The sequence below is a fragment of the Telopea speciosissima genome, chromosome 6 (genome assembly GCF_018873765.1).
Source record: "Telopea speciosissima isolate NSW1024214 ecotype Mountain lineage chromosome 6, Tspe_v1, whole genome shotgun sequence".
Taxonomy (NCBI): Eukaryota; Viridiplantae; Streptophyta; class Magnoliopsida; order Proteales; family Proteaceae; genus Telopea; species Telopea speciosissima.
Window position 1 is genome coordinate 43,224,058 of NC_057921.1, and position 72,089 is coordinate 43,296,146.

Consider the following 72,089-nt stretch of genomic DNA (forward strand, 5'->3'; position numbering starts at 1 on the left):
CTACTCTCATCACCGCTGCCCTCCTCTTCATTGTCCTCCTCTTCGCTACTATCGCTTGAGCTCACGTCAGTACACACAGGATCCTCATCGCTACCTTCTCTTCCCCTCAATCTCATCCTACGGATGGCAGTTTTACAAAACCTCGTTGGTATTTCATCCAATACATCTTCCGCATCGAACTCCACCCTAAAGTGCGAAAAAATGGCCGTGAGTAACTTCCCATAGGGAAGGTACTTCTCATTTCACCTAGTAGCTTTGAAAGCCATGGTCCGGACGATCACGTTAGTAAGATTAAGGCGACGCCCAATAATCAAGCATAAGGCCACAAAGGAAGTCATCAACCCCGCTTCATCGAGATAACATACTGTAGGCAATAAGTTCGCATGTACTAATCGAGTAAACACCCTAACAGTGGGATGGTAAACGGAGGAGTCGAAACTTCCATTTCTATTGTCTTGTCTTAAGGAGCTACTAATGGTGGTGTCTTCTTCCAGAGTAAGGTGCAACGTGTTTTTCCTCCCAGGTGGGTAGTAAGTCATCTCACCTTCATTGGAGACCCCGATAATAGTAGCCAATTGTGCGGAGGTGAAGGAAATATTCTTACCCTTAACCCTGGTACGAATGCCCAATGTTCCATCGTTCTGTTCTTCCGAGCTGAGATTTACATAGAAATATCGCACAAGATCCGGATAGGCACCGTGAGGATATGCAAGTATAGAAGTCTATCCTTGGGCGGCAAACCTCTCCTGAACCTTGAATGAGGACAGATGACTTGTGTAGATATCCCTCTCACTCAACACAGTCTTGTTTACACAGTTAGCCATCCGATGCGCGTGCTCCCAAGATCGAAATAGAGCTTCATCGTATGGCTGTGGGGGTGGAATTCTACCCCTACCTTTCCCTCCTTTTTGTGCTCTATCTCTTCCTCTGCCACAACCTCTACCGGCTGCCCTTGGAGGCATGTTGGATACCTACACATCAAAGATAATAGAAAATAAGAACCCCAAAAAAAAATATCATGGTTTGGGGTGTTACTTTGGGATTGAAGGTATGAATCATGCTATGAGTTGTTAAAACCTCCATGGATTGTGTAAGAATAAGAACTCATACAAGATTCTCATAGTGGGCATAGAAGGAAAAAGGGGAGAAGGAGAAGAGAACCATTATAAACTTTCCCAAAGATGTATGGGAATTTTAAAATTTTTGAAGGAAAGGAGAAAGCATACCTCGATGGGGATTGAGAGGAGAAACCAATGGATGAGTCTTGGATGCTTGAAGGAGAAGAATCGAAACCCTCCTTTAGATGCTTGGAGACTCCCTCCACGGTTTTGTGGTGTTGAGAATATAGAGAATGAAGGCCGCTGGCCCTTAAAATAAAAAAATAAAAATCCAAGTGGGAGCCAATCTATGCCAAAGAGTAGGTCACAACGTAAGGAAATGCCAAAGAGCTCTAGTGAAAGGGAAGGAGACTACTTCTAAAAACCTTAAGGTAAATCAAGTTTTAATTTTGTCTCTTAAAGTAACAGAAATAGAGCTCCACTAATGCATTATTATTGTATGATTGTGTAGAGAAATGACATAAGTGGGAGCCAATCTAATGCCAACACATCTCAAAGAATAACCACCAGACCAAAGACTTCTTCTAGCACCACTAAAACTAAAGAAAATATACAATCCAAAACTTTAGCACAAAAAAAAATCCAAAGAAGAGAAAAAGAAAAAAAAGAAGAAGAAAGTGATAGAGTAAAGCAACAAGAAGGGACAAGGCAAGGGACAAGGCAGTGAAGACATGAGTGGAATGAGATGAGAGAAGTCAATGAAGACATGATTTTCTAAGTTGATGTGGATGTAGTTTGAACATGATACTTTGGTTGATGTGTTGTTTTAAGCTACTTTTTTCATGTTAATGGACTGAATCTGTTAATTTCTCTCATATCAAATTGGGATTTCTTCTCTGTATGATTCTTACTATTAGTGGGTAGCCACAAGAAAATCAGGATAAATTTTTTTTTTTAAAACAACGAACTATTCTATCATTTTCAAGTAAATAATTACATTTTTAGATCTTGGAAACAAAGAAACAAAGATCGGCCCAAACCTTAATTAAGACCCAAACCTTCAGAGAAACACAGACAAAAATCAAACTGAAAAACACCAATATAAACAGTCAAATCTTCTTCATGACCTCAGCATTAAGATATCCATGACCTGACTCACGAACCTCAACCTCAAACTCGTTATCTTCTTCATTCACGTCCCTTGTAGTTAAACATGTCACATACCATAAACTTTTCATTTAAACTTTTCACCACCACACCACCATTTTTCTTGAATATTCGTTCTAAGATGAAATCAAGAGAAAGAGAAAGTCCTCTTCTACTTTTGTTGCATTGTCATGCAACTTTGAAACTTCCTTCAGCTCCTTCTTTAAAACTCTCCTTGGGGTGGGCAAGGCATTTTGGGTATATTACACCCCTAACAATCCCCCCTAATGTACGCCCAATAACAGAGCACTCATGGTACCGGGGAAACTCGAACTCGTGACCACCTGCTCTGATACCAGTTGTAGGATCAAGCGCTTGCCAATCCCCCAAAAGACGTATTGTGAGAGAAGGTACAATTTTATTTTCTTATTGTACATCAGTCAGCGCGCATCGCTCCGTCCGAGCCGGGATCTGGGCATGGTATTTTGGGTACATTAAACCCCTAACATATTTTTCCCTCATTTATGGTAGGCAAGGATCTAAACTGTAATCTGACGTATTCAATTTTATACTCTTGAGGTGGCAGGCTTAATGCTTTCCTTTCCTTTCCTGATAAATTATATGAAGTGGAACTGTTAAAGTCATGGATTGGTAGATCAATCTGCGTAAATTTATGGTTTGAACTATTGCTTTTCTCTCTTTGATTTTGTAATTGTATTAGTATGATAAACTTGAGTTTCTCCATTTTAGGTGCATATCTACCCTTGACCCAGGTGCCCATTTGGCCCCATAATATGATACCCTCAGTTCCAAAAAAAAACTTCTTAATCTATTATGGGGCAGAATCAGTGGTCGAACAAATCACCATTTGATCAAATTTTAGATCAAATATATCGAACTTATAATGCAAGCATCACTTATTTCTACCCACATCACTTATCAAACAGGGATTTCGATTTTAGGTTTCAGGTCTAAAAGAGTAATCTTACTCGAAATAGGACTATGTCAAACAAGATTAGGTAGGTGAAAACAAAAAGGGGAGATTTGAGTTTTTGATCTAATTGACAGACTTTAACATTTGAAAACAAACATGGGTCTCAATAAACATCATTAATTTGTTCATTACTGAATGGTTTATTAGATCAAATATTCACATTTTTTTGCCTATAAACATTACTACAAATACATTAACAAAGAAAACCAAAACACAACTACAAACAAGTTTCATTGACCTAACTATTTCATCCAATTTAGTCTTCCAACTGTAAACCTCCTGCTGTAACCCTTAGTTAACTTCTCGCAAGCCCCGTATCTCTTCTGACAATACTCGCATCTACTCTTCCAACTCTTGTACATCATGGGTTATTGGTGCATTAATGGGATCACACCAAATGAAATAGTTATAGCCATTATAATTTGGGCATTGAGTAAAATAGTCTATTTTGATTATTGTCCGTCTCTGAGAGCCTAATCGCCGCTTTCCAATTACATTTACACCTCAATGATCGGTACTTGAGGACAACAGATTTGCTGGAATTAATACTTCTGGTAGACATTTATTCTGTCAAATATATACAATAAAGTAAGCCCTAAACTATTTTACTGAAATCAAAGAGAGATGAGATGACAAGTGATTCATAAAAGAGGATAAGCTAGCACCTAGGAGTGCCAAATTTATCCGCACCAATAGGCCCCAACCTGAATCGACCGGTTGAAGCTAGAGACCAGCCCAATTGAGTACTAAACATGTAGGGCTCAAGCACTGATTGATTAATAATTAGGCACCCTCAGTGCAAGGTAGTGTCACGACGGTCGTTCGACCATAACCGATCGATAATCCACCATTTATTGTCCGCTTACCTCATTTAACTAATTTAGTCAATTTATGGCCCATTTAAGAATCGATTATAGCCTAATTATTTAGCTAGCCGCTTTAAAGCTCAATTATAGCCCGATCATGGTCCTGTATTCAACCAACTTAATAGAAATGTGTCCTTATTCTATGAGGGCCAATTACCTAAGCTGACATAATTAGTGCGGGACCTTAGATTGGTGGGACTGATCAGTCCCGACCGGTTGACACTCATACTAGTACATCTTTCTCTCTCTCCTCATATATAATGACATCTGTACCCCCATTTATGAAACCGTTTCATTTTCCCTTTTAGTGTGCTCTCCTATGCCCCTTTTCCCTTTATTTTTTTTCCATCGGGTATATGGGACTCACGAAATACGTTGATGGATGCAATCGGAGATGGGTGCAATTAAAAATTTCGATTTGGAGGCAACATAGTCTTCAAGCCCTACCTACTCAAAACAGAAACAACAGTTAATAGTTTATACTCTTATTTCCAACCCAATAACTCTGCTTTGCTAGCGGACCTCGCGAACCAGGTATGGACCTCTCTCTTTCTTTCTCGATCGATTGTTTCAACTTCCCCACTCTGTGTTATTCGATAGGTAAAGAGCTTAGTTTGTCATTTTTTTTTGTAAATTCTTCAGTGAATGTAGTCTTCTGGTCTAGGTTTATAGTTTGTACTTTTATCTATGATTTTTTACTATTGTCTGATTAAATGAACACCATTTTTTACTCTCTTTTTTTTTTTTGTAAATTATACTACATATTGTTATTTAGCACTAGCTTTTTGTTCTATTAGAACTTGGATTATGATTAATTTTATTTTACTTTTTTATTGTCCGTTCTTATTTTGTTTCTGTTTAAAAAATGTATAGTATTAAAAGCTGATGTATTGTCCTGAACACCTCGATCCCTTGCCCAATGCTACCAAAAAAAAAGAGGGGGAGGGGGGAGAAGGGACTTGATGAATACATAGTAAATCTATACTATGAGTGAATGGGAGGGTAAGCTAGCACTTAGGGATGCCAAATTTGTCCACATAAATAGGCCCCAACCTTAATTGATCGGTTGAAGCCTGAACATGTAGGGCTCGAGCATTGATCGATTAATAATCGAGCACTCCCGGTGCAAGGTAGTGTCGTGACAGTCGTCCGACCATGGCCGATCGATAATTGCCCGTTTATTGTCCGATTAGCCTATCTAACTAATTTAGTCAATTTATGGCCCATTTAAGGACGATTATAGTCCAATTATTCAATTAATTGGTTTAAAGCCCCATTATAGCTTGATCATGGTCAGGTAATCGATCAATTGAATAAAAAAGTATCCTTGCCCTACGAGGGCCGATTACCTGAGTTGATAGAATTAGTGCCGGACCTTAAATTGGTGGGGACTGATCAGTCCCAACTGCTTGACACTCATACTATCACCATCTTTCTCTCTCTCTCCTCCTCCTCATATGAAATGATATCTTTAGCCCCATTTACGAAACCGTCTCATTGCCCCTTTTGGTATGATCCCCTATGCCCCTTTTCTTTTTTTTCTCCCTCTGGGTATATGGGACTCCTGGCATACTTCGGTGGATGGAATCAGAAATACATGCAATTAAATATCGATTTGGAAGCAACATTGTTTTTTAACCCTACCTGCCAAAAAATAAATAAATAAACAGAACAACAGTTAATAGTTCACACTCTTCTCTCCAACCCAACGACTAACAAACCTCACGAACTAGGTATGGACCTCTCTCTTTCTTTTTCGATCAATCATTTCAACTTCCTCACTCTGTGTTATTTGATATGTAAAGAGCTTAGTTCGTCACTTCTAAAAAACAAAATTCTTAAGAGAATGTAGTTTTCAGGTCTCAGGTTATAGGCTGTAGTTTTGTCTTGAAATTGCTAATATTGTCTGATTAAATGGACACTAATTTCCCCTATTTTTTGCCATTTATGTTGCATATTGTTACTTAGCACTAGCACTTTGTTCTTATAGAACTTGGGTTGTGATTAATTTTCTTTTATTTTTTATTATCCGTTCTAATTTTGATTCTGTTTGGAGAATGCATAGTATTGGCAGCTGATGTTTTTATCCATAATACCTCCCTTGCCAAGTGCTACAAAAAGAAGAGAAAGAAAAGAGGGGGAGGGGGAGGGGGAGGGGGAGGGGGAGGGGAAGGGGGGAGAAGGACTTGATGAACATATAGTAAATTTATACTATGAGTGAATGAGGCGTTAAGTTAGCATCAAGGGGTGCCAAATTTGTCCGCACCAATAGGCCCCAATCTAAATCGACCAATTGAAGCCTTAGACTGACATGACTGATTACTAAACATGTAGGGCTCGAGCATTGATTGATTAATAATTAGGCACTCCTGGTGCAAGGTAGCGTCGCGACGGTCATCCGATCAGGACTGATCAATACTCGACCGTTTATGGTCCGATTAACCCATTTAAGCCAATTTAGTCCATTTATGGCCCATTTAAGGGTTGATTATAGTTCAATTATTTAATTAGCCAATTTAAAGCCCAATTATAGCCCGATCATGGTCCTGTAATCAACCAAACGAATAGAAATGTGTCCTTGCCCTACGAGGGCCAATTACCTATGCTGGCAGAATTAGTGCAGGACTGATCAGTCTCGACCGGTTGACACTCATACTAGCACCATCTTTCTCTCTCTCATCCTCATATATAATGACATCTTTACCCTAATTTACGAAACCGTTTCATTGCCCCTTTTCCCTTTATTTTTTTCCACTGAGTATATGGAACTCATGACATATGTCGATGGATGCAATTGGAGATGGGTGCAATTAAATTTCTATTTGGAGGCAACACAGTCTTCAAGCCTTACCTGCTCGAAATAGAAACAAAAACAACAGTTAATAGTTTACACTATTCTTTTCAACCCAACAACTTTGCTTTGCTAGCAAACCTCGCGAACTAAGTATGAATCTCTCTCTTTCTTTCTCAATCGATCGTTTCAACTTCCTGACTCTGTGTCATTTGATAGGTAAAGAGCTTAGTTCGTGAATTATTATTATTATTTTTTTTTAAATTCTTCAGTGAATGTAGTTTTCTGATCTTGGTTTGTAGGCTTTACTTTTGTCTTGAATTTTCTACTATTGTCTGATTATGTTATATATTGTTATTTAACACTACCTTTTTGTTTTGTTAGACCTTGGATTGTGATTAGGATTGTTATTAATTTCTTTTCATTTTTATTGTTCGTGCTGATTTCGATTCTGTTTGGAGAATGCATACTATTGGAATTATGTTTTTTTCTTGAACACCTCTCTTCACCAGGTAATCTCTCTCTCTCTCTCTCATTTTGCACACATGCTAACTTTTGGCCCTCTTACCCAAAAAAAACCAAAAAAAACCTTTGGCCCCATTTGGTAACACTCCTCTGGAATGTTCTTATTATTTTACGGGAATCAATATAGAACAAGTATGCTTTTGGGACAGCCGGTCCATTCTTTTGTTCCTACGGACTGAACCTGATGAAAATAAAGTTGAAAAGAACATAAATTGGGGTGTTTCTTTGTTCTTCAAAGCTACCAAAAAAAAAAATTCACTTTGAAAGACAAACAAGGGTTGAAAATACCCAATTCCCAAATCCCAATAGAACACACACCCGGCTCTCTCACGGAAACCCTTCTGCTCTTGGCGCCCGTTCAACTGCTGCAATCCGAAGACCAAGAAAATCGATTCCATTGCAAGGTAAATCAAAATTCTGCAACTCTCTACTACTCGAGTGAACGTACGCTCGCAAAGCTGAAGCTCGTCTCTCTCTATGCAACTCAATCGACTTGCTGAATAGGCGTCCGAGTGTCCAGGTATGGCTTCGAAACCGTTGCTCCTCACTCTCTCTTCACCCCTCTTCTCACTCTGTCGCTTTCACTCTCCCTGTCTATCTCTCTCTTTCTCGATTTCTCGCTGTAGCCTAGGTTTCCTTTCACTCGAAGTTGAGGTGAATGTCCAAACAGGGGAACCTTTACTTCTCCCTATCCCTATTCCAAAAACCGAAAATTTCTCATTTCCCCATCGTTTTCAACCCCAAACCCTAAAATCCCCAAAATTTCAAACCGGGGTTTTTTCATCTTGATATGCATATCGTTAGTTTGGAACTTCGGCATTCCTTTAAGGATCACTTACAATTCTGTTGAAGCTTTTTTATTTTTTTAAATGAAAATTTATTTTATCCACTCAAAGATGAAGATGGAATAAAGCAACTATTGGATTTCATTTTTGCAGGGAAAATAGAAGAGAAAGTTGGATCAGTGGTGAACAAATCTATTGTTCATACCTTACAATCCCAGGTGAGTCAATTTTGGTGTATATATTTGTGCATTTTGAGCCTTAAGTCCTTATCAATTTATATTATCTACATCATAAGAAATACTGCAAGTTAAAGAATTAGAAAGTTTTGCCTTGTTGTCTGTATTGTCGTTCACCCAACATTGAAATTGTTCAAGTGGTTAGGATTATCTAGCGAAGGCAATTTTTCACTTGGAGACGCCTTCGTGGGACTGAACAATTCAAAAATGTCTACCATGTACACAACTGTTATCAAAAGTTCACCCTGTGTTATTAGTTGAACATTGAAATTGTTCAAGTGGTTAGGATTATCTAGCGAAGGCAATTTTTCACTTGGAGACGCCTTCGTGGGACTTACAATGTTACACAACTGTTATCGAAACTTCACCCTGTGTTATTATTTGAATATAATGTTGTGTGGTATCCTACCATTTTATAATGCTGAGGGATAAGAGAGGATATGGCACCTAACCACTGGTTTAGAACCTCGAGCCTAGAGAGACGATGTAATTGTTGGAACTCACAAGCAAATATGAGTTTTAGATATCTTGCATTCAAGTGGTTCACTGTGTTACCCTTGATTTACTGTCAGTGATTTAACATACCTACAGGCTTACAGGCAACGGTAAAACTTTTGAAGGGCTTGTGCTTAGCCTTAGAGGAGGTGTGCTAAGAGTTTAAGGATTAGTATAAGAAGAACATTATTCCTTTTACTCTTGCTTGACAGCAATTTTTTTTTAAGGTAAAATGCTTGACAACAATCAATTGCATAAAATGGATAATTCTGTCAATGGGAGTAAATACACTACTTGTACTAGCTGTACAAGCAATAGGACACAGCCACATAAAATTACATGGGTCAACTGAACTTGATAAAGACATTAACTGAATTGTTAGTGAGAATATCCAGTTTGGCTTTGATCATAATCAATGAATCATTAGCTGTTCACTCATATAGTTCACAGAAAAGATAGGCATTGCTCATTGCTTCAGGTGAAAACCAATAACAGATACAGCCCAAGCTTAGTTCCCCTTTTTCTACTATTATTTGTTTGACCAGTTAGAAAAACCAGCACTAGACTGTGATCCTTTCCTATTCTTGGTTGGTAAGCAATTGTTGTATTTTTGAAACTGCATCCAATTAGCATTTTAAAATTGAAGAGCTATGTTTAAACCTCATTGTTATGTGGCATCTCTCACATTAAACATGTAAATTTTGTATGTAAAATATACTAGATATGCTGACTTGCTGAGTCATGTAATTCTTATGCTGCATGATAGATGTGAAAGTTTTATGCAGAATATGAAAGAGATGAGTAATGTATAAACGAGGTGGTAGTTGTACATTTTTCTAAGATCTTTTCATTTCTATTTAATTATGTATGATGTAGGTGAAGTGATGACTACCGAAGAGGAATCCATTGAACAAGCTGCTGCAGCTCGGCGTGAGAGGCTGAAAGCTCTTAGAGCTGCTCAGGAGCTCTTAAACACCCCTGACGATGATTCAGTTCAAAATGAGGATAAGAAGGAGGATTCTGACGGTGTTGATGAAGACGGGTGAGCCTTTTATACTAATTTTCATTAGCATGTTCTCTTTTACTCTTTGTTCACCTATTCATAGCATATTTTGATTGAGAATAACACTAGGTTGATGATGAACTAGTTTATGAATATGAGCACCTAAGCCAAAGAAAACAGACCCCACAGCAATGAGAAAAGAAACATGAAACAAAGATAAACCAACATTACAAAGAGGTAAGCTGTCTGAGAAGCATAATCTAGTTTGGAGCATTGCTTGGCAAACTTATCAGCATACTTGTAATGATTTTTGGTGTATTTATGTTAGTGAAATAGCAATAGAAAAAGATCCACAGAAGTTCTAATAGGAGATTAGCTTAACAGGATCACAAATAGGGTTTAATAGAACAGCCAAAAGGAGAAATATTAAATAACGTGGAACAATTCTGCAGTGCATGTCAGAAAATATAGCAAGAGTCTGCCCTATGCAGGCTAGTACAGTAAGTTCACAGATCAAGGGGAAAAACCAGAATTTAATAACAGAACTTCAGATAGATCATAAGTAGTTAGATCATGAATTGTAACTGATATGTAAGATCTGAGATCAAACAGAGTAGTAATAAGAGAGATCTGAATCAAAACAGCAATCTGAAATTAGGTAGAAACAAAGGTATCACAGGTGATAGGAAACTACATATGTCTGACCGGTTATATAAATAGATGGGATAGAAAAATAAAGAGGATAAGCAGCATAGAAATAGAGTAGGTTTCTATTATCTCGCAAGGATTTTTAGCTTTATGTATTGGCTTGTAATCTTCCAATGGAATAGAATGGAACGTAGAAAATTTGTGTTTTGTTTGAGTTGTGGTGTGGTTCGACTGTAGCCGTGTGGGTTCTTTCTTCTTCTCTGTGCAACTCTCAACTGATCCCTTCCTTCCCTCAAGGTCAGTTTTCCCTCCTCTTCTTGTTCTTCTTCCTTTCTTTCTTCCTGTTGCAACTAGTAATTTACCATGACTGGTGGCAGAGTTCTGACTCACGCCTCAACTCTTTTCAAGCCTGCTATTTCGCTGATGGTCCTTTATTCAAGTCTGTTGATGTAACGAGTTGCGCCAATTCCCCCGCTGCTAAGAAAGATGGCGGCCTTTCTGAAGTTGAAGTTCCTGAGGCAAACACTTCAATCTGCTGTTTGAGGTCTTCTCCTTGCTCCCGAGGTTTTTATTCCTGGTCATAAGGAAAAACAGCGATGGCAGACCCCCTTTCCTCAGCCTATTTAAAGATTGTCTTAGACCAGCAGCAAGAAAAGGTGCCCTAACAAAATAAGGCGTGCTAACGTGCAACGGTTGTTATAGATCAGCTAGCGCTCAATCCGTTGCTTGTTTGCATGGGGTACTTCTCCAACTTATCGGGTTTTCACTCGATTAAGGTCACAGTGTCTACCGCTATCCTTTTGTCTGGGGTATCAGAGCCTTATCCTTCCTAAAGAGGATACAGTATAGTTCTCCCCTTGTTCGACAAGGGATGGACATCCCTATCTAATATGCCTACGAATTCAAACCCTTCATTCTACTCGATTGTTTATTCCCTTTTTTTCTGGGAATACCCTTTTCTGGCAATGGAATGGGTTCAGTAAGAGGGAACTTTATCTCTCTTGTAACTTGTCCTTTCCGTCTCAAACTCAGGAATTTAAACTTCCTCCCTAGGGCGACTTAGCCTGCAGAACTTGAGGCCAGCAGAGTCTCCCTGTTCTGAGAAACTAAACCCTCTTCTGGACTGAATCCACCAGTTCCACACAGAGAGGTTTCAGCAATCTTGATCTTGCCTCTGGTATGTTGTTTGAGATTGCTATCAGTTGATCTTAAGAGGATTCTATGGTTGGATCATACCCCTAAAGTTTCAGTCTGGTTGGTGTTTATTGAAGGGAGTTCTCTCCATTGCAACATGTACTGTTTTCTGGCTCCTTCTGTTTCTGTCCATGGGTGTCGGGAGGTTAAAGGAGACATTTTTCTCTTCATTACTATTAAAGACCAAATATGTTAAATGACCCTTTAGCCCCTGCTTCCACAACTTAATTCTATTTTCCCTCTCTTATTCAAGTTATAGTTTTACCCTTCCCTCTTCATACTTACCAAGAAGAGGATCTAAACTTCTGTTTATTTATTTAGTTGCCATTACATTCTTATAATTGGAATCTTGTCATTTGGGTGGGCCCGTAGAGACCCCAAAGCAGGCTCTTGTGACCCGGGATCGCATCAGTCCCATTTTAGGCTAGTAAGAGTTTTGTTAATTTTGTTTGTTTATTTGAAGTAGGGTGAAGTGAGAATTTTGTTCCATAGTTCGTGGTAGAAGTGTTATCCAAGACAAATGAGATCATCATTGAATCTGATGGTGATGTTTTCATCGAATTTTCAGTTTCTTTTTTACTTTGATGGTGATGAATGTTATGTATTTCATTCTTCCAAACATGTTATCATAGGTGGTTAATCATGGATGGAAGAACATAAGGTTGTCCTTGATTGTGAAGGGAACTCATGTATATCCGTCTTAGTGTAGCTAAAGTTACACACCATATGCTCCATCTGTGTTCTACTTATCTTAAAATCTCTTGATTCCAAAGTTGATTTTCATAACTCCAACTTAGCGTTAATCCTTGCTTTTGTTTCGTCTACCAAAACAATATCATCAACAAAAAGCATATACCAAGTGATGTAGATAAGTCACCTGAAGGGTTTATTTTATTGGAAATAAGCTTTGGGTTGGGTTATGTATGTGTTGGGCCTTTGATCCCAAGGGTTTACTTTGTAATTGGCCAATTTAATAAGCCTAAAATATGGGTAGACAGTAGGAAAACGGGATTTACTTCATTAGTATAGTTAGAGTCCTATTTTGGGTCTGTTTTCTTTATTATTTCACTTTCCTAGTCAATTTAGGATACTTTTATTAGTTTAGGATTGGGTTAGGCCTTTCCTTTTTAGTGTCTAAGTCTATTTTTGAGTCTTCTATATAAGTTTGTAAGGGAGGCCAGCATTGTACACGAATTTGATTAATGAAATATTGGCTTGAGCCTTTATGAAAATCCTGAGATAGGATGGGTGAGATGCCCACACTGAGATAACCCACGCTTCCTTTCCCCCTTCTTCTTCCCTACCCGATCCCCATTCTTCTTCTATTTTCTGTTTTGTTTTAAAACCTGCAACCAAGCCATCGAGTGTGCATTCTGGAGTTTGCATCAAGATTTTGCGATCCAAGAGTCATTCAACACCATTGGTTCGATTGTTGTGGCTTCTCTTTATTCAGGAGATTATTTATTCTTGATTGCTGCTTCAAAACAAGTTATAAGTTTGTGGGGTTTTATTTGTTACTTCAACCAAGGAAATTGTTCCCTCATTTGAATTTCCATTGTTCTCTTGGTTCCCTCATGATTTTAGTTCCCATTGTTCTCTTGGTTTCCTCATATAATTTCTTATTTATTGGAGGTTTATCTATTTGATCCTGCCTGGATTAGACCTATTCTGGTTCTACTCTTACATTACCAAGGCACCACATCATGAATGTTTCTGGTTAATTCATCCATGATAAGTGCAAACAGATACGGGTGTAAAGTTAATCCTTGATGTAACCCAATTGTAATTGGGAAATCACTACCTTGACCTCCCATGTTTATCACACTAGTCACCAAGCCATCATACATATCTTTAATTATACCCACTTACTTAATTGACACCCTTCTCTTCTCTAGAACATGCTAGATTAACTCTCTAGGGACTCTGCCATAGGCTTTTTCTAGGTCAATAAAGATCATATGGAGGTCCTTCTTGCAAACTCTAAATCTTTCCATGAGCCTCTTGAGTAAATAGATAGCTTTTGTTGTAGATCTACCTGACACAAAACCAAATTGGTTCTTTGAGATAATAGTTTCTCTTCTCAAATGGGCTTCAATAACCCTCTATCATAATTTCATAGTATGACTCATTAGTTTTATGCCTCTGTAGTTATGTAACTCTGAATATCACCTTTATTTTTGTAAATCGGAGCTACAATGCTTCTTTGCTATACATCTGGTATTTTCTTTGTGCTCATAATCTTGTTAAACAGCTTGGTTAACCAAGATAAACCAAGTAATCCTAAGCATAGTTCAAGAACTCGGCGAGATCTCGCTAAAAGCTCGGTTTTTTCATTTTCTGAGTTGAGATGGGAGGCAAAATTAAAAAGTGCACCAACTTGGTCTAGATCTCAGTTCAACCGAGATTTGGAACAAGCCTTAGTTTAAAGATACACATCTAGACCGAGACACTTTGTGGACATGAGTATGAAGACCATGTTTGAAAGTTTCAAAAGCATGAGTATAGATACTACTGAGCGTCAGTCGTGGCATGCATCTCAGCCTTAGTATGACTCTGATTATGGCCAAGAGAGCACTAGTTCCGAATATAGTGGCTATGGGCAGCCGTAGTCAGTACACTATGGCTATGACTTCGACACTCGGAGCACTGGGTCAGGGTTTGTTGACGACCTATTCACGGTCCCAACCCAGCCATACATTCCTGATGGCAGTAGTAGTGGATTGATCCCATTATTCCCATCGCAATCGTCTCTTCCATACCCTAGGATAGGGTACCTTCGGATAGCTGATGACAACACTTTTAATGCCTAGATAAGTGTTGTCATCAACTATCCGAAGGTACCCTATCCTATGGTATGGATAGGGTACCTTCCCATCATATATATATATATATATATATGATACCAGTAGGTTTCTCAGGATACCAAATAAAATATGCAGTAATGAAATAAATATGCAAGTGAAAACTTGAAAGAGGTCAGCGGAAATAAAACTTGTGTGTGCTTAGCAGGTGCTGCATGCCCTTAATTTGGGCCGGTCGTGGCACTCGGAGGGGTAACCTCGGCGGTCTACCGTTTTGCAGGTAGCCTGCTGTGTGAGGGTTGAGCCGCCAATATTTGAAGATAAAAGATAAAATCTTGAATTTTATATTACTTGGAGAATTTGAATTACACTCTTGATATACAGGACTCTTGAAGAAAGCTTGAAGATAACTATTCACTTACGGGTTTACTTGAAGGAAACTTGAAGCTCGAGATAAAGGCTTAAACTTGCGATTCTGAGACTTGACGAACACTTGATGAAACTTAGTTACGACTTGAAGAACACTTGATGAAATAAACTTGGAGTTACACTTGAAGAAATAAAATTAAAAATACTTGAAGTAACTTGGTGTAAGAACTTTGAAGAGCTGAGCTACAGCAGTGCTGCGTGCTTTCTTTTTTCTCTTCAGAGATTCTCCTCTTTCTCTATGGAGAAGAAGAGGGGTCTTATAGAGCTTTGGAGGCTTTGATCGCTTTACTTTTCCACCGAAAGCAAACCTTATCTTGAAGGCATCTTTGGTAGAGCGTAGAAGCATGTGGGCGTGGGCCCGAGTCTTGACTTTGGAGGCGAGGCGCCGAAGCGAGTTTTGGTCCGTAGTGCTACGAGTAAAAGTCAATTTTACTATTCACCACTTTGTTGGTAGAACTTGGAATCTTTGAAAAAAGCTTCAAAAACCGCACCGAGGCATTCCACGTGTCGAAACACTGTTTTCCTCATTGGTTTGGTTTAGATGGTTCACTGTATTTGAATGGGCCCAGTGGTGGCTTGACTATCTAGGACCGAGAGATAGGGGACACGACTTTTGATACGACCAGCGTGTCATTTCTTGAGCCATTTTTATGATGTCGTCATGGTGACGATTCTCGATATCGGGTTTGGAGACTAACCCATGGGCTTAAAGGCCCACTCTTTTTGATGTTTGGCTTACGGACCTTCGGTGGACCTTGTTGAAGAAGCTGTTGGTGATGAGGTCCGCCATCATTTGGATCTTGGGCATATTGACCTTCATGGAGGTGGGTGATGGACCCAACACAAGCGGTTTCTTCTTTTTCTTCTTGATGTCGAGGGCAGCCCGGTGGGCCTCGATCTCGGCTTGTTTGGCTTTTAGCTTGAGGCGTCTCATTCTCGGATTTGTCCAGATCCTTGATGAGGGCCGCTGAGTTTTGGCTTTTGTGAGGGATTGAGTAAGGGCCTCGGGGTACACCTTCTCGGATCACACTTGTCCCACCACTTGACTCGAAGTTTCTTTGTAGAAAAGGGGTAGAGCAATCGGGGCCTTCGGATTGTCAATTGCATACTCCCAATAAACGATCCAAGCCGACGGCAATGGATGAAGAACCTCGGGAGATCGGTTGTTCAGGAATTTGTTCGGTGTCTTGGCAATAAATGCTTAAAGCATCGAACACTGATCGGCAAAATGTCACTAATTGGCCCAAAGGCGGCCCACCAACGAGGGAACCAATTTGGAATTGGGTGGAGAACTTGAAGTCGAAACAAAAGAACCGGGAATGTTGGTTCTTGCTATTTTGAAACAGGAAAGCATGGTGCCAAGCATCCATGTAGTCAAAATAGTGGTATTCCTGGGTATAGTTTTGAGAGAACCTCTTTGTAGAGAGGGGATGTGTACCCCAATCTTTTGAATGATAATTTGTAAAATGGTTTTGAAGTATGGGTAACGGACTAGGATCAATTTTGTCGAAATTTTGTTTGATACGTATAGAATCCTGTATCAACTAGGATGAACTCATAGAATTCTTGACTTTTTGAACTATTTGGGAATAGAAATCCCAACCTTGGAAAAAAGCCCTTCTTGCTACTTCCACAGGCGTGTTGCGGCCTTTAGTGAGCTGGTCATCAAGGGCAAAAATGTCTTGATGGGCTTGTTTGAGGATATCTTGACTCTTGGGTAAGTTTTGGGAAGAAACTGGTTTGACACCTTGTTGTGGAGGAGCTTGGTCGAGAGAGCCTTGAGATGACCTTGTGTTAGGAACTATTTGAGTGGGAGACTAGCCACGACTTGGGTGAAGGGAACACTTTCAACTCTTGTTTTGGAAGGGGACATTTTGATTAGTTGATTTGAAGAAGTAGGTTTGGCATAGGAACCCTTTGATTTTATGCTTGGTTTGGGGGCTCCTTTGGAGCCAGATAATAAAAGCTTTTAGGACCTGCAAGAATTCACGGGTCAAGAAATCAGAATAGAATTCATTTCTCCTTTTATGTAAGTTATGTCAAAATCAAAACTCGATAAAAGGGCTTGCCATCTTGCAAAAATCTGTTTTGAAGCAATATTTTGAACATCATTTTTCAAAACTTGTTTCTTGCCGACTGCAATCAACTCTTACTAAAAATTTCTTGTTTAGAAGATCGCTTTGAAATTTTTGGATGCAAAGAACTACCGAAAGGATTTCTTTTTAATGGTACTATAATTTTTTGGTGGGTTCCAAACTCCTGAAGCATGGACTAATTGTTCTTTATCATCTTGGACTTGTTTAAGGATACCTCCGTACCCAAGTTGAGGCATCGATCTCAACTATCTTGAAAAGTGCAGGATCTGCAAGTTTTAGACAAGGGATTTCCTTGACTAATTTTTAATATCTTGAATGCTTTTGTATGGTTTGAAGTCCATGGGCTTGGTTTTTCTTGAGCCTAGAGTAAAGATCTTTACATAATTGGCTAATTTGAGGATGAAATCTCGACGTAATTTAGGCTTCCTAGGAACCTCTGTAATTGTTTTTGTCTAGGATTTGATCGGGAATTTATCTGCAAAAGCTATAGATCTTTCTATAGGGATGACTTGGTTTTGGTAAATGTAATGCCCTAAGAATCTAACCTTGGTTTGGAATAACTCCATCTTTTTAAGGAAAGAACTAAACCCTTGTTTTTCATGGTGTGGAAGAAACTCCTAAGATGTTTGAAGTGTTGTTGATGGATTTGGAAAAGACTAGAACATCATCAATATAGACTATTATGAGGGCCGTATGGGTTTAGGATGTCGTTCATAATGTTTTGGAATTCACTAGGGACATTTTTTAAACCAAAGGGCATTACGTTCCATTCATAATGCCCAAATGGTGTGGTGAAAGCCGTTTTGTAACGGTCTTCTTTGTGGATTTGGATTTGCCAATATCGGATTTGAGGTCAAACTTTGAGAAGATTGTGGCTTGGTAAAGTCTTTGAAGTAATTCTTTTTATTTGGTATAGGATATCTAATCCATTGTAATGCTTCATTTAGAGGTTTGTAGTTTATGACAAGTCCGGGTGTTCCTCTTTCTATTTCAGCGTTTTTATTAACGTAGAAAGCGCCAGACTCAAGGTGACTTGCTTTTCGATTAGATTTTTATTAAGGAGGTCTTGGATTTCTTTTTTACAAACTTCTTGTAGTTCTTGGGTCATTTGAATAGGTCGGCTTTTGTAGGGATATCCTTATCTCGAAAAGCTTGGTTCATAGGGAAGATGAACAATGTGCTATGTCGTGCTAAAGGCATCAGGAAACTCGAACGAGTTCCTTCTCAATTTGGGCCTTGGTATTAGAAATTTGTTTTTGAACCGTTCTTTCTTGGAGTTTTTGTTCAATAGTCCTATGGTTGACTTCTTGTTTTAGATATTGTAGATGTTTTTGTTTACTTTGAATTTGACTTATAGTTATGCGCTTCTGAAATGGCTCTTGTTTTGAGCAGGTCTATTTCTTTGTTCTGGCTTGTTCAAAGAACTGGAAATGGACTTGTTTACCTAGGATAGTTGTTGTAATTCCTTGATCCGAAACAGTGAAAGGTTTTATGAGTTCTAGGAAAGGTTGTCTAGAATAACTTCGAGTGTTAAGGTCTTTTACTAATATGAAAACTTGTTTTAAGCAAACTCCTTGGTTGCAGATGTGAACGTCGATAATTTATAATTTACGTTTAGTCTTGAGCCATTTGCTCCTGTTAATTTTTGAGTTGTCTTTTCAAAATATTGGGTTGGGACTAACCCTTCTTGTATGCGATTCATTTGTGCTCCTGAGTCAACCAGGGCTATAGTCCGATCTTATGGGCTGATGATATGACAATAGTAATATTGACATACCATGTTGGCATTTGACTTTGTTAATAATATCAACAAAATCTTCATTCTTGTTTGGTAAAGTTTGTATCTTGTTGTCTTCTTCTTCTTCTAATTCGACTTTTTCTTTGAAACTTCTTTAAACTTGCTATATACGCTTTTATATTTTTATTTCGAGTCTTTAGATCATTTGTAGTAGCTTCTAAAGCGCAATTTTAACTTGATCCGGATTTTGAGAAGAAGTAGGAGTTTTGTCAAACTTCTTAATAAATATTCTTTATGTTATAAGGGGTTGCCTTAGTTTGGGGTTTTGTTGATGAGACCTGTTGTAAGAGTTCTTGGGCATGTTGGAGGTATAAAGTCTTGGTATGTTTATCTTTGATTTGATCAACAAAGTTGAGAAATTCTTCTGGTTTGTTAAAGGTTTTAAGTCTGAACTTGATTGTATCATGTTTATAGATTTTGATGATTACGAATCATCACAATTTTTGCGAGAAAACTCCTTGGCTACAATTACTGAGGAGAAGCCTGTTCATCATATCATTGTTTGACTCAATTTGGTTTAACTCATTTTCTTGGGTTTCGTTTCACTCTCGAACTGTTTTGACCCAAATCGGCTAAGAGTTGGATTTTGGTATCATCGGGCATTATGAGTGAGTTGATCTTTTTGCTAGTCTCTGATGATTTGGCTATGTGGCCTGGTTTACCACAGTTAATAACAACCGATCTTGGTGTTTTGAGTTGGTCTTGATTTTTGGAAAGTTCTTTTGTAAGGTCTCTGTTTCTTTGGGCTAGATTTATTTTCTAAATTTTTATCCGGTTCTTTTCTTGTTTCTTGTACTTACTTGAATATCTATTTTTCTGTTATGCCTATGGCTTTTATGTTTCTTTTGAGCGGTGATTTTTGAATCGAAACCAAACATTCACAGAATCCCCTAATTCTTGTTTGTAGGATTTTGATTCTTTTCTAATTTGTTTTCTAAGTTTGATATCTGTACATAAGGCTAATCCTTCCTTGTGTACTAGGCTTATGAGATCACCGTAGGTGAGGGTTTGATAGGGTATTTCCCATTGTTTTCTTCTCTTAATTTTTGTTTGAGTTTTTCCGAAAATAAAGGGTAACTTGATGAAGGAATTTTCTTTCCAACAGGGAGATTTGCATCTTCCCTAGTCGGGACCTGTCATGAATGTGTCTTTATACCATTTGAAATCGTGTAATTTTTTACATTTGAGGTTTGATAATTGTTCAGAAGACCTATCCTTGAGTCTTGTGGGATCTCTAAAAATACTTGGTTATACTAAAAATTAGAGTGTTTACTGACATCTTCATGGTTGGTCTCTATCATAATTGGTAGACCTTGTTCATTAGTTTGAATGGCATTTAGTATGGATTCTTTTTCGTTGGTGAGAACATTATCCCACCAACCTTTAAGTTGACTGTAAACCCGAAATGATTATTTCCTGTATGGCTTGATCGGTATGTTCTTGATCCGATGAGCATTGCTCACCATGGTCATTTCTTGGAGTTTGTTAGCCAGATTATAATCCGACATACCATCTATGTTCCATTCATATATGGTACCACTTTGGTAATTTGCTTGGGAAAATTCCTTCTTTGTTCAATTTGAAGGTGCAGGTAAGTAGGTCAGGATAATAATTATTGTTCATATATGGGCTAGTAATAGCATTTACTTGTTCTGCTCCTCCTCATCATTGGATGATTGAGAGGAATCCATTTGTTGGATGTTCGCCACATTGGAGAGCGAGCTTCCTTGTGTTTCCTTTTGAGGTGTATCGGGGACAATCAAATTTTGCAATCTTGTGGAAATTTGGCTTACTAGATCTCTATTTTCTTGAGTATTTAAGTTTTTTAAACTCTTGTTCGAAATCGTGAAAGGTTTGAACAGAGTTGTTGTTGTTGTTGAGGAAGTACTAGCTTGATTTAGAGACGTTGGTTCAATAGGAGTGTCTTTTTGAACTAAGTTCTCTATTCTAATTAGTTGACTTCCTATGGTTTGTAAATACTGGTTTGTGTAATTTGTTTGTTCAATAATTTTCTTGGACCCATCAGAAACACCTTCAATGGATCTAAAAGGTGTTGCCAAGATTTCTGTGTTGTTAATTTTTAATTTAACATTTGAACCAGGAGGGTGTATTGTTTCTATGGTCTTGTCATCAGCCAATTTCCAGGTGTGGTACACCTTCTTGCTGGCATTGATGTTTGAAAAGGGATAAGGAATGTTGTTATTACTTGTATAGATGTCTAAATATGTAAAGAACATAACATCTACCTTGATGGTTCTCATTTTGTCATACCAGAGGTTCTTGATTTCTTGTTGTTTTTCTTTCGAGAAGTAGCTAAAAAACCATTCTCTTTTTTCAGCGTTCCTGGGTGAATTGAAATCTATTTTGAGTTTGGGTTTGTCTATCTCATAGTCTTCTACTGTTATGACAGCAACTCTTGCTTCGTGTTGCATGTCAGTTTGAGTTGGTGAAGCTGGTTCATTTGAAGGAGAAGACTTGTTAGACTGCTGTTCATAAATTCCTTGGGTGACATTACTGTTAATTTGAGTTTGTAATCCTAGAATATGTAAGGACCTTATTTGTTCTTGTAACCTTTGATTTTCTAAGTGGAGACTTGTTAGAGAACTAGAGGTTGAAGCTCTACTTGGGACTTGGCTGAGTTTTTCAAACTCTTCAGGATTTGGTTTTATTTGTTTATCTTTCCTCTGGAATGTTATAGTAACCATTCCGTCCTGATCTTGGTTTATAGATTCAACGTCACTGTTGGGTTCAACAAGTGACTCTGGGCAAGGTGCTGGAGACACCATTTTGTCGGAAACTTAATGTCTTTCCAGCTCTTGTTTTAGGGTGAACTTGTTCTTGAATGGACAAAGTCCGTTTCTATGAACGTGGTTTGTCCTTTGATAGTTCTTCTTAGAGCCTTGGGTCTTAAAGTTCTCATGGCCTTGTCTTGGATTCTATGGATTATAGCAATTGGTATAGAACCTTGTTTCATCTTGTAACCACTTGTAAGGATGTTAACTTTTAAGGTATCCGGAAGATTTGCATCATTTAAGGATAAGTTTATGTCCGGGTAACAATTGAAATAAACCGGGCCTTTGTGAAGACTTGTTTCTATCATTCCTAGAAGGGAATCATCAAATTGCAGGAACCTTTGATCCCTGAGAGCAAGCAGGAGGGCTACGTTGAGCCCTTCCCTGTGCAGGGGTTTGATGGCTACTTGTATAAGTCCTATATGGATATAATTAAAATCCTTTTTTAACTTGTTAAGATTTGAAGGGTCTAAGAGTTGGATCTCTTCCATATCTGGAGAGTAATTGATAGTTTGTTCTACGGTCTTGATAGTTTCAGTGAAACTATACCATTCTTGTTTGTAAACTTCTTTGGTTGGGACCTTAGGTAAGGTCCAGTTTTGAAGGGACTGATCAAGGTCACTTGTTAGAACTTCATTACTAATTATTTGACTTGGCGAACTGAAGTCGCCGACTAGTCTCGAAGACATGGTTCTACTAAGTCTACTCATAGTTATCGGAACATATCCCCCTAACTAAGGTATACTTCCATCCACCAAAGGGTGAAGGAGATCTTAGTTGCTAATTAACCGCAAACTGGGTCTTACCTCTTGCCCAACGGCCCTAAAAGCCAACTAATACTCGCAACGCAACTCCCAGAGGACTGCCGGAAAGTAAAATAGAAAAGGAGAGAAGATCTTAGAACTAAGGGTAGCCTAAATATATATATATGATAGCTGATTACAAGCATCCCATTATTCCCATATATATATATGACGAGTGGTGTGACTGGTGTCTTGATGAGTAGTGCAGTCTTTCGGGTTACTATTACGTGAAATATCTCCATTTACTAGGCTGTAGAAATACTCTTCCAATCTCTTCGTATTGTCCTCATCTCGTACTACCAATTTACCATCATCACTTTTAATACATCTAACATGGTCAAAGTCTTTACTCTTCGTTTCCCTCATTTTAGCTCTCTTATATATAGCTCTTTCTCCTTCCTTGGTGTTCAAATGGTTATAGAGTTCTTCATACTTCTTTGTTCTTGCTTTCTCCACAATATTCTTAGCTTCATTTCTGTCCATCTTATACTTTTTTATGTCCTCTACTTCCTTTGTCCTTTGCCAAGTTTTAAAACTAGCTTTCTTAGTCTTAATGGCGGCTTGAATCTCATCATCCCACCACTTCCTAGTGGGATGATGTTTTCCTTTCGATTTACCCCAAGACATCTTTAGCAACCTTCTTAATACAAGTCATCATCTCGTTCCACATCGTGTTAGTGTTTCCCTCAAAGTCCCACTATCCTTATTTGACCATATTTTCAGTGAATGAGTTCAAGGTAGCCCCCTATAAGTACCACAAGTTTATCCTAGGGCAAATAGGCCGCCCCCTTCCTTACGATCCTGCGAAGTGAGGCATATATCTAAGACCACTAGTCTGTGTTGAGTAGATAGGTTGATGCAGATTCATCACCCAAATGGGCTTATTTTATTAGGAATAAGTCTAGGGTTGGGATATATATATGTTGGGCCTTTGATCCCAAGGGTTTTCTATGTAATAGGCCACTTTAATGAGCCTAAACTAGGGGTATATAGGTTGCATACGGGATTAGCCCAATACTTAGTTATTTTTATGTTTTTTAATTGAACCGGTTCAAATTGGTTGCATCCAATTGGTTCAATTTAAGTGATCATGTGACTTGGTTAAGTGGTCATGTGATGTAAGTTGGGTTGGATTAGGACTCTATAAGTCCAGCCATGTTTTGAGTCTATTTCCTTTAGTATTCTAGTTTCCTAGTCAGTTTAAGTTACCTAATAGGTTAGGGATAGGGTTAGGCCGTTCCTTTTTAGTGTCTAAGTCTATTTTTGAGTCTTCTATATAAGTTTGTACGGGAGGTCAGCATTGTACACGAATTTAATTAATGAAAAAGCTTTTGTTTGCTGCCATAGTTGCTGCTCTGCTCTGTTGAGTGAACCTTGTGAGTAATATCAAGGCTACCTTGTGGGTAATATCAAGGTGAAGGGATTGGTGGACCCCGATCGACTCCTTGCATCTTGTAGATCGGGAGGTCCTTCTTCTTATTCAATTAAGCTTCTTCAAGTTGCTGCTGCTGCCTTTGAAGGAGATCAAACCAGTAAGCAATTTTAATTTCTTGCATATATCCTTCCCTCTTCATCCTCTAACCTAATCCACATCCCCCTCCATCCATCAAGCCCTAACCAGCCAGCCAAATCACCCCAAACTCCAACCGAAACATCTTCCCCACCTCTATGACACTCGGCCAGAAGCCCTTGACCTGATTCCCCCTAGAAACCCTAAATCCCTTCATTCCCTTCATTCCCAAAACCCAAAACCCAAAACCCTAACCCTAGTATTTCTGAATTTTTATTTTTTGTTCAAACCTAATTAAAACCTATACCAATAGACTCCTAAAAACCTGCATACCATTACCCAATAAAGCCCTAACTCAAACCCCAATTCCTAACCCTAATTTTGCCCTAATCAACCAAATCTGTCCCATTCGGCCAACCCTATTACATAACCCTATTCCCCTGGTTTCTAGTGGGACTTATCCTACCTAGGACTACATTATAGGCTCTCCCATGGTATGACCTTACAGTCCTTACATAGTGATCTATCAAACCTTCTAATTAGGAAGAAATCTATTTGGCTACTATGATGCCCACTTTTATAGGTAATTATATGCTCCTCTCTCTTTTCAAAATACATGTTTAAAATGGATATATCATACGCGACAGAAAAATAAACTGAGATCCCCTCTTCATTCCTCTCGCCAAACCCATAACCTCAATGTACACATTCATAACCTCTACGGTCTCTCCCAACATGTCCATTCCCCTTGGTCAAAACATTGCACTAAACCATCCATATGTTCCCAAAATTTGTAACTTACTACTTTCATCCAATCCTACTTTGGGTGCATATGCACTAATTATATTGACAACCTCCTTCTCCAGCACAAGCTTGATGGACATAATCCTATTTCCCAATCTTTGAACATCCACCACACAGACTAGTGGTTATAAAGCCTAAAAGGGGTTAAGGAGGGAGCACAAAAATTAATATTTTATTAATATATCTCATGTCTAGAGTCCAAGTTTATCTTAGCTATACAAGAATCCTACAACAACAACATAGCCTTATCCCAACTAAATGGAGTCGGCTACATGGATCCCTGCTCTCCAATTAGCTCTATTCGAAGTCATATATGAAACGAGGCCTAAGTTATTCATGTCTTTCCTCACCACTTCTCCTATGGTTAATTTAGGCCTGCCCTTGGCTTTTTAGATCCTTCCATCTGAATCAAATCACTCCTCTGGACTGGAGCATCCTAAGGCCTCCGTTGAACATGACCATGCCACCTCAAACAACTTTCTAGTAGCTTATCATGTATCGGAGTTACCCTCAACTCAGCTTTAATATGGTCATTCCTCACTTTATCCTTCCTAGTTTCATGGTTCGAGAACTCGCGAGATCTCGGTTTCGTGAGATCCCGAGACGAGATGCCATACGCATTCTAAAATTACACTTTCTCGGCGAGATCTCGGTATTGTCTTGGTACACATTTTTTCCAGTTTTTTTTTTAGTTTTAAAAGTTCAATATCTCGCCGATCTCAGCGAGATCTCGGTATCGGGTTAGAACATGGTTTTTACCCATTTTAACTGCCCATTTGACCCATGTGCCCATTTTTATTAAAAGAGGGCAATGGACAGAACTCGAAAATGTCAATAGTTCTGTCCATAGCTCTCTAAACAAAGGGGAAAACACTCGAACAACTCTCTCCCTCAAATTTCTTCCTCTTTCTTTCAAATCTTGGGTGGATTGCATTGTTTGAAGTGAGATTCAAGTGCTAAAGTGAATATTCAACTCCAACAGTCCAAGAATCATCACCTATTTGTAGGATTCCAAAGTAAAACTCATATTTGGACTTGTTTTTTGGCAAATCTGGGCATGCCATTGTGTTTAAATGGCCTGAAATAGGCTGGATACCAAGTTTCAGACCCAAAATATGTGTAAAACCCACCGAGTTAGGGGTCCGAGTAAAAAAAAAAATAAAAATGCAGCAACTCGCCGAGATCTTGCCGAGATCTCGACTCGACTCTGTTTCTGGCTTGGCCGAGATGCCACCGAGACCCGAGTCTTAGAACCTTGCCTAGTTTTCAAAATCCTCATCTCCGCTACGCTTAGTTTATCTATATGACGCTTCTCAACTGCCCAACATTCCGTACCATACATCATAGCTGGTCGTATAACAGTCCTATAAAATTTTCCTTCAAGCTTTAAAGAAATATGCTGATCACATAACACTCTGGACACACCTTTCCACTTCATCCTTCCTATTTTAATTTTTTGAGCAACATCATCCTCTATATCGCTTTTTTATTTATGATTTAGCCTAGATACCTAAATAATCACCTTGTGGACTCATCAATTTTCACCACCTCATTATCCGTCCTAGTATAACTAAAGTTACACATCATATACTCCGTCTTCATTCTACTTATCTTACAACCTTTTGATTCCAAGGTTGATCTCCATAAACCCAACTTGACGTTAATCCTTGCTTTTGTCTCATCAATAAAAAACATACATCAAGAAACCTCATCTTGATGTATCTAGTTAAATCGTCCATGATAAGTGCAAACAAATGAGGGCTTAAAGATGATCCTTGATGTAACTCAATTGTAATTGGGAATTCACTACCTTGACTCCCACACAGTTCTTACACTAGTCACCACACTATCATACATATCTTTAATTTTGTTCATATTTTTACTTGAAACACTTCTCTAGTACTTTCCAGATTAACTCTTTAGGAGCTTTGTCATAAGTTTTTTCTAGGTCAATAAAGACCATATGAAGATCCTTCTTGCAATTTTTAAATCTTTCCATAAGTCTCCCAAGTAAGTAAATAGCTTCTGTTGTGGATCTTCTTGGCATAAAACCAATTTGGTTCTTCGTAATAGTAGTTTCTTGTACCAGGTGGGTTTCAATAACCCTCTCCCATAATTTCATAGTTATTGCAGGTCTGGATATCACTTTTATTTTTGTAAATCCGGACCACAGTGCTTCTCCTCCATTCATTTGGCATTTTGTGTGTGCTTATAATCGTATTAAATAGCTTGGTTTACTAGGATAGACCATAGATTCCTAAGCTCTTTCCTACTTCTATTGGGATCCCGTCTGGGCCAGATGCCTTGCCTACTTTCGTCTTTCTTAAATTTGTTTGTTTGTTTTTTTTTTACTTCAATCACCCTAATTTTGTGTAGATATCTACGATAAGTGGTGTCTAGATAGTAATGTAGTCTTCCAGGGCATTATTACTTGAAATGACTTCATTTAATAGGCTGTGAATATACTCTTTCCATCTCTCCTTAATGTCTTTGTCCCTTATTAGTACTCTACTATCTTCACTTTTAATACATCTAACGTGGTCAAAATCTCTACTCTCCTTTGTCTCATTTTAGTTATCTTATAGATAGCTTTTTCCCTTTCCTTTGTGTTCAAATTGTTATAAAGATACTCATATTTCTTCCCCCTTGCTTTCCCCACAATATTCTTTGCTTCATTGTTGGCAAATTTATACCTTTTTAGATCCTTTGCCTCCTTAATCCTTTGCCAAGTCTTAAAACTAGCTTTCTTAGTCTTAATGCATACTTGAACCTCATCATCCCACGACCAAATCTCCCTGGGGGCATGTCTTTTTCCTTTCGATTACTCTAGAATTTCATTAGCCACATTCTTAATACAAGATGTCATCTCGTTCCACATTATATAATTGTCTCCCTCAAAGTTCCACTTTCCTTGTTTGGCCACTTTATCAGTAAATGGGCTCAAGGAATTTCCTTTTTAAGTTCCACCACCTTATCTTTGGGCAAGTAGGCTCTCCTATCGTATTATTTCTAGGACCACCCATCTATGTTTAGTGCTGAGGCTCTCTCTTGGTATAACATCACATGTTAAGAGTTTATGTAGTACGGGTACTTTGGGAACTGGTTTGTTATCTTGTTGTCTTATATTGTATTTTTATTTTTTTTTCTTTTACCTCCCTAAGGAGGTGTATGTAATTTCTTATATCATGTTAGTAAAGCAATATAGGTCAAGCCGAACGAGTTTTTCTTAGTAACTGATTTACAGTTAGACAATGAGGTGCGCAGTTTAAGCTCTGATGGCACAGGATTAGGTTTGTGCTTCACGTGGGATTTGTGATGGCGGCTCCCACCAGGGAGAACCTGCCCCCGATCCCCCACCTCTCCTCGGGATCGATGTTGGTGGGGCTGCTTCTTTTGCCTCTGTGGTGTCTTGATCACTGTCGCTGCCACCGGTGGACGTGGAGTTTAAGAAGGCTTCGACCCTCTTTGGATGCCCTGCAATTTTTTTCTCTAAAGAAGAGTTGGCTCTGTCAGAGAGGGCTTTTGCGACTACTCTCATCGCGAAGTGTAGCTACAGGAAGCCATCACTGTTTGTGATCAAGGAGGCCATTCGAAAGACCCAGCACTTGCAGGGAGACGTGGTGGTTTCGACGCTAGACCCTCGGCATGTACTCCTGCGCTTCGCTGTTCCAGCAGACTTCGTCAGGGTGTAGATGAAAGAGCAATTGCATATTTAGGGTTATCTCTTTCGGTTTATGAAGAGGACTTCGGATTTTGTTTCGGGTTGGGAGTCCCCCTTCGCGCCGGTGTGGATTTCGCTGCCAGGGTGGGTTGCCGGTGAACTTGTACCAGGGGAATTACTTGAAATCCATCGCAGGGGCGGTTGGCAGGGTTTTGAAGGTGGATGGCGCGACTGCTAATTGCACACGCATGGTTACAGCCCGTGTGTGTATAGAGATGGACCTACTTGCGAAGCTGCCGGCAAAGATTTGGGTGGGCTGTGGCGATAATGGCTTCCACCAGTCGGTGGTGTATGAGAAACTTCCCCCGCATTGCAGTTCTTGTTCGAAAATTGGGCACTTAAAAGATGTGTGCAGGAAGTCACAGAGACAGAGGCCAGCAGTTGTAGCGGCGACACTTCCGGTAGGGGCAATGGCGACAGATATCGTGGGGGAGGAGAGAAACTGCGAGGGGGTTTTCATTCCACATGGGGAGGGCACTTCATTTAGGGCTCGCCGTGTGGGAGTGGAGCCTCCTAGGCCGAGGCTTGGCAGGGTTTCTTGCCGGAGGAGGGGCCGTTGGCGGCCAGTGGAACCAGGCACTGTGGAGGAACAGACGCTGGGGATTTCTGATGGCGTATGGGTGGGGGCACCTTTGGCTGTCCAGGGGGTCATTCCCATAGCAAGCAGGGAGGTGGTCGTTGTTGCTCCTAACTGTTCTACATAGTCTGCAGAGCCTGTCGTCTCGGCGTTGGAGTTGAAGGCGTTGGTGGCGGAGTGTGCTGTGGAGAGCAAGCCAGTGGTGGCTCTGGAGGTTCCGATGGAGGCAGGAGGCGTGGTGGCAATTTCTAGCCAAGGAAGGGGGCGGTCACGATCATCTTCTCTGGTTGGAGTCGTGTCGTCGTTTTTCGTTGAGAGTTCTGCTCCGGCAGGTTCGAAGGATGATTGGCAAGTGCCAGTCGCTGCGATAGTAGTGAACAACCGTGTGGAGATGGTGGAAAACTTCAGGGCATTTAATGCCTCGCTTCCAAAGAGGGTGAACAGGTTGGTGGAGCGATTGGCTGAGTCGCGTGCTGCGCCAGATCCAAGCCCCGAGAGGGTGCCAGTGGTACACACAGAGGCTGCTCCGGGTGTTCGTGGTGGTAGAAGGCGCCTGCAGCTGAGGGACTCTTACCTTGGTGCAGCCTTGGTTTACAAGCGCAAGAAAATTATGAAGGCTGCGGCGGGTAGGAGCAACAGAGATGGGGCGCAACGACGTGTCACGAGATCGGTGAGGTCGGCAGTTGAAGCATTGAACTCTGAGCAATGGATTGCATCTTCTGGAATGCTAGCGGGATTGGAAATAAGCCTACGTGTAGGTGTTTGAAAGCTCTTGTTAACTCGAATAAAGTGGATTTGGTGGCGGTGGCTGAACCTAAGGTGCAAATTTCTAAGGCGCAAGTGGTGAAGAGGAGGTTAGGTTTGCACTCAGTGCTTTGTTCGAACAGGCTTTGGGTTTTTTGGAGGGCTTTGGTGCAAGCTAGGGCAGTGGAAGAACATGGTCAGTTTGTAACCTTGGAGTGTGTGGGGGGCAGTGAAGGCTCCTTTCTCATTACTTTTGTGCATGGCCTCTGTTCGAGGCTGAAGAGGAGGGACTTGTGGGAGAGGCTTGAGGCGTTCTCTCTCTCTCTGTCTCCATTCCATGGGCTGTGGGAGGTGACTTTAATGCTATGGCGGCTCCGTTAGAAAAGGTGGGCGGGAGGCCGGCTTGCTCCCTTTCTTTGGGGGATTTCGGAGGTTTTGTTAACAGGGCGGCCCTTATAGATGTAGGGTATATTGGAAACATCTTCACATGGTCCAACAACCAGGATGGTGCAGGTGAGGTGATGGCTCGGTTGGACAGATTTTTAGTGAATGCAGAGTGGGCGAGCGCGTTTACCAGGTGCTCAGTGACTCATTTTAACCGGACTTGTTCTAACCATGCGCCTCTTGGTCTCTCTTTCGGGGTGGATTCTCATCGTCCCACGTCCGGTTTCAAGTTTCAACAGATGTAGCTTCGACACCCTGATTTTCAAACATTTGTAAGGGAGCAGTGGGAAAAATCGGAGTTGGGTACAGCCTTGTGTGTGCTCTTCTTGAAGCTTAAAGGGCTTCGCTCTGCTCTCCGCGGGTGGAATAAGGAGGTTTTTGGCGACATACATCAACGAGTTAGGGATGCAGAGGATGCGGTGTGCAGGGCTGAAACTGAGTTCGATATGCGGGCTGGTGAGGAGACCAGGGCAGCCCTGGGGGCGGCTAGGGATAATCTACAGGAGGTGTTGCTGCAGGAAGAGATCTTCTGGAGACAAAAGTCTAGGGTTCATTGGCTGAAGGAGGGGGACTGCAACACAAAGTTCTTCCACTCTATGGTCAATGTCAGGAGGAGGTTAGCATGTGTGGAGCGCATTAGAGGGACAAACGGTGACTGGATTACTGATGTGGAGGGGGTGCAGGAAGAAGCTGAGCGACATTTTTTGGACATCTTTACCTCACAGGGTTGTGTGGTGGATGAGGGGCTGTTGTCTGTGATCCCTTCGGTAGTGACTGAAGCTGATAATGATGCTCTGCTGGCTATCCCATCCTTGGAGGAGGTTAAGGGTGCGGTCTTTGCCTTATCATTTGACAGTGCGCCTGGACTAGATGGCTTCTCGGGGCATTTCTTTACGGCCTGCTGGGAGGTGGGGGGTCTTGATGTGTGGGCTGCGGTCAAGGACTTTTTTGCGGGTGGTGCTCTTCCCAGAAGCTTTACCGCTGCCAACTTGGTCTTGATCCCAAAAAAGGACAATCCTGAGGTGATGGCTGATTTGAGGCCTATTAGCTAGTGTAACTTCTCCTACAAGGTAATTGAGAAGATTATGACATCTAGGTTCGCAGGTCTACTGCTAGCTTTTGTGGCAGAGGAGCAGGGTGCTTTTGTGCAGGGGCGGTGCATTCATGACAACATCTCTCTTATGCAGGTTACGCACGAGCTAAATAGGAAGGCGAGGGGGGGGGCAATGTGATCCTGAAATTGGATATGGCAAAGGCCTATGACCTTCTGGAGTGGGAGTTCCTGTGGAGGGTGCTCTTGAAGTTTGGGTTCTACAGGGACTGGATCAACCTGATCAGGAGGACGGTCGAGAACTGCTGGTTCTTGGTGGTGCTAGGGGGCAGGCAGTCAAGCTTCTTTAAATCCTCCAGGGGGTGCGATAGGGGGACCCTTTGTCGCCGACGCTCTTCATCTTGGCGGAGGAGGTGCTTAGCAGGGGGATCAAGGAGTTATTTGTTGAAGGGCACGCCTCCTACTTCAGGTTGCCGCGAGGGTGCCCGGGGATCTCTCATTGCCTATTTGCTGACGACACCATTATTTTCTCCAGGGGTCTCAAGAGCTCGGTAAAGCAAATCATGGGTTTCCTCAGCAGGTATGAAGGCTTTTCAGGTCAGCTTGTCAACAAACAAAAGAGCTGTTTTGTGGTACGGTGCAAGGCTTCGCCGGCTCAGGCTAGGATGGTGGGGGTGGTTACTGGTTTCACTCAGAAGGCATTGGCAATCACTTACTTAGGTGCCCCTCTTCACTGTGGAAGGCTCAAGATTAGCTTCTTTGATGGCCTAGTAGATAAAATCAGCAGTAAGGTGGCAGGGTGGAAGGGAAAGCTCCTCTCCGTTGGGGGTCGGGTTACTCTCCTGAAGCATGTTCTCTCCTCTATCCCAATCCATGTTCTGGCCACGTTGGACCCTCCTAAAACTGTGTTGCGGAGGTTGTATGTCATCTTTGCTGATTTTCTCTGGGGAAATACGGAATGGGGAATGCGGGAGCACTGGGTTTGCTAGCAGAAGGTGTGTAGGCCGTTGGAGGAAGGGGGCCTCGATGTTAGGCTGCTGGAGGATGTTGGTCTCTCGTTGAGGCTTAAGGGGCTATGGCGTGTTCTGACGGACCATTCTTTGTGGAGCGAGTTCTTCAAAACCAAGTTCTTCAAAGGGCTCCATGTGGTGCTGGTTGAGCCACAGGGCGTGAGTTCTAGGTCTTGGAGGAATGCTCTGGCGTTTAGGGGATTGCTTCTGGAAAGATCTAGGTGGCTGGTTGGCACAGGGAATGTCTTCTTCTGGCTGGATAACTGGTCTGGGGCGGGTCCTTTGATCGATGCAGTAGACAATGCGCTCCTGGTTGATGTGGATCTGCGGGTGAAGGATGCGATGGAGGAGGATGGCTCTTGGAAACAAGATCTTCTGGATCACATTGATGATGAGGCTATCAAGCAGGACATCACCTCTGGTAATTTCCACATTTCTGACAGGACTGATGTACTAGTGTGGACACCGGCTAGTGATGACTGTTTTTCGACCAAGTTTGTCTGGAATGAGATCAGGGCTGTGGCTCCAGCTGTTTCCTATGCCAAGTGGATATGGAACCCGTCTCTCCCGACCAAAGTGGCTTTTTTTCTCTTGGCAGCTGCTGAATGGCAAGATACCAATGGAGGTTACCTTAATGTCAGTGGGGATTCCGTTGGCTTCTCGATGTTTCTGCTGCGGGAGCCCTAAGAGAGAAACGACAGATCATTGCCTAGTTGATGGTGGTACTGCCGCCAAGGTGTGGGCTTTCTTTTCTCGCCTGTTTGATATTGTGCCTCACCCCGGCCAGGATGTCAGGAGTCGGATAGCTTTGTGGCATGGGTTGGCGAGCTGTCGTTGCATCAGTGATTATATTGTTGGGCTGCTGCCTGCTCTGATTGTTTGGGAACTCTGGAAAGAAAGGAACAGCAGGAAGCATGGGGAGCCAAGGCGTACTGCTGTCACAATCATTGAGCGCATTAAAAGCTGGGTGAAAGAGCTCCCGCTTCCCGCAAAGATTGGCAGACGCGAGAATGCAAGGGATGGGCTGATTTTGCAATGTTTTGACCTTGTGACACCACCAAGCAAGGCTGTTCGGCCCCTCCCTGTTTATTGGTGTCCCCCTTTTGCTGCAGTTAAACTTAATGTAGATGGGGCCTATCGGGGCAATCCTGGAGACCGGGGGGGGGGAGGAGGAGTTATCCGGAACACTAATGGAGCGGTTCTGACAGCCTTCTCAAACTACTATGGGAGATGCACCAATGCTATCGCCGAGCTGAGGGCCTTAAGGGATGGCCTACGCTTATGCCATGATCTGGGGTTCAAAGATGTGATTGTACACTCGGACTCGGACACCACGGTAAAACAGGTACATCTTAAGAGGTGTAGCCTGTGGCAAGGGTGGTACTGGCTTAATGAGATCCTCCTGTTGATCGAGGCGACAAGGGCCACGGTGGCTTTTGCTTACAGGAAGAGTAACAGGGCTGCTGACTGCTAGGCCAAACGGGCTTGTGGCACTGGGTGCTCCACAACTTTCCAGCTGGACAACTTACCATTGGGTGGCTTTCAATGTATTATTAGGGAGGATAGAGAGGGCCTACCGGTCCTTAGAGTTTAGTACCTTTGGTGACTACACTTTAAGGGCAGACTAGGCTCGGGTTTGTTCTTGAGAGCTGATTTGATTTTGGGCTGGGGTAAGGCGGGACGTCCCCCCCCTGTATTCTTTATTCTTTTTTGACTTAATAAAATTTTGGGGCTGGCCCGGGTCCTAGAGAAGTTCGGGTTAAAAAAAAAAAAAAAAAAAAAAAGCAATATAGGTGTGAGAAAGTCCATTCTCTCACACACAACATTCTAGCACAACTTCCCTTCTTCTTCCACTTCTTCAACCTTCTAACCACATCTTCTCTCTTGCTCCCTTATTCTCTTGTAACCTTCAGATTTCAACTTGGTATCAGAGCAGGGAGTGTTCACCTCATAGGAAGTGCATCAGAAGAGTTTTCCCGACATTTCTGATTTTCTTCTCCCTCGGGGCCACACGAAGGAAATGCCGTATGAGCTCCCCTTGCAAGGACCATGGGATCTTGGCTTGCACATGTGGGAGAGTGTTGATGTATACATATACGCTGCCCTTCCATAACAGTTCGAGCTTTTAGGTGAAACAATAGCGAACATTACAGTCTTTCCAAAACAATTTGTCGGATCTTTTTGTTAGGAAGAAATCTATTTGGCTGATATGCTGCCCACTTTTGTACATAACTAAATGCTCCTCTATCTTTTCATAAAAAACATTCACAATGGCAAAATCATAAGCTACAACAAAATCTAAAACTGAGATCCCCTCTTCATTCCTCTCTCCAAAACCATAGCTTCCACGTACGCCTTCGTAACCTCTACGATCTCTCCCCACATGTCCATTCAGATCACCCCCTATAATAATCTTTTCTCCTTGAGTAAGACCTTGCACTAAATCATCCATGTGTTTCTAAAATTGTGACTTACTACTTTCATCTAATCCTACTTGGAATGCGTAAGCACTAATTATATTGACAACCTCTTAGTTATTTCAGGCTAGTGAGAGTTTTATTAATTATGGTTGTTTATTCAGAGTAGGAAAATTAAGATTTTTTGGTAGAGTATATTTCTGGTGTTGGTTTTCTATATATATGTAACCAGCCCCCATGATTGAGAGGAATAGAACAATTGGAATTTGGTTTTGATTTGGTCGTTGCCATGTATGGCTGAAGAGGTTTCTCTCCCCCCCCCCCTCCATTGTAGCTCTCTCCTTTCTTCATCCAACGTCTCCCTCTCTCTCTCTCTCTCATTATTTATTTCTTTTTTTACTCCTCTCATTACTTCTCTCCCATGGTTGGAAGTTTTATCCCTTTTTTTTTTTCCCTCTCTTCTATCAATTTATTCAATGTTCTGATCTTGTTTTCTAGGAAGATTTTCTCTCCTTCCCTCCATTGTAACTTCTTCCTTCTTTCCTTTTTTTTTCTCTTGCGTGGTTGTCATCTCTTCTTATTTTCTCTCTTCATTTATTATTTTCCTATCACATATTATTTCTTTTCTTGAGGGCGGGCCTCAGTGCAATGGAAGGTTACTCCATTGCGACCTAGTGATCTCGGGTTTGAGTCGGGAAACAACCTCTCCGCGAAGTAGGGGTAAGGCTGCGTACATTATGACCCTCCCCAGACCTTGCAGTAGCAGGAGCCTTGTGCACTGGGTACGCCCTTTTATATTATTCCTTCCCTCATCTTAACTACCAATGATCCCACTTTTCTCTCTCCAACTTGCCACCTCATCGAGTTTTATATTTTGGATATTTTAGTTCTGATTTTTATTCCCGAAATCAATTATTCAGGTCTGGTATTTAATCTTTTTAAATCTGACTGTTAGATCTATCCAAATCTAGCCTTCAGATTACAATCTTCTTCTTCCAATCATGAATCATTAACTGAGGCCATCACTTGCAGATCCAACAATCGACGTGCATCAATATGCCAAAAAATAAATAACATTAAGTGAAATAGAAAACAACTACTAAGTCTCCTACTTAATCCCATCGATTGGCCTGACTTGGAGTGCCGTAACAGCTTAAAACAAAGTAGTATCCCTACAGGATAGACTACTAAAGTGTCATAACTGGATAGAACACTAAAGTAGCACAATGTCCTATCGATAGGAGGCTGCCGGACTGTCCTATCTATAGCTAATTCTTACTACGTCCAACTCTGATCTGCATCACTATGCCATTGGGGTAAACTAGAGACCTTTCGTATGGTGCCATTTTTTCAGCTCTTTATAAGGAGTAAGGCAAGGATTTATAGGACTTGGAGTTGAATTTCCCACCAAACGTCTTTGAAGAAGCTAATAGTTTGTTCCTTCCACACATATCATAAACCTTCAAATTTGATAATGACGTGTTTAACATTTATCCTTGATATTCAATGTAATCATGATGTGGTTTACCTTTTATCCTATAGTTCTGTTTGTGTATGTAGAACCTGGTTTGACTGATCTTATGATTGTTCTTGCACAAATACATATTTATTATTTCTGCACTGTTATATGTAATGGTGTTTTCAGGAACCTGAGCATGAAGTTCAGGAACTACCTTCCTCATGATAAGCAACTTCAAGAGGGTAAGCTAGCTCCTCCAGTCCTGCCGAAGTTTGAAGATCCAATTGCAACAGAACCTCTAGAACCAGAGGAGACCAAGGTGATGATTAACTCCAGAAGCATATCCTGTGCCGGAAATTCATTTTATCTTATCCATCCTGACCTTGAAGCATTGTGCAGGACCCATTTGTAAACATTGCTCCAAAGAAGCCGAACTGGGACCTCAAAAGGGATGTGCTAAAGAAGCTTGAAAAGCTTGAAAGACGCACTCAAAAGGCAATAGTTCAACTAATGGGTGAGCACTTAACTTTATTTGATAAACCTCTTGATTCTTTAGTGGCAAAAACTTCTACCCTGAATTCCTGATCTTTGTTTGAACCAATCTTCACCTTGTGATTGGAGAAAATGTTAGGCTTTGTTGATGAACAATTTGATCTTTCTGTGGAATACCGTTAGAGGGCGGGCATTGGTGCAACGGTAAGGTTGCTCCATTGTGACCAAGTGATCACGGGTTTGAGTCTGGAAACAGCTTTTCTGCTGAAAGCAGGGGTAAGGCTGCGTACATTATGACCCTCCCTAGACCCCGCAGTGGCAGGACCCTCGTGCACTGTGTATGCCCCTTTTTTTTTTTCCTGTGGAATACCGTTCTCATATTTTTCATTTTTTTATGTTCATTTCCAGGTAAAAACATTTAAATGGAAAATTCTCCAGTAAAAAATAATTTGTTTTTGCTGGGTGGCTTGCCTAGAAGGTTTTTCTGGGCTAACCCACCTATCTGCCAGGTGACAACTTGGAAGGCCCAAAATTTTCAAACAGGTATGCCCCAAGGTTTTTATACCCACATGTCAAGTTTTAGCCCTAGAGTTGGCCCTATGGCAAAATAAAGTTTTGAAAATCTTGGACTATGAGAAGGTGCAGGCAAGTATTTGGATGGTTGAAAAATTCAAGGATGCATTGAACATGAGTCTGAAGCCGACTGCTAGTGCAGCTGGTTGTTGCCTTGCCAGTAGGGTGCAGGCTCCCAAGAGGTCACGGGTTCAACTCTCCTATCTTCACCTTGTGCCTTAAGCACAACCTTCACCCCCTTCCCCCCTCACTCTCTAGTAGCCATAGCTAAAGTCCCATGGGGCATGTTAGATAGGTACACTAAAACAAATAAATAAATAAAGATTCAAATCTGACACATTGCCAATCCAAACTATTTGTTGATACAACAGTTGTAATAGCCACATTTCATTCTAGATGGCAAAAAAAGGTGTGCAGTTGACAGATTTTTTTAGGCTTGCTTTAAAAAGTTTTACCCTTCTTTTATGTTGATTTTACCTAACAATTTTCCTTTTTAGGTGGTTTCTACTGTAAACAATCAGAACTTCAGGAAAAACAGTTAATCTCGAACACTTTAGTTTCTCCTCCTTGTTCTCTCCCGATTTTGTTCAACTCAGTAAAACTCATCTTCTTCTTCTTCAAAAACCATCTTCCACCATCCCAGTCCATCTAGGGCCATGTCTCCTTCCAAAGCCCCCTTTTCACCCAATTTTTTTTTTCAGAACAAAAATACTAAAAGGTCCGGAGATGTGTGATTTATATAGATGTCATTGTCTGTTGCCTAATAAAAACAAATATGTTGCGGACTAGTAAATGTTTGTGAATCATTTTACGAATCCATAGTAATATCCTAATTCCTAAGCCTCAAATTGTTTGAGTCATAGTTATCAATTCAAGATGCCAAGGTGAATCACGCAGTTGGCTCATAGCCGTGTAGCCTAGGCACCTGGATTAAACTAGGCGGTGGCCTAGATGAGTCCTTATTGGTCAAGGTGTTCATAAAACCGGGTTTAGTACTACCTTTCAGGTAATGTTAGTACTTATTATTTGCTAATATCCTAACCAAATCATTTTAAGATTTAGTCTATTTAATGTAATGTAAAGTATAAACTAAAGAGGAGATATGAAGCATTAGCTAATCAATGAAATGATCATTAAACATTCAACAGAACAAGCAATAAATGTCGAGGAAGCACCCATTTTCCCAATTACCATGATCTTAAGGGCTTAGTGGAAGTGGCTAAAATTTCTAAGATGCCATTTTATTTTCGTCTAAATGGCATGTTTTATGGAGTTGTCTAATGGTATCAAAGCTTGAGTGGCTGCAAAAACCCTGTGAGAGTTTTGTATGTAAGAAAGTGTAACATATTCAAAACCTGTGTGTTCAGAGCAGCATAAAGCAGAAGGCATCCCTATATGTATGTGATTAGAATTTTCACAAGCATACTCCATCCTTCGGGGTTGCATCTAATGGTTTTGGTAGTTCTTTGTTTATAGGACTATTGCAAAACCCATATGTCTGTAGTGTTTCGAAGCCCATATTCTCTCTTTTGATTGTCGCTTGCTGTTGAGTGAAGGCATTAAGGCATTTTCTGGGAATTGGTTTTAGGCACATGAAACACAATATAGGAGGTCTTAGGTAACCAGCAATAGAACTATGGTAGAAAGTCTACAAGAGTTAGTGGATTGTTCATGGATTGGTTGGTGTAGTGATGATTATAATTGTGTATGTCATAAGATAGAGAATCAGAAAATAATTTAGCTAGTATTAGTGGTTTAATACATACTTAGAAAATGGATAAAAATAAAAAAATTAAATCAGAATAATGGGGAGTCTAAGTTAGATGTTATGGATTGTAAGTTGGATAAATTATGAGTCGATACAAAAATTAGGTAATATCATAGTTGTCAGGGTGCCAAGGCAACCCAAGGTGGTGGAGGAGGGTGCCTAACTGCCTAAGTACTTAGGCGACAAGGCACCCAAGTGTTATTTTTTATTTCTTCTCTTTTCTAACATTATTTAGTATGCTACAATATACGCCTTATATCATTAAAAATCAACATTAAGCTACATCGAATCATCAAAAATCAACATTAAGCCACATCAAGCCATAAAAAATCAACATTAAGTCGCATCAAGTCATCAAAAATCAATATTAAGCTACATCAAGTCATAAAAAATCAACATAGAACTAGAAGACAGTAAAATTGAAGAAGCTAGCTATTGGAAGTTTAAAACAATCAAAACATACATTTGGTTTATACTGTTCTTAGAATTGGTCATTTTCCTGGTATACCTAGTGGTCCTAGTCTCACATTTGGTTTATAATGTTCTTAGAAAATATGATCTTATCTATAAGTAATTAAACTGCTCTTGGTTTAGAGAAATGTTCTTGTTCTCTAAGAAGTTTGATTGGTCAAATGATTTTATTTTTACATGAGACTTTTTTGTATTAGGTAGAGCACAAATGTTGTCCAACAAATCCAAGGTTTCTTAAATCTGATTTATATTGAAGGAGTTGTGTTTTGGTAAAACCTTATTTGGTGTGTGCGAATGCTGTTGAAATCGCTCTAAATGAAATTTTTTTTTAAGATGTCAAAACAAATGAATATTTTACCGCTCTTTTGGTTTTAAGAATGTTTTACCATATTAAGATCAATAGAATTTTTAGATTTGAGAAAAACCTCAGCATTAGAAAGTTGAAAATTTCACCTACCACAAAAAATCCAGCTTTTGTTTTTGAACTAGGGGGTTGACTTTTATCCTTAGAATTTGATTTTTTTTAAACTATTTTTTGGATCCAATAGGGTATTTGCTTATTTCAGAATACTATCTTAAGTAAATGAAATAGCAAATATAAAAACATTTAAATAATATTTGGCATAAATAATAGGGGTATCAAAAAAACCCGGCCAGCCTGAACCCGCCCTGAGCCCGGACAGGGCTGGGCCGGGCCTGTGTTTAATATAGGGTTGGGCTGGGTTTATTGTTTTCCTGGCCCTGGTAGGGCCGGGCCTAGGTTGGGGCCTTGACCCTGGCAGAGCCAGCCCGACCTTGTATTATATAATATATATTTATGTAATATCTTAATTGTGGGCCTTGGTACAATGGTTGAGGTTGTTATTATAACCAAGTGGTCATAGGTTCAAGCCACGGTATAGACTTTGCTTAATTTCACCTCTATTTTTTATAGTCTGGGCTTTATTAAATGGGCTGTGATTGGGCATTTTTAGTTTTAAAACTCAATGGGCCAAGGAATTCAGGGTCAATCAGGGCCGGGCCGGGCTTGGAAATACCCTGCCAGGGTCGGGCTGGGTTGAGGGTATGCTTGACCCTGGCAGGGTCGGGCTGGGCTTGGGTTTAGTTTAAGGCTCCTAGGGTTGGGCTAGGGTTTAGGGCAAACCCGGCCCAGCCCGGCCCGTTGACACCCCTAATAAATAAGGGCCAAACCTGGTTTGATACCACTAAGGTGACAGTTGCCTAGACTCCCAAAAAATCCGCTTAGGTGCTTAGGCGATGCCTTGACAACTATGGGTAATATAATAAATATAGGTTTAAAAGAAGAAACCAAAAATCAATTGCATGATATAGTTTCAGCTTCAAATATGTAATATGCATCTTCTTGAATTAATTCATCACCGGCTTCTCCAACGAACTCTTCTTTTAAGATTTTAGTAAATTTCTTAGGATATCTTCTAGAATATTGAAATCTGTTAGTAAGGAAGCTTTCTCCTTCATTACCTGTATCATACTGTTCCTAGCATTTAAGCCATTGCAACAAATCTCCTTGAAGTGTTGCAGCGATGTAATCTTAGAATTTCTACTTAGATCATGTATTTTTATAATTAGTGACTAGGATTGATAAAGATTGTGCTTAATCATCAATTGTTTGTTTACGATCTTTAAACGTAACATTTTTAAGATCAAAGTATGAGCCATGTTGTGCTATATGTTGTCTATTCAAATAATCTTTTTTTATAGTTGTTGGAATAGGTTCCTCTTCATTTCGAAGTTGATGGGTTACCAATATTTCTTTTTGATGATTATTTTGTGTGGAATCATCATCTTCATCACTTGGACTGATGTCTTCCTATATGGAACCATCGTCCCTGAATGTTTTAACTATATCAAGATTTTCATCTGATTGTCTATCTGACAAGACAGATAACTTATCTTTTAATTCTTCTTCCGATTATCCATCAAAGAAGTCATCTTTTACAGCATCAATATTGTCTCCTGATTGTCTATCAGAGAAGTCATCTGAATATGATCCAATATTTTATCCATAATAACTAAAAATTTCTTCATTCTACAAATAAGTGTCTTGGATCTGTCTGATGAAGGCATTCCTTTCATTAATTGATAAATTAACATCTTATACATATTTCTCTAATACGGAGGAGTGATTTGATTCAGATTAAAGGATCTAAAAGAGCTAGTGGCAGGCCTAAAATGACCCTAGAAAAAGTTGTGAGGAGAGACATGCATAGTTTAGGCCTAGCCTCAAGCATGTCTTTGAATAGAGCTGATTGGAGGGCAAGGATCTATATAGCCGACCCCATTTAGGTAGGATATCATTGAGGTGTTGCCATTTTTGTTGCGCTATTTTCTTATACTTTTATTGTTTTTATTTCGTCTTTGCAAGGACCCATGTAGCCGACCCCATTTAGTTGGGATAAGGCTAAGTTGTTGTATACATATTTCTCTAATATTCCAATAATTCTACTAAATTATCAACTTCAACTTTGTTGGACCGTTATGTTTTGAAGGGTCAACAATTTGTCAGAATATTTTGTACCATAATATAGTCTATTTATATAGCTGTTGTTGTAGTTGTATACGTATTTCTCTAATATTCCAATAGTTCTACTAAATTATCAACTTCAACTTTGTTGGACCGTTGTGTCTGAAGGGTCAACAATTTGTCAGAATATTTTGCACCATAATAGCTATTTAATGTTGTAGCATAAATATAAATTAATAAAGGTTGGATCTTAACATTCAATTAAAATAATCTCACTGTTGTATGGGTCTTCTGTGACTTTATATATTAATGGTTTTCGTACTGCAGAGGAGCAGCAAAAGCAGAATGAAGCCATGGCTGAGGAGAATGGTTCAACTGCTGCTGAAGATTAGAATACAAATTCAAGCACAGAAGATTATCATTGTGGGTGTGTGTGTCATTCATTGAGGTTTCTTCCCTTCATATGAACGAACCAGCCATATCATCATGAGAATTGAAATTGGTCTGATTCTGAAACTTTGTAACTGCATAACATGTAAAGGATTCAGTTGAGAAATCATACATGCACCAACAGAACTTGTAAAATTAACAGTAGAGTTGAAAATTTCACCAAATGGAATTTTATGGTTTTGGCCTATAGTCTCATCCGTTAACTGTTGAGTTTTGATTATGGTTGGTTGTTACAGAGTTGAGAGTTTCCCTGAATGAGATATGGCTTCATCATCCTATGGTGTGGTACGCAAACTGTATAGTTGGATTATAACTTTGGCTTGGAATTATTTAAATCCATAAAATATATATTATTATTATTACTTACAGAATTTCTTTTGTACATATTTTTATCTTGTATTGTGCCTCTGCAGCGTGAAGTTGAATGCTGATCCTAGCTGTGGGTGATGTCAACTGGTTGGTTGGTTGAACTCAGTCCTTTTCTTTATGATGAGATGGTTCAACTCAGGTATTAAAATGGATAAACCAACTGATAAACCTAATAAAACTTTTTGGGATTCGTGTGGTTTTTGGAATCGTTATCCCCTCCAATTTGCTGTCCCCTCCAATTTCTCCAATTCCTCACATGGGGCAGAAATGTTCATCTTACCCCCTACCCAAAAACACTGCCCAAGATGGGGTCCACTCCCCCCTATTAGAAGAATTGGAGGAATTGAAGGTGCCTGTGAATTGGAGGTGATAATTATTCGTGGTTTCTGTGATTACACTTTCAAAAAAAAAAAAAAAAAAAAAAAAAAAAAAAAAAACCAAAATAGGACTAAAGCCCCTGAGACATGTCTTTTACATTTCCCTTCGTTGCTACTCCTACCCATTACATCGATGTGGGACTATAACCTAAGTCATCAAAGCCCTCTCTTCATCATGGTTCGTAATCTTGGATCGGCCGACATCGGCTGGATCATATTGGTATCGGCCTTGATCGATCCCGAGATTAGATCGATCCGTCAAGTTATTCCTGGATCGGTCAATTCGATCCGATCCTTGCCATTTTTTTTTTTGGGTTTTTTAATCAATATTTTGGGATTTTTTTACCGATCTGTTCCGATTTTTAATGTTTTATTAATATATTTGACTGATCCAAGCTCGATCCAGAAAAACCTGGATTTTGGTCATTTTTGATCGAACCAAAGTGGTATTGGCCATGATCGATCCTAAGTCCAATACCTGGATTTGCTCCAATCCGATACCTGGATTTTGAACCTTGCTCCTCATCTTCTCTTCTAGGCGGTATCGGCCATGACAGATTCCGAGTCCGATACCTGGATTTTGAACCTCGCTCCTCATCTTCTCTTCCATGCTGACTAGGCAGGCAAGTGATCCTTATGCTGAATGTTCTCTACCTTTCAATCTTAGCTGATGATACTAACATTGTGAGCAGCACCACTTAATTTGGAGAAGACTAATAAACTTGAAGACCCTTGTTAATTAGCTCTGAAGCTTTCCAACTTGGCGGTAGGGTATCCTCCATGGTCTCCTGATCTGAGCATCTTTGGGAAGCAATTCTAAAATGAGTTTTGCAAAGCGGCAAATTCCTCAAATTTCGATTGTTCTGTTAAAACTTATTGAAAAATTTCGGTTTTGCTTGCGAATGTTAAAAAAAACTAGGGAAAAAGTTCTCTGTCCGGGAGTGTGGCCTACGCCAGCACTCCCATGTTTGCGAATGTTAAAAAAAGTTAGGGAAAACGTTCTCTGTCCGGGAGTGTGGCTTACGCCAGCACTCCCATGAGTCTATCTCTCTCTTCCCCATGTGAAAAGACACATTTACCCCCTTGTTTTAAGGAAGAGAGATAGATACAAGGGAGTGCTGATGTAAGCCACACTCCCGTGCAAAAAACTACTTCCCAAAAAGCTACTAGGAAGTTTTTTTAGACACCCTTCCACATGTACAAATGATGTGACTATCTTGCCTATTGTATAGAGAGGTTATGGTCTAGATTAATCATGTCAAATTTCGAAGCTTAATTAAATCAAATACTCTGTTTTATTGAAATGTATTTCATGTATGTCCATGCATGCACGTTTACGATAGTCCTAAGATTTTCACGGATGTATTTTGCTATATAAAAAACTCCAATAAATAATGAAACTTCGACATTTGAGTAGAGTACCTAAGGGTCTACTTCTCTACAAAATTTAGGCCCTATCGATAACCATGTGACAGTAGTTGATATTTAGAGGGGAATGTAAGAAAGGTTCCTATTGAAGGTGTATGTAAGGCGGACTACCAAGAGTTACAGGATTTCTCAAGTTTCGAGCTACAATGTGATGTGGCAAGACATGGAGTGGATCCAAGTGGTCAAATTTTATCCCTAAAATTGCATTGTTAATATCGTAATACAAGCAAAGCCACTATCCTATGCAGATCTTCTCTCCACAGGAGCCCACTAATACCTAATACCTATCACATGACAACTGATGAAACTAAGTTTAATCAAATTCGTGAACATTTCCTTGCCTCACTTCACTTCAATTCATGACCTTTACTTAAACCTGTTTTATATGGATTACCTTTCTGGTATGGTTATAATTTTTCCTACGGTTCTCTTAAGAATTATGAACAAAATTTTATTATTTAATTGGAAACGAAAATTGGTTTATTATTTGTTCCCCCCTTTTTTTCCCTTTTCTTTCTTTCCAGTTTCCAATTAACTCTTTACACAACAGAAGGAACTTGTACATAAAGCTATTTGCAGAAACGCAGGAGAAGAGGAAAAACGATAGAAAGAATGAACTCTGACAAGGATTTTAGTACACACATGGGGATGGAAGAATTGTCCACCTCCTTGGTTCCTCCCATGCTTGAGAATGACCAATCAATCTCATCAACAATTCTCGCATCTCACAACTTGTTTACATTCTCTCAAGCTTGAGCTGGTCGAAAGCAATTTGAAACTTGACCTCCTAATTCCACGAAGAGTCCACTGGAGGAAGCTGATAGTCATCGGGTTTTAGTGCTAAAGCAAAATCTGGCAATGGTGGTGCCGTCTCCATAACCCTGCAACCAAGAATAATCTATAAGTCACCCTACATACATGTACATGTACTTTTTTTTTTGGTCTCCAACAAGTAAATGCAAAGCAACTTCGAAACTTGATTGATATTTGTCTAACAGCAACTTCGAAACTTGATTGATATTTGTCTAACTTATATTCAGTTAAGAAAATGGAAGAAAAAAAATTTGTCCAGTTGAAATATGGGAAAACTAAAGGACGTTCTTTTACATGCATGAATTTGTATAGGGATATATTTTGCATATATTATATACAAGTGCAGATGGGGAATGGTCGTGTGACCCTGTAGCATGTAGGTAGGCAAGCAGCCATAAGAACCCTAAAATTTGTTTTTTCAAGGGTGTGTGTGTGTGTGTTTTTAATTTTTATGGCAGAGAATATTTTTGAATCTGGAAACAGCCTCTCTGCGAAAGCAGGGGTAAGGCTGTGTTCATAATGACCCTCCTCCGCAGTGGCGGGAGCCGGGTACGCTCTTTTTTTAGCATATTTTTCAATCTAACTATTAGTAATTGGGATCAAGGTTTTCGCAAAGATGAAATGGATTTTCTTTTTGACATTTTACTCTCCGATACAAACTGTTCCCCCCCCCCCCCCCTCTCTGCATAGAAAATAAATAGTGTCCATATTACAGGAAGCAATTGTTCACCTGACCCAAGCTAACAACCTACTCCTTTTGTTCTAAGTTTTATTACCTTTATTAATTAGGTTCATGTAATAAAGGGAAATAATTGTGACAAGTAAATACAATAAATATGAGAATGATTAAAAAGGGTATATTATGGGCAATCCGACAAAAATTCATATCTTGGTTTTTAAAGGGGACAGCTAGTTAATCTAGGAGAATCCAGCTGTTCCCTTTAACTCAAATGAACTATTTGGGTTTATTATGTTGGCCAACCCTAGTGAGATAGGTCAGCAAACCAGCTTTCATCATTGTCTGGGCCTCAGGATAATAAAGTTGTGGAAGGTGCATCCTTTCACATGAGAAAAGAGTTTGGAAGCAGAGAAAAGAACCAGCCTTTGGAGAGAGAAATTGTAAAAGAAGCAAAAGTGCAGTCCAAGGGTCTGCACATATGAGAGCAATCATCTATTCAATAGGGAATGAGAAACTGAGGAATTTGTCCCAATGGACAGAGTTCTGACTAGAGTAGACAGGTTTTCTGTTTTCCATCTACTGTTACTATTATATGTTGTTCTTTCAGGACTGGTTAAAAGATCATACTCCCCATGCAATAAAAATAAATGCAAAGAACTCTCATACTATTTATGGAAGTTATCTTCATTGACAATAAAAAAAAGAACACAAACATTAAGACCAGAGAACCCACTTACTTTTCATTGCTGTAGAGGTCCCGGTTGATCCGCACTTTGCTAGAAGTATCCTTTGGAATCTTTTCGGAAAGATACTTCATTGCTCCCCAAAGAGGTGGACTCCTGCACCACAAATCTTGTTAGAAGAGTCCAAGCAAATAGCATGACTAGAAACGAAGAATCCAAACACCATGATTTACAAGGCATTTCTTGTCTCTTAACATGATCAGTTTAACTCAAACATCTGCCTATGCCAGTAACTTTGATTATTTTTTTTTTGCACCTATTTGAATTGTTATTGGTTGGTTATAAGGTTAAGGGTTAGCTTACTTCTTAACCTTTAAGTTTCAGAGTTTGGAATTTTGTTGGACTCCCTAAATCAGCTTATGGAAGGACTAGTTTGGGAAGGTTATTGTTCATCTCAGCTTGTTTGGAGCCGATTTTGATAATTCCAGAAAGATTTTCCCAAACATCCCAATCTGGAAAAGTATTTTATTAAGAGTCTTTCATTATGAAACATTTACTTGGATATACAGATTCTTGGACTATGTTGAGAATACTTATTTTGTGATAACTACAACATGGTTGTACCTTTCAGAGATAAGTTTCAGTTTGAATTCCTGGCACCACAATAACAGTAAGCTAATTGATCATACTATTATAGTACCTAGAAGGTAATAAAATTTTCTGAACTAAATACTCATTTAAGTTTACATAATGACAAGGTTCAGAACTTAACCATAAGATACTCTTATAGAAGGAAAACAAACAATTCATTTAGGACAAACTGATATGCATCCAGGACAAGACCTAACCTAGTCTCAAAATGAATAGTACTCATAATGATATTCTTATTGAAATTATCTAAACTACTAAAACAAATGATTAAGAGAAGACAATTACCAGACCATCCAAGTGAATTAAATTAAATGTTTGAAATAAATAGCTCTAAATAAGATTTTACTTGATTATTCTTAACAATTACCTAAATTTCACTATCTCCCATGTCACCAACTGTGCCATCAATGTGCACCAAAGAATATGTGAACCACCTTCACAATGAAGTATGGCATAAAAATCAGACCAAAAGGTATAGCACTAATCATATTTTGTCTATCTCAGATAATTTAGATTAAGTTTAGATTACTCCAATAGCTACGGTCTGGAATTGAGTTGGTGGGGTGGGAGCTATTTAAGGCATACGTTTACATTACCCTCAATGGTCATAGAAAGCAGCATATATTTAATGTAAAAGTATATATGCTCCCTAGGATATTCTTTGGAAGAATACTTCCTTTTAAAAAGGGCTAAAAATACATTGACCCCTAACCACCAAGCAGTAATCACCTAAACAGAGTCTGAAGAATTAGCTAGCTTAACTGAAGTAAGCCTCATCCCTACTGCTTCAGATCAGCTGCATTGATCCTGTTCTGCTTTTCATGATCAAGATTTCTTTTTAACTGGTTCTTCTCTTTCTTAAATATGTTCAAATCGTTTGGCAAAAACATTCTCTATCAAAGGAAGAAAATGATATAGCAAAACCCGACAAAATGAATGGTTAAGAAAAACATGCAATCATGCACATAAGAGGGGTCTCAATAATCACCTTGATAGAGGAGGAGCCATGTTGAAAGCTTCACAGGCCTTCTTACTTTCTCTGAGAAACTCCTCTGCAGCTTGCAGAGCAGCCACAGCCATCCCATGAGATTTTTCGGTGTTCCCCTCATCAAGTATCAAGCCGTGATAATAATATGCTGCAGCCTGACAAATAAATAGAACCACAACCTTATGCATCACAAATACAGGATATAGGAGTGCATGATGGAGTTTGTTATTGACAAAACCGCTTATAAATTAACGCAATAAAAAAGATCAGAAGAACTGGCAGGGATTTGGCAACTGCTTAAAATTAGTCCATACAGTGCAAAAAGAAGATAAAGCCTTCCTAACCAATAATTCACATACTATTGACCAAATTGCAAAAGGAAAGCCTATTAAAGTTCATCATATAGATCTTTATTGTATTTTATTTTATTTTTTGGACTAAGTTTCCCTGCACCACCCGGTGAATGGATTCCCACCATCCTAGGGTTCACAAAACCCTCCTAGGTTTTAGTATGTTCCCCAAAATACCCTTCGATACCCCTGCGTGCATCCGAAGCCATCTCGGTGAATGGAACGGTGAAGGAAAGCTCTGTCCTTTTTTTTTTTTTTTTTTTATGTAAAGAAGTGTTTATTAAGGAGTACAAATTATTAGACAAAGTACAAAGCATCCCTAATGAATTCAGGCCCCTGGGATACAAAAGTTCTGAAGTACAAGGGAAAAGCAAAAAGTCCCTACAAGATCTGAAGGACTACAAAGAGAATGCTAGGCCTATCTGCCGCTTCCTTATGAGGTCACCAGCCAGATGATTGGACAATCTACGATTCCAAAGGAATGAGGAGTTAATGAGGGAAGCTAAATGTTTGATCCATTTATTTAGGTGACATTACCAAAAGGTGCATTGTATGCTCTAGCCATACACCCATTGAAATGTTCAGAGTCCCATTGATGCAGTATCTAGGCACCAGTAGCAATGGCAGGAGAACAAGAATAGATTACGGTTCCAGGAATTTCAGAATTCCTAGTTTCTCTAGGAATCCTAGTCTCATTGGAATCCTATTCCTAGACTACTATGGAGTTCTATTTAAGTAGTGTTCTGTTTCAATGTCCTAGTTCAGGTTGGATTAGGATAAGTCCAGACCTGTTATGCATTGATTTCCTTTCAATTTGCCAAGTCCTAGTAGGTTTAGAAACTCCAAACACAGTTGGAGGTTTTTAAGTCTGTTTGGGAGTTGTTTCAAGTCTTTTAAAGGTCGATGAATAGTTACTTAAATTACTAGTTGGTTTAGAAACTCCAAACCAGCCATTAAGGCACACAAATTTGCTGAATGAAAATTGGCTTTTACCTTTGGTTCTATGAGATTCAGAGCTCCCTTCTGCAATGGTGATTCAATAGAAGCCTTGTGGGGTTCCAAGCTTGAGTTTGGTGGAATGCCAGCTCCAAGGATCAGGTGGAATTTCTGATTCATACCCTCTCTTCCCTTTTCTCTCATCTATCAATCATACAGGTCAGATTTATCTAGCTGATCTCAAGTTCTTTCTATTCTGTTTTCTGATTCTGTTTTGCTTTATTATTCTGTTGTTACAGTTCAGTTAGCATCTTAAGTTCTGTTGTTTAATTCTAATTGCAATTCTGATTCCAAAACCTAATCTTTTCAATCAATATTTCAAATCCTACTGCAACTAGGATTTTAAAATTCTCATTCTGAATCCGTTTTCTACTGCAAGTTTTTAGTTTTGAAATATACTGCGATTGCTGATTCTAGATCTGTTTCCAAAATCAGATTTTGACGCTGAATCTTTGGAATCCTATTATTACCCTGATTCCTTAAATCTTCAGTTTTAGTCATTGATTACTTCTGGTATCAGAACACCATCCTGTTATCTCTGGTTTCCTATAACTATTATCTCAATAATCAGATTACTATTTGCTGCTATTTTGAACGTTTTTTGAAATCTGCACTCCATTTCTGGTTTTGAGCTTTCTTACCTCAAGTAGGAATCCTCGGTAACTTGGAATCTAAACATTGGATTTGTCTCATTCTGATATATTATTCTCCTACCTAAATTGAACACTGGACCAGATTAGTAGCCAGATCAGACCTAATTTTCTGTTATTCGTTTTCCCTGAAACCTGGTTTTGGTTCCTATCTCCTGCGATTCTGTTTTTTTTTGGAAGGAATTTACGATTTCTAAGCCTTTGGTGATTTAGAACCGCATCACTCATTCTACTGTAAGATATTCTAAAAACTTCTAGAGCCTATAGTGCAAACTGAGAGCCAAAGAGTATCCACTTTGATGGTGGATAAGTTTAATAACCTATGTAACCTTGTTGGTATTAGGCTGAAATATAAAGCTGCAGAAGATTTAGGATCTCAAAGAATATAGAAAAAGACTTAAAAGGAAAAAGAATCTCAAAAGAGGCAGAGAATACTTAATGGAGGGTGTAAAACAATACATGCATGGAAATAATAAGAAATTGCAATAGCTAGTTTGAAAGATAGAAGAAAATAGACTGGCTACCAAGGAAATAAAATATTTAGAAAATATTACAGAACTAAGATTATTGTATGCATCTTTGGATTTGTTTTAACAAACAAAGTGTTCAAAACCATTTTGAATTTCATAATAAGAGTTTCTCCATTTGCAAAGTAGGTTTTTATATATGATCTTCATTCCTCTCAATACCTAGAACATCACCTGTCTTCATTGTAGACACAAAAAAATTAAAACTTTTCTTCTGTCTTTAGCATTATGTTTTTATGAGATGGTTGATGGTTGGATTATTTATAGTTTTAGGCTATATACCTATTCTATTTTATCACTGCTCTGGATGTTTCCACAATGGTCATCATTTTATATACATTTTAGTGGGCGTTCAGGCATAAGCCTAGTGCCTCAAAGCTTATGTGGCTTCGCAACCATGCCTCTAGAGATCCAAGTGCCTTGCCTAATGCATTCACCCTTTGAAAATAATCATCACACCACACTGCATTCGCAAAACCTCTAATTCTTGCCTCAAACAATACCCTATAACATAAGCCAGAAACCATGACTATGACATGTTAAATAACACTACAGATAATTAAAGTGCATGAAGAGAGAGAGAGAGAGAGAGAGAGAGAGAGAGAGAATAACTAGAACAAACTTTAAAAGCATACCTTTGCTTCGAGGTATTTCCACTTGACAAAAAGTTTATGCTTTTCCCCCCATCCATTGGCCAATGAAAGGTTCAAAATGTTAGCTTGGGCCTACAAGGAAATAGTAAAAATGAGCATTGCAGTAAGCTTTCATTTAGCGTAAATAATTACATAGCAGTTTACAACTATACAGTGCAACATTATGATGCCACTTAGGATAAATGATGACAGTGGATCAGGGTTCAGGTTTGAACAAGATCAAAATGGATTGTAGTTTCTTTTTTTTTTTAGCACGGATACTAAATAAGGGATTGTAGTTTGGAAAGTAATATAATAAACAAAAGAAATCCAAGAAGATCAAAAAGTTGCTCAATTATGCAAGGAGAAGGTTAATTTGGTTAGTTCCATAAGAGTAGTAACTCTTTCATAGCTCCTAAAAACACTAAATTCCAAGACCCACCATTATTACATAAGTGAATGAGTAAAGCAGTTTCCAACCAAACTTCATACTAGTTTCACTATCAAGTTTACCACCATTGACTCTTAAATAATATCAACAATGTGCCAAACCCAGACTTTTTCAACCATACCTCAGACTTTCTAAACTACGAGTTCGGTAAACTAATTCTGATTCATGCAGATGAATATCACCATCATCAGAATGAAGAAATGAAACTACATCTGATCAACACTTAGCTACAAGGAGATGCTACTATCGAGAGATCGAGACCACCCCACCAGTCCACAGATGAACTGGTCTATTTCAAATTCTTCGTTCTTCAAGTTCTATTAAAAAATATATTTTGGATCTACAGTCGGTGTCTCCTGCAAACTTAAACCCCAGATCTAAATCTTTTCTCCTAATTCTCAATCTTCTCCTCTTCTTTTCTCCTATAGGTTTTCTCTCTTTCTTCTTAGATCATTGTTTATAATAATTGATGCTATTTATTATTGAGTATTTTCCAAGAACATTCCATTGCCTCAACCAATTAATGAGAATATAAATACCCACAACAAGCTAAAGAACTCAATCTTATCTCACTGGGTATCATTAAACTTTTCCATAAACATTCCACATCATTCAACATCAACATTTACCCAGTTTTTCATTTACTGATACACAGGGCCTACTGATGAGAGTACAACAGATGCTGATGATTCACTTTCAGGATAAGATACATAGTAACCAAGAAATCTATATTTGACAATCATGATGTTCCTTCCATTCCCCAAAGACAGTTCTTCCTGTTTTTGGCTTGTCTCAGAATTTTTGTCCAACTTCAACTAGTAACTACTTTTTAGTAACTTTACCAATTTATCCTTGCAGTGATTACAACTCATTCAAAAGATATCAAATAAGTAGTGGAAGGAGCACAAAATTGAAAAGTTATTCTACTTTTAATGTCATAACTGTCCCCCTTAAACTTTGGATTTTTTTCAAACAGCACGGTCATTGTGGGATAGAGTATAAATTTCTGAGGGATGTAACACTATATTTAATTGTCAGGTTCATCAAATATCATGATGCGGAGCATGAGTTGATACCTGATCCCAATACTTCACCATCTCACATGCAAGTCTTCGTTTCACTGCTAGTGTGGCTTTGGTACTATCAATTGCCATCCCAAGTTGAATATCTACACACTGTGACAGATGACAGGAAAAAGGGGGGAGGCAAAACAGAACTTTAGTTTTTGTTGATCTTCACAAGAAAAAGAAAACAATTTATCCTGATAACAGAAGCAAAAAAAACTGCATTATGGCTCAAAAAAACCAGCCTTCAAGGTTCATATTAGATCTATTACTTAGCATAGGAATAGCTAACCTACATTTTCAGAATAGATAGTCCGCAGAAGGAAATCAATTGTTAACATCATCAAATGTAGAACTCCGAAGCAATCAAAATTCACAAATCAGTTGAATGAGGGAAAAAAAAAAAAAAAGTACTCTACCGGAAAAATGCGTACATTAATTATAAAGAAATAACAACGAATCAATAGTTGATTTTCCTTTTCTTTTTTCTGCTGTAAATATACAATTGCAAAAATAGCATTTATAGAGAGAATTAAAGTGGAAGGAAAGAAAGTACACATGCATATGGAGTTAAATGCTACACAACCAAGAAAACACATGTCAAATCAGTATATGAGATTAGGACATTGAAATGATCAAAAACAAATTTCAAAGGTCTAGAATTGGATGTGAATGCATTCAAACATAGACCCATTTTTTTCAAAACCAGCTCAAAGAAGAATCATCAAAAAGAAAGAAAGAAAACCACAACATATGGTAAAACTACAGGATAGCAGCAATTGGTGACAAGTAAGATACATCAACTGCAATGATACAGTTAAATTAAAAAAGACATCAGTCTAACGAACTGTGCACCATAAAGCGCTGCTTCTGTAATCTGTACAAAGTTAAATTCACGTATCATTCACAAGTTACTGGCATATGTTACTTATTTTTGGATGATACACACAACAGGGGCATATTTTTCTAACAAAAAAATTAGAGAAGTGCTTACTTTGACTATACAATTCACACATGCTTCCTAATTTTTTTTATTTAATATTTGATATCTGTACAATTTTTTAATACCTTTTCCAATTGACCAAACTGAATTATAGTGGAAACTATTCAGCACTTTTTCCTGCCTTCAAATTTAATATCTATGTTTCATAGCATGCATGCTTCACCTTATCAATTCCCACAGCATCTATGATCTGAGCTTAACAAAACACAACCACATACCAGTGAACTATTATAACATCCACATCACAATTACTCTTCTGCAAGCAATTGTTGATTTTCACTGTCTCTCATTGTAACATGTGCTATTGGAAAAATCTATAAATTTCTGTATACCACTAAAAAAGTTTTTCATTTTATACACATAGAATGTGATTTCTTAAAATGATAAGGTGATCTGTGCAAAGAGCCCATTCAAAAACTACATAACAAACACCTAATGTAGCATAAAATATTATTTGGATGAGACTGCTTTCAAGTACACTCAATAATGTATAGGGGCGGGAATAGTTCCATGAGTAAAAAAAATCATTAGTTCCCTTAAGTACCCCAAAAAGAAAGAATCCAACACAAAATAGCAGAGAATAAAAAATACTATGAAACCAAAGAATAAGCTACTACCTGGCCTATAGCTTGCACACAAAGGGTTCGCAGCACACCTTCTGATAGGTCTACTGGAAGAACTCCCCTAACGGTAACAAGAACAATAAAAGAGTCAACAAAATATTAATAAAAAAGCATTTTAACAGTTCAGGAAAAGCACTACAGCTTCTAACCATGGGAAACAGATAATATAAAAATGCGCAAACCTGAGTTCAGGGGGAAACTGAGGGAGAACATATCGGACAGCACAGTCCAAATATCCTGCTGCCTTCAAGAAAATATCAATAGAAGTGCGTCTACTCTCTGCTACAAAAGAACGGAATCCATAATTTGAAAAGTAAATAGACTTAAGAGAAGAGACTAAGTACAAAGATAATGAAGGGCATTGGATAGCTACTCTCTCTCTCTCTCTCTCTCTCTCTTACACACACACACACGCACTCACACATGCACACAAAGATAATTTAAATGCACATACTCTAAAATAAGTCAACTTTATAATCACAGACCAATAATGATAAGGCTTAATCCACAGCATCAACAACACAATTTAAACCAACTTGAAACTCACAGACATAATTTGAGTGTTTAAAATACTAATCGCAACAGAACTAAAATAAATAAAATTTGAAATGAAAATGTAACTGGATTTACAAACAACTTCTTTTCAGGATCCTTTGATAAGGATTGTAAACTACACCATGAAAATACTTATGGTGAGTTAGTGATAAATGATGACAAGCACTGAAGCATGCAGGTAATAGACAAAATTTGGGATTTCACTCTACTTAGGTGGAATCTTGAGATTGTGGATATATTCCAACAATAATATACACAAGGTTGCAATATTGCAGATCAAGACTAATAGTGATCCTGTTCTGACATAAAACAATATAACAAGAGCCTGCATGATTGATGTACTAAATTGCATCCTCAGCTCCAGCATACACAAATCAATTCAACATAACTCAGATGAGCATTATTCCAACTATCTGGGCTTTAGTACAAGACTCAGTTCTGCTTCTCCACTCATTTTTAGCAGCACTAAATTATGAACACACTTATCTCTTTATCGAACAACCTTGGCTTCTTCCTCTTCTTATCATCCATCAGTGTGACTTCTAGTTTTCTGTTGAAGTTTCTTATTTCTGATCTATCAGGTCTATTCTTGCCAATTTTCCATCTCAACCAGTACCTGAGCTAAGTACATATTATTTCTTGGTTCCCCAACATTCTATGTATGTTTAGTTCCTTGTTTACCCTTCAATTTTAATGGTATGCTATTCCAACAGCACTCCAGAAACGCTTGTTTATTTCATCAAATGGCTCTGATTCTAATTTCCTATTCAATCACCTGTCTTTGGATGACCAAACCAATATAAAAATAGAATATATTTAATAAAGAACAAGAAGAAAAAAATTATTTTTTTTCGGAGCATTAAATTATCGAAAAATAGAGTATAAAATCCAAAAGCAAAGAAGAACAAGATAAACAGACGGCAAGAATAAAAAAATGACGATATAAATCCTTCCGAAAAATAAAAAACAACAAATCCTTCAAAAAATTGAAACAGGAGATAACTAAATCATCTTCCCCTTCCTTAGTGAGATTATATGAGCAAATGCCTGAACCAAAATATGTCATTGCTATGGGAGCCTATACTATTACGGGAGGGATGTTCAGTACCTATTCTTATAGTACTGTTAGGGGGGTCGTAAGCTAATTCCTGTGGATGTCTATTTGCTGGGCTGCCCACCTAAACCAGAGGCAGTTTTTGATGCTATAACAAAACTTTGTAAGAAGGTATCTCGAGAAATCTATTAAAATAGAATTGGGCCTCAACAGAAGAATCGATGTTAAACTACCACTCACAAGTTTCATCTTCGACGCAGTATTCATACTGGAAACTATGGTCAAGGGTTACTCTATCAATCACCATCTATTTCAGAGATCCCTTCTGAATCTATAGTGCTCCCTTGAGACTGGTTTGCATCCCTCATTTAATGGATCAATAAGAAACTGTGACAGATTAATTAGTAAGAAACTGAATATAGCCAATTTAGGCCTACTACATCTCTCCCTTAAGCAAGTATTCCTCCATAATTTACTCTTGATATGTGCTTTGTATATGTACTACATCCTAGGTAGAGGTAGCAAAGATGTAGCTATGGTCATTCATCATGATAAAAAGTATTCTATTCCATGTGACCTGTACAGCAGAGATCGGAGGGTTGCAGATTCTGCTTCACGTGTTTTCCTTGTTTCTAGCGTAATAAGTAACAAGTGTGCAGTCAAATGTTTACAAGTAACTAATGCAATACAATTAAGTAATAGATTTGATTTCCATTAAAAAAAAAGCTGATACTGTAGATCCATTACAAGGTTCAAATATATACAGTAAACAAGTTACTGTGGCATTCCATTCATATCAATATACTATGCAAAGCAAAAGTTAAACAGCAGAAGCCCAGGGCTGACAGTAAATGCCCACCTTCTGATACTTTTGGCTGATATCCATCAGCAGAAGCTTTAGGGAGCAGCAAAATGTTGGCTTGTGATAAGGATAGCATGGCCATCAAGTGTAAAACTGACAATACCTCATACCAGGCATTTGAAATGCCTGTTTCCTGTCAGAAGTTGGGAAAAGAACAGAAATGTTACAGCCGTCCTCATCTGTTTGGAAGAAAGGAATTTTAAGAACGGATTTCCAAAGAATGGGTTGTTATAATGATTCTACCTCTGCCTCATCTTCTTGATTAATCCAAACAAATTGTACCTTGTTTTGTAACTGGCTTCCTGTACAGTAGAATCAAGAGAGCATCATGAAAAAATAAAGTATATAACCCACCCCTCTACATCCAAACAATTTTTTTTTTTAATAAAAAAGAAAAAATTCAAAAAAAAAATCTATTGTATCTGTTTTTGGAGCAGAATGGCTAAAAGGATAGAAACCTGTAATTTCAGTCCTGTTTATGGGAAACAATTATCAACAGTCAATTACAGGTTTCCTATTTTTTAGCCAATCCCCAGTCATGGGAAGTAATCCTATGGTATGTATGCAATTTATTAGTTCCCCTTGTAAATTGTAATAAGAGTTTCTTATCAAGGTATGAACTTTGAGTTTAAGGTTACCATCTTTGACTAGGCCTAACAGCACTGGCAAGTAATCCTCAATAGCCTGTTGAAGATCAGCCAATGTTGAACCTCCTGCAGCCCAAAAATTACACAGTATTTATGAGTATATTACTCCGATACCAATACCCTGAATTGCCTAAGGAATCCAATATAGCACATCTAACCATGTTGTGTAGCTGTTTTCCTTCTTGGTTTTGTTGCTGCTGGTGCTTCTTGGCTAGCCATGACTACCACTCGAGTTCTAAGAGCAGAGAGACGCTCTACTAAGCTCTTAGACAAGCTATCACTGAGTGGCTGGAAAAAGTCCACAGGCTTAGGAATCCGTATTCCAGGAACAAACACGACCACGTCCCCCACATTTCCTGGCCTTCTTCGGTGGCCACCAGAATCTCTTGGCGTCGATAATAGACATCCCATGTCCTGGGATTTGATTCTGCCAAAGCAGCCAAAGCAAATATGATTTTCCAGAACAATAGGAGACTATGCAAGATTGGCAATATAAGAAAGCAGTATGACCAAAAATATAGCGATAAATGAACTGCTGTCACGATTTATGGATAGATTGGAACAGTTTCTAATAAAAGGAAAATTGGATTTCAAACCCCTGAAATTCAAAGGAAGTTGGCAATACTCACGAGAGAAGTAGATTAATTAATTGCCAACCAACAGGTAGTAGCCTACTCACGAGTAACGTTTCAGAGGCCATTTCTAGAACTCTCTACAAGGAAACTTTCCTCACTATAAGACTCTAAAGAGGAAGCAAATGCATGAGAGAACATTTCCTCACCTTGACCCTTTTCAGAAGATTAGCCTAATAGTCAAAACTTCTTTGATCTCTGCACAAAACACTTCACGAGTCAGAACAAGCAAAACAAAACTGAAAAACAATCAAATCACGGCCCACGCGTGACGAGAGAATCTTTTCCAGTTCTGTCGATCTGATTTTCATCCCAAAAATATTGTTTCGTTGCTTTCTGACGATCAAATGGTACAAGTGCGTTGCATACTGCCCAAGTTTCAAGATACAAAAATCTCAAGCGTCTAAAAAGAGAACACGACAATTCAAAGGAGAAACGTAAGAGTAAAGAAAGTTTTAATCATAAAGAAGAACCCCAAAAAGTAGCTTAAGCAAAAGATATATCCCGTCAGATCAGACGCTTTATTTACTCTTATTATGAAAGAATACTATTCCGAATAAAAAGATAAATTGTCCCAAAATTCAAAGAAGAATACGAGTGAAGGATCACCAAAAGAGAGTTCAAACTAAAAGAAGCAACAGAAGAAGAAGAAGAGTAAAGCTACATGTGTACAAGTAGTGCAGGCGCTTTTCAGAATCGTACAGATCGGACGAATTTTCATCCAATCAGAAGTGAAGATCAGTCAATCTCAGTCACAAAAGAGACAACTTTTAGAAAATGCTCACAGCAGAACATCAAAAAGCAACAAAATTTCGCAGCTCAGCTCAAGCACAATAGATCAAACGAACTGAAAACTGAGAATTCAAGACACCAACGTCATAAATCCGAAAGAGAAATTCCTAAGCAAAAGCTTTTTTGATAAATCTTAGTAGTAAAAGCAGTAAACTCAAAAACCGACTAATCTGCAAAATTCTGCAAAATTCAGATACAAGAACCCTCCATCATTACTCAAAACCTCAATTTTGTACTAAAATTCAGAAACAGAATACGATCCGATATATCGAAATTCCGCCAGTAAACCAAGTCGTACCTTCACTAAGACCCAAAGACCAAAACTTCCCATCAAATCCACCGTCAACGCCGAGTGAAGTTGTTCAGTCTACAATACCGAACTGAAAACTCACTAATAGCTCTAGAAAAAAAATGCAGATTTAAGAACTCCTTCAACTTTCCTTCACGGAGATGACATTCGAAGCCTGAAATCTCAATAGAGTTATGTCTACTCAAATCTAAGCACCTCTCCTTTGTTCAGAAACCCTAGAAATGGAGATTTGCAGAGGAATTCCAATTCGCTCGCTCTGAAGAGAGAGAGAGAGAGTATTGGAACAGCTTGGAACTTGGAAGCTTCGACGTCGTGTGCATTAACTTCAAATGGCGCCCAAATCGAGCTATTTAAAGGGAAGATTTCTGTTTTTCTTCCTTTTTTGGTTGGATTTGAGAGATCTTCTCAGGAATTTGAAGTTCCCAAGACAAGAAGAATCGTCTTTGCCTGCTCACCTGTCCACAGAAAAGGAAAGATCGTGCGAGGAATAAAGGATTTGGGTTTTATTTAGGGTTTAATTAATTTTTTCGCCTTTCCACTACTACTACCCTTCTTGTTTTCACAAATCCGGAGTTTAAATACTAATATAATCCTTCTACCAAAAAAAAAATAAAATAAATTACTAATATAATCGTTTGTCTTCTACTTAATTAAACGATTAAAAATTTTCATTTGAGGGCAAATAAGTCATTTCAATGATTCCTGCAACCGCAATCACGTGAAAGGGATCCGAATTGTTATATACACCGTAGAATATTTAAGATCTGACGACAATCCAGTGGTATAGATTTAAGAGGTAACGTCTACCGAGGAGTAGGAGAACATTACCTTTGTCCATATTCGGTGTTCTATACTTGCGTTGGCGGATTAATTTTGTGGACCCAATGGAGGCTTAGTTGGAATGAACTGGGAGCACTAATTAATCTAATTATTGGTTTAAAAAAGCTGTCTAAAGGCTGTGAATCTGTGAAAGAAATTACGCGAGGTCCACGGAAAAGGGTATAGACCCCGGGTCGAAGACCGTTACTTTAGAATCTATAATGATGGGAAAGGAAATTATTTTAAAATGACCATGGCTACCGTAGGATGGAGTTTTTAATCGTAGGATTGAGACCCAATTCAATCCTAGGATTTGGCTCTTTTCCAGTGCACCTCGTCCAAGGAGGGGGTAGATGTCGACACGTGGATGGGGTGTCGATCGAATGGCACCCCCAAGCTGGGAACGGTGCACATCTCATGGACATGCACATGCAATGCATATGTGATGTGCATCATTCCCAGCTCGGGGATGTCGTTCAATCAGCACCCCATCCATGTGTCGACATATGTCCCCGCGCTGGATGGGGGTCCAGCTCCGGGGTGCATTGGAGAGGAACCAGATCCTCAATCCTATGCCCTCGTGATTTCCTTTTAAGTTACTACATGATCGAATATTGATATCACTTATCCTCAATTCTTGCTAAATCGTTGATATAATTTAAAGACAAAATCTTGTTGCAACCTAGGTTGGTGATAACAAGATTATAACCTTACTTTTTTGCTGGTTATTATACCATTATAACTACTTTTTTTTCTCTCTTAGTATGACACATTTTATTTTCAATAAGGGTAAATGTTGTCAATTCACATACAAACTGCATTAAATAACTTCAACCTTTTGAAAATCCTTTTTTATCCCTACATCAAATACTACATTAAATAGGGGTATCAATTGGTCTGGTTCTGGGCTATCGGTCCGAATCCTTAACAGTTCTGGCTCTAAGGTGTCAAGATCATAACCAGACCAATAAGTTTATCGGATCCAAATCTAAGACCCAAGACCGTTAACTAATGGGTGGTCGTTCCGGTTCCTAATCGGTTCCAAACATTATTGAGCCCAAAACAAAGATAATGAGAGTTTCTCTAAGAAAACGGGAGCTTCATCATACATAGATATAGTCTTCTAGAACCCAAAATAAAGACATTGATGCATATATAAATAAATAGACAACTTTAAGAGTTCATAATTTTCATTTCAAACTCAACTCATATACTTATGACTTAAAGACAAACAAAAGAGTGCCGGTTAAAAGTCCCAAACAATGTAATGTTATTAATAAGTTAGGGTTTAAAGCCTCTTAGGGTTTTAGAGATCTAATTTCTCATTCAATTTGTTTATATATCATTTGGTTCCAATGATTCCAATACTATCGGGTCCTTAATGGGCTATCGGTTCTAGAACCGTTGGGAGACCCGGATCAGAATCGGCTCGGACCAATAATATATCACTAGGATTAGATTCGTCCCAATAAGCTATTGGGTGTTCCGGTTCCTGTCGGTCCGGATCGGTTCCAGTTACCGGTTCTGATCCTAAATTGACACCCCTAATATTAAGTAACTTCTGGGAATACGACAGAGGCAATTAAAGGAAGGTTACAACTGCTTAATTCACCACTTTGGTGACAAGTTCCATAAAAAATCCACTTAGCAATAGGTGCCTTCTTATGGAACTAAAAAACTAAGCAAATACTGCATTAAGTTCCCAATTATGAGCTTAGAATTTTTCATAATCGATCTATAACATGTCGGGCGCCCATCAATCCATCCCCTGCACCATGACCTTAAGAAAATATTTAGGAATCAATTTATTTTCAAAACACATAATCAATTATTAATATTTAATTATTTTAAAACTACATGGAGATGTATGACTAGAAAAACTATTTTTTTTTTGTGGAAGACTAGAAAAACTATTTAGAGTTCAATTTATGTTCAAAATGCAAACCAATAACTAACACTTAATTATTTGACAACCATTTGGAGATATTTGAGTATACTGAAAAATGCAAAAATTTTTTGGTAAACAAAATACAATTTGTTAAGACTATGAACTTTTACTAATATGTAAGGGTGTCAATTCTAAACCTGCACCAGTAGAACCGACCTCTCGACTAGTGAAAGCCTAAAACCAGCTTAACATGTTAGCTAAGTGTGTCGGAATTTTTATCCTCTGTTGTTTGTTGCCCGAACAGCATAGTGCTGTCTCCTCACATGGGGCGCGAAATGTCGACTTAACCTCCCTCGGGCAGTGTGTTCGAGTAGCGAGGTTAAGTTGTCATTTCGCCCCCATGTGAGGGGACAACAGGTGTTGTTCGGGCAACGGACAACAGAGGATAACGATCCAAGTGTGTCGTTCATGGTGAAAGGGGATAGACTAACGGGCGATTGACATGTTTAAGTACCAACACATTTAAGCTCGTTTATGAACTATTTGTGTTACCCTAATTACCCTTTAAACTCCCTATTTTATTCCAAATATACCTTTTCTTAATCTCCTTGATGAACTATAGTATTACATAATCTATATATAAGGACTATGGGCCGAGTAAGCTATAAATAAACACATTATCAAGGCAATTTATATTGTTCAAAATGTTATCATATGTATGCTCATTGTGATTGAAGCTTATAGAGCTCCAAAGGCATTGAGATTTACTTATTTAGTCGTTAGCTTAGTGAGGATCATTCTCTCAAATCTCAAGTAAGTTCTTGTTTCATCCGAAATAATTAAATCTCATTAGGAGCTATATCAACGAAACTTGCATGGTCCGATTGTAGTCCATTTAGTATGAGCCCGTTTATAGGTCCATTTAGTATAAGCCTGATTTTAGACTGATACCCGACCAACCGTTTACAAATAGGACCATGCCTAGCCTATGATGAGGACCACAAATTATGAAGTATAAAAAATAATATGGACTACTGTGTGTAATACAAAATATCAGGAAAAGAAATGAATGAGAATCCAACACACGATATAGAATAGAACATGTACTACTCAACATCATACAATATTAATTAGTTCATTTTTAGTCGGGATAGATGATGGATGACCAATACCTTCCAGTTTCATACACCTTGTGCATCACACAGGGGTGATAGCCCATCGTTCACTAAGACCATAAATGATGAAGTATCAGTAATCAATACTAAAACACATCAGTCTTCATATATGTTAATTTTGGAAAAGAATATATTTATTGACTCGAATGAATTACAAGAGAAGGGCTATTAATATAGCACAACAAGAGAAAACCAAAAGAAGATACCAAGAGACCTAATTGGTGCTACGTCTAATCACATGTGATAATAGAAAGATTGCTTTGACTGGGTTTCTATTATCACATGTGATTAGAGGATAGAAACAAAGATATTGGACATAAACTACATATGGGAGACATGAGATTAAACTCCCTATGATGAAGCGACCCTGCACTATGACATGAACTGAAAGAGGAGATTAAGCAAAAAAGTTTGAAATTTAATATGAAGTTAAAACAAGAAGAAAAGAAAAGAACCTAGTTGTGAGATTTTACTTTGAAAATTTACTTTCTTGTGAAGATAACTACCTGCCTGCTCGCTTCCACACACTCCTTGCATTCTAAACGTTTGTTCTTCCTTCAATCGAACCCCGCTCTTGCTTAGATAGAACAGAAGCCCTGACAGTGCTCATTTGAGCGTGTCTGAGAGTTTGGTTAGTAGATTGACTCTTCTGAAAGTGCATCATAGGTGCTTGGCATATGCTCCACTATTACTCGCTTTCCAAGAAAAGTGGCCCTTAGGCTCCTTGTGGACCCATGGGTCTTCTCCTTGCCACCTTGTGGGTCTTGTACCCCCTAGTGGGGATCTTAAACCACAAAAAAAAAAGGGTTGGAGTAGTTCTATTGCTTGCTTTAATATGAGGTTTGGTTAAGTAATTATGTTGAATAATGGGGTACTTTTAATGAATATTTACATCCAATTAATACTTTTACTTTATATTAAACTTTGGTACTACCATAATATTTGGTAGTATCAAATTAGCATACCAACCACAGCCTCGAAAACAAAATTTAACATACATCTTATGGTTGTAGATTTGCCTAGGAAATGAAGAGGATGCACATTGTTATTCAAAATATGGATATGTAATAGGTGAGTACCATTCCTTCAACAACATGTGTGTTGGTATCAAAGTGTTTTTTTTTTAAACATAATATGTTTCTCAGGAAAAAGGTTGTTATGTGATCCCTTATATGTATGTTCTCTCACATAATCTCTTTCCTCTCTCATTATTAATTCCATGAGCTTTCTTATATAGGTTTTGACACTCATCGAAAGTGATGGTTTCCCCTCTGGCGTACAAGGGTCTATATCACTGTATGGCAATGTTAAAAAAAGAATACTTATGGTGTTTTTGTGCTTTTTTGGAACACATTTGGAATAAAACATGTATGTGACATCCGGTCTGTTTTTGTATGTTTTTTTTTAATGAATCGAATTAGAAAAACACATTTACATTTGAAATAATTTTGAGAAACGACTAAAAGAAGCTCCGAAAAAACAGAATCACAAACGTAAAGCAAAAACATGCACAAAGACAGACTCGATATTTACAAATCACCACCATCACCACCCACAACAACACCGCCTCCACGGTCCACCGCAACCATCACCACCATCACCACCTGCACCACCACATAACAAAAGATATACTTCTATTAATATGCAATTCATATGTGTTTATGTTCTTTAGTAGTGGTAGAAATTTTTTTTTTCTTTCCAATTTTATCATACAACATTTGTTAGTAGAAAATTACTCAAAAATAACATAAACACAAAAAACAGTTTTTAACTCATAAACAGTGATTTGGTTAGCCGGTTCAACTGGCTAGTCCACGTTGGCTCATAACAGACTTTATACTTGGGTAGCAAAAAATTCTCGTATATGGTGAGTGTTACTACTAAAAAACTATGAGAGACCATAGTTCCTTCTTAATTATTCTTCTTTTTCTTTCTTTCTTTTGAGGGAGGGGGAAGGGGGGGGGGGGGTGGGTTATGAACTTATGAAATTAAAAGTATTCAAGGGTAGTTCAATTATTTATCTATTAATATATAATATATTTATGGTATAGATTATTAGTGCAATGGTAATTTTTCTCCATTGTGATCAAGTGGTCACAGGTTTGACTCTGAAAACAACGTTTCTACGAAAGCTAAGGTAAAGTTGCGTACATTATGACCCTTCTCAGACCCCATAGTAGTGGCCGTCTCGTGCACCCTTTTATGTATAATCTATTTAAGGAAGTGTGGGAATTCTTTTTCATGCCTTCTTACAAAAAGTGATGATCCCACACTTGTATTTATATTTTAATTATTTAAAATTATAGGATCCACAAAAATGTTACTTTTTCACACCACTAATTGGTGATGTGCATATTCTTTCCCACATTGGAAGTGTGGGAAACCTCTCCTTCTATTTAAATACCCTATATACCTTTTCTATGCAACATGATTAGATCGGGTAAAGTGGCTAAGTTTAACAGTGGTGACATAACCACTACCCTACACAAGAAGACAATTAATTACTCATGAGACAAAGGCTCATTCGTTAGGTCTTGATAATTTGTTTTCACATGATATACCTAAATATGGCTACCCAGCGACATGGCGACACATGGCCGATGGGATCTGCAAATGGCTGGATAGATCCCATCGGGTCAAACTCGCACGAAACCGATCCATGCATAATCCACAATGGTCGATTGAATCAATCGACTGTATGTAAATAAATAACTCTTATAAGGAAACCTCCTATGAATAAAGGATCATTCTCCAGAGAATAACACAGTCAGTTAGTATTACAATCTAACAAGGAAACCATATCACTCGCCGTGAGAGAATATGAAAACTCTAATCCTATGTTTACCTTCCTAAAGGGAATCTACAAGCAAGATCTCCTATTAAGGAAGGGAAACCTGTTATTTTGGAATTTTGCACTACTGTCTCATGCCAAGAGCTCACACTATATATAAATACCCGCCAAGTATGGATCTCAACAATCCCATCTTAACTACTAGCTATTTTGTTTGCTGTTAAAAAGACCCGACTTAGGCATTGGAGAATCCCCGTCGAAGCAAATTGGCACTCCCTTGCTTATTTGACCCTCTGTATAGGTTACATTCTCTCGGAAACACAGCCTCTTGAGCAACAAGCTCATTAAAAACCAAGGAGCGGAATTTGGTCAATCTGTTCTTACAAGAAATTCACAGGGCCTTCTTGGGAATTCCATAAAAAAAAAAACACAAATGAAAATAACCTCTAGATTATCCGATTCCACAATAATAATGTCCAAGCCCAAGGATTTAGCATGAAGTAGACTTGCACGGATTACAAGAGCTTACCCCACCACTATCGAATTGAATGCAACGAAATCTGTAATTTGAGCACTAAAACTATTCTAAATAATGTAATCAATACCCCCACTACAACCATCTTTTGAGAGAGCGACATCGCAATTTAACTTGACTATATCAGTCGAAGGTGACTCCCAACATACACCAAGGGATGTAAAGTTAGCATTTGTAGTACTGAGTAGTGATATATATTCAGAGGGAATCCTTTTTCCACACAAGTTTGATTTAGATTTGCATGCGACGACCTGATGCGCATGCTTTAAAGAATACATTTTGTTCACGTCATGCATCCACGTGGGATGTATAGATAATAGATGTATGTTCCCTCTCAATTATCTTTTAAGGTCGACAACACTTTCAATTATCCAATGTGTTGAGTTGTTCTCTCTCTCTCTCTTTTATCCCCCATCCCCCCCCCCCCCCCCCAAAAAAAAAAAGTTGTTCTCTCACTCTCTCATTAATTACCATGATAGAATTGGGAATTTCTCAATTCTCCATCATGTAGTGGGGATTTAGTTTGACAGACTATAAGTAGTCTCATCTTGACACTTTAATTTAATTGTTGTTCGTCTTATTTCTAAAAACATTTATGGAAGAATGTTCTCTGTGCTTAGCCACATGGGCAGCTTGTACGAAGGGGTAGGATGGTCATTGTATCCACTCCCATGTGTTTGGGCATAGTCTGTGCTGTGGCACAGAGAACAGTGCTCCAACATTTATTGAAGTTTTTTCAATAAAGATAAATTTGTCATTTCACATAGAAATTGTATTATATTATATTAAATAACTTTTAACTTTTTGAAAACCTTTTTTTTAGCTCTTCATTAAGTATTGCATCAAATAAATTTTGGAAGAAAAAAAAACACGAGTCGAAAATACAAGAATACAAATCTATTGACATCTTAAGAGATGTAAATGAGAAAATCTCATCTTAAAATGAGGGAAGGTTTTTTAACTCCCATGACCCAGAACTACTTTGCTTTTGAAACATGTGTTAAGTTTGTGGCGGATCCAGATCATCTACTGCTGAGCTGTCCTGTAGGTCCGTGTTACCCAGACACGGTGAGGCACGCAATAACCACCTTACCCCCATTTGGGCAAGGCGCTCAGGCAGGGGTAAGGCAGTCATTGCGCTCCTCATCGTGTCTAAACAGCATGGTCCTACCGAGCAGCTCGACAGTAGAAGATCCAAATTGGTTTGTGTGCGGATGTATGAGAGAGAGAATTTAATTTTAAGTTTTAAGTGTGAATAAATAAGCTCCTTTTTGTCTTTTGTATAAAATGTAAAGAAGAGAAAGAAGACAGAACTGTTGAACGGCAAAGCAAACAATGAAAGTAGGGAATGAGAAGGAGAATTGATTAATAGAATAAACAATCAGTTCGGTTGTTAGCTATTGTTTGCATTCAATTAAACACTTTTAGTTATAGAAGATGACTTCACTCATGCAAAATTAATAGCTTAATAAATGTTGCATGGGATGGGTTGGATAATATATTCACGTTGGCTTGGTCGGATGATATTAATATTTAGGCAAGACATCGCTGCCTGGTTGTGTAGTCCTTATATAAGTATAAGGGTTAATGAGAGCTCGCACAGGAGCATCAGCTTGGATGTCATTTTTCATTTCAACAAGGGTTGGACGATAATTGCACTCACTCTGATATCAGATTGCAAAAATCATGTGATCAGGCATCGTTCTTTTTTCTTAATATCTTACTCTAATTTTGAAAAGTTGGTGACAAATTTTAGTGATTTCCTTAAATAAAAATGATCGAATCAACGCGCGAGTCTACACCACTACCGATCTTAATTGGATGATGGTGATTAGATTAATTTGGAGCACGATGGTACAACTTGAAGTGATGTGCCAGATTGACATCCAAAGACTAACGTCAGCCACCATAACACAACCTAACAAGTAGATGTTAGAATTCTATTTTATTATGAAATGATATTCTATTTATTGTGGATTAATATTAAATCTCTTAAAACTAGGCTAATTATATTGATCTAATAAAGGAGATCATTGAGTTACTTCACGACCCACTTTCTTCTATTCTCTTGCCAAATGTCAAACCTAGCAAAACTTGTCATTTGACAAAACAAAACACTTGAGAAAGGATTGAGTTTTCCTCCACCCATGGATCCCATTCACCGCAAAGCGGGAGAGGACGAGAAAAGTTATCGGGAGGGGAAGTTTATGAACATTAAGATGGTTGGTGAACCGTCCTATACGGGTGGAGGGGAGGGAGAGGTTCAAATTTTATTTTTAAGAAATTAAGGAACACCACAATTAAATGGCTGAAATAACAAAGAATAAAAAAAATCCAATATAGTTGGAAAATTTGACATGTTCAATCCAAGAGGTATTGAGGGGATACAGATCCATCATATCTATCCAACAATTCAGATTGACCATGTTGACCCTCCAGGTGGCCTAAACCCAAGGACTCCTTGAAATAGAGTTAACTCAATAGTTGTTGTGTCACACTTGTTGATAACCATATACACTACTATACTATGATATCTTGATACATAACATATTAAATCAAATGTAATAATCCAAATAATTTATTAATTTTATCATAAAAATATGTAAAATTAATTGATGCCCTATAATTGAAGAGGCCGATACTAATCCCATTTCAACCAAAAAAAAAAAAAGATACTAATCCCATCTCCTCTCTCTATCATGCTGATCTCAAAAAATGACACCTTCTGTAAGCTTTCCGAAATTTCACTATCATCTTTTTTTTTGGGTACGATTTCACTATCATCAATATACTAGTTTTTATGCATCCCCCCCCCCCCTCCACCCCCCCACCTCCGACGCCCAAACACATGGGTGGCGAAATGACCACCTAGGCCACTATATTGGATGCTTGGTTGTGCTCCCATTGGTGCCTTCACCGACACAAGGACCACGAGTCCAAGTAGTGTTCTCTCTCCCATTCTTTAAATATATATAACCAACAAAATTGGGGATAGGGTATTACAAAGCTCTCCAAAAACCACAACATGTTTTAAAACTTTTACCATTCATAAAAGCAAATGTAATAAATTTTTTTTTGCTTTGGTTGTTCTCTATGAAATTATTAAGTTGTGCTTAATTTTATTTATACTACGGATGTAAAACCTAACATGATGCAAAGAAGAATGGAAAACGTAAACAACAATCCCACAGTACGCGCAAGGATTTATGTGGTTCGGCAAGGTTGCCTACGTCTACGGTGAGATGAGATCTGTTTCATTATTAATGGACAATAGGATTATAGTCGCTCGTTCTCACACCTCTCAAATTTTTCGTTACAAAGAAAGAACTCTCACAACAGGTTTATAACGAAGCCCTATACAGGAAATTTATCGAAATACCCATATCGTCCTTAAAAATATTCCTCGGGGGCTCCACACAGCAGTCCATCATCAGAAGTCAAGACACCAAAACCTCAACAATGGAAACATTTTTGTTTTTACAAAGAAATTCTATTACTACAAGGTATTTTACTTTTATTTATGATATTAATAAGTTTTAAATGCAGTTGGTAATCCTCTATGAAGTTACTTAATTTCTCCTAACCTTCTTCATAATGTATTAAAAGTTTATTGTGTTGAGGGAAACTATATAATTATAGGGAAAATGAAGCATGTACCGCCCTTTTGCAGATTTCAATATACCCCTTTCACATAATAAATAATGGGGTTCATATCGACACTTTCTCTCCTATTCTAACCATTTTAGACAGCATGTGGACCCTATATAAATGGTATCATTTTCTAGATCCTCATTAGTGTAACATGCAGATTCCTTCTTACACAGGCATCATGGAAAACCCTCCCCCATTATTAGGATTTCCTTTAATTTTATTTTGTTTTTCACTTTCCACTCATTTGTCAGTTTAAATGGTTAGTGCTTAACCATAATCAAGACAGAGAATAGAATCATTGGCTAGCTTGTATTATGGAGATTATCTCCAATAAGAAATCTCCTTACCTTTACACATCTGATTCTTAAAGGATAAATTCTACTATTTATTTATTAATATATTTTTTAAATGCATTCATTATGGAATGGAATAATTTAACTAGCACAAAACTTGTACTATTTTATACTAAAGTATGAATAGTTAGAGAAGAAATGTGACTTTACTGGATTTTAATGTTATATTTGTTGTGTGGACTTGGTGATTCACTATAAAATGTTTTGATAATTCTCAAGCTTATACTATATTAAGATAAATTATTCATAACAACAACTCAGTCTTATCCCAACCAAATGGGGTTACCCTACATGATTCTTACCCTCCAATGCTATATCATACTTAATAAAGTATAAATAAATTAAAAAAATAAAAGATTATAATGATTTTTATATAATTTTATTTATATACTTTTGCTAGTTCTAGGTCAAAGAATCCACTCCATTGCAAAAAATATATATTGTTATGGAAATAAAATTTTCTTATTAAAAAAAATGTATTCTCCATTTACTTAAATAATTTAAATTTATTTCCAAGGCTTGTAGGGTTCGACCATGGGACCTAACGAAAGGGACCAGGATCCTCTGCAGTATCGGCGGGGCAGTGCACATCCGACGGTACAATAGAGGCCACATGGCACACATGGCCCACATGGTCTCTGTTGTGCAGTCCGATGTGCACCACCGCCCCGCCATGTATTACAGAGGATTTTAATTCTAACGAAAGAGAACGAACACACCGTCCTTGAATTGACAGCCATCCATGTGTTAAGAAAAGTCACGTGGCAGACGAAGAGAGGCTCACGGCATGATCTACTCATCATTGGAGCAAACAGTGAAAAAAGGGCACGGAGTGAGTAATCCACTGTGATGGTGACACGTGTGAGAATGACATAATGGTTTAAATATCAAGAGCCATCCACGTTTCAAGGTTTCACAGGAAGAAAGAGAGGGGTAGGCTGACGTCATATTCCTCATCGTGTCGCAGACAAAACTCTAGTAAGGTAGAAGATCGATGATCGAACCTTAGGGTGACACGTGTAAGGTTGACACGTGGGATGTCGTACTTGCTTGCTTGCTTGTTACGGAGGACTGGGGAGAGGAGATGAGAAAGAACAGTTAGCCGTTACACCAGAAAGCGTGCGTTTAAACCGTCAATGAGGTAACACGTCACAGGTCGGTTGGCTAAGTATGGCGCAGCACTTATTATCGTATCTGTGAATGGGATGTTTGTTGACTGTTGATTTGATTGATTTGGTGATTATTATATCCACGTGCTATGATCATGTGGGGCCCAATGTGCTTTCCGTCTAACCATCTATTTCT

The 72,089-nt window shown here is 38.6% G+C and overlaps 2 protein-coding genes across 4 annotated transcripts; one reads left to right on the top strand and one right to left on the bottom strand.

The window, feature by feature from the left end:
• Positions 1 to 4,540: 4,540 nt before the first annotated feature.
• LOC122663662 (coiled-coil domain-containing protein 12) lies at positions 4,541 to 42,600 on the top strand. Of its 2 annotated transcripts, none has more exons than XM_043859279.1 (5): positions 4,541 to 4,598; positions 9,773 to 9,938; positions 36,384 to 36,516; positions 36,597 to 36,711; positions 42,314 to 42,600. In XM_043859279.1, the coding sequence occupies exons 2-5, from the start codon at positions 9,781 to 9,783 to the stop codon at positions 42,376 to 42,378; spliced, it is 471 nt and encodes a 156-aa protein (XP_043715214.1). In that variant the 5' UTR covers positions 4,541 to 4,598; positions 9,773 to 9,780; the 3' UTR covers positions 42,379 to 42,600. The 2 variants fall into 2 exon arrangements, with proteins under 2 accessions (XP_043715214.1, XP_043715213.1); XM_043859278.1 differs by having other exon boundaries at positions 4,573 to 4,664.
• A 2,438-nt stretch (positions 42,601 to 45,038) lies between these two features.
• LOC122664783 lies at positions 45,039 to 59,719 on the bottom strand. 2 transcript variants are annotated; one of them, XM_043860758.1, is made up of 13 exons: positions 59,561 to 59,719; positions 58,620 to 58,668; positions 57,997 to 58,265; positions 57,830 to 57,904; positions 57,435 to 57,493; positions 57,189 to 57,324; positions 54,903 to 54,999; positions 54,715 to 54,781; positions 53,107 to 53,205; positions 51,583 to 51,672; positions 48,425 to 48,579; positions 46,840 to 46,941; positions 45,039 to 45,491 (listed from the first exon to the last, which is right to left on the bottom strand). In XM_043860758.1, exons 3-13 carry the CDS (start codon positions 58,247 to 58,249, stop codon positions 45,398 to 45,400), a joined length of 1,227 nt encoding a protein of 408 aa, XP_043716693.1. In that variant the 5' UTR covers positions 58,250 to 58,265; positions 58,620 to 58,668; positions 59,561 to 59,719; the 3' UTR covers positions 45,039 to 45,397. The 2 variants fall into 2 exon arrangements, with proteins under 2 accessions (XP_043716693.1, XP_043716692.1); XM_043860757.1 differs by having other exon boundaries at positions 54,903 to 55,002.
• Between the last annotated feature and the right edge of the window lie 12,370 nt (positions 59,720 to 72,089).

What these genes read in the sequence shown, in the direction of transcription:
- LOC122664783 (XM_043860757.1), bottom strand. Translation starts at nt 58,249, where the DNA reads ATGGGATGTCTATTATCGACGCCAAGAGATTCTGGTGGCCACCGAAGA. An exon ending in ATCAAGAAGATGAGGCAGAG is followed by an intron (nt 57,325 to 57,434) that starts GTAGAATCATTA and finishes AACTTCTGACAG; the next exon opens with GAAACAGGCATTTCAAATGC. An exon ending in ATGGCTCCTCCTCTATCAAG is followed by an intron (nt 46,942 to 48,424) that starts GTGATTATTGAG and finishes TTTGTGGTGCAG; the next exon opens with GAGTCCACCTCTTTGGGGAG.
- LOC122663662 (XM_043859278.1), top strand. Translation starts at nt 4,601, where the DNA reads ATGGACCTCTCTCTTTCTTTCTCGATCGATTGTTTCAACTTCCCCACT. An exon ending in CACTCTGTGTTATTCGATAG is followed by an intron (nt 4,665 to 9,772) that starts GTAAAGAGCTTA and finishes TGTATGATGTAG; the next exon opens with GTGAAGTGATGACTACCGAA. An exon ending in GACGGTGTTGATGAAGACGG is followed by an intron (nt 9,939 to 36,383) that starts GTGAGCCTTTTA and finishes TGGTGTTTTCAG; the next exon opens with GAACCTGAGCATGAAGTTCA.